The following is a 72,089-nucleotide window of genomic DNA, read 5'->3' as shown; positions in this document are numbered from 1 at the left end:
AAGAGAAAATGAGGAAGAAGCAAAAGCAGAGACCCCTGATAAACCCATCAGCTCTCATGAGACCCATTTATGATCACAAGAACAGATAGGGAAAGACCAGCCCCTATGATTCAGTTACCTCCCCCTGGGTCCCTCCCACAACACGTGGGAATTCTGGGAGATACAATTCAAGTTGAGATTTGGGTGAAGACACAGCCAAACCATATCATATACGAGGATTTTTAATTTTTTTTTACTTTTAATTTTTGTGGGTACATAGTACATGTATATATGAGGTACGTGAAATATTTTGATACAGGCATGCAATGTGTAATAATTACATCACAGCAAAGGGGTTATCTATCCCTTCAAGCATTTATCCTTTGTATTACAATCAATCCAATTATTCTCTTTTCATTGATTTAGAAAATTACAATTAAATTGTTTTGGTTATAGTTACTCTGTTGTGCTACTAAATACTAATCAATATTTATTCTTTCTATTTTTTTAATTTTGTGGATACTTAGGTAGGTGTATATATTTAAGGAGTACATGAGATGTTTTGATACAGGCATGCAATGTGAAATAATCACATCATGAAGAATGGGGTATCCATCTCCTCAAGCATTTTGTGCTATCAAATAGTAGGTCCTATTCATTCTTCTTTTTTTTAACTCATTAGCAATCCCCACCTCCCATCTAGCCCTGCACTACCCTTCCCAGCCTCTAGTAACAATCTGTCTATTCTCTGTGTCCATGAATTCAATTGTTTAATTTTCAGGTCCCACAAATAAGTGACAACACATGATATTTGTCTTTCTGTGCCTGGTTTATTTTACCTAATCACCTTTAGTTCAATCCATGTTGGTTGCAAATGACAGGATCTCATTCTTTTTGATGGCTGAGTAGTATTCCACTATATTCTACATTTTCTTTATCCAGTCATCTATTGATATACACTTAGGTTACTCCCATATCTTGGCTATCATGAATAGTACTACAACAAACATGGGAGTGCAGATAGTTCTTCAATATATTGATTTCCCTTCTTTTGAGTATATATCCAGCAATGAGATTGCTGGATTACACGGTAGCCCTATTTTTGGTTTTTTGAGAAACTTCCAAACTGTTCTCTATAGTGGTTGGGATGATTTAAATTGCCACCAACAGTGTACGAGAGTTCCCTTTTCTCCCCATCTTTACCAGCATTTGTTATTTCCTGTCTTTTGGATAAAAGCCATTTTAATGGGCTTTTATCATCTCTGGGGTGGGATATCTCATTGCAGTTTTGATTTCCATTTCTATAATGATCAATGATATTGAGCACCTTTTTATATGCCTGTTTGTCATTTGTATGTCTTCTTTTGAGACATGTCTATTCAAATATTTTGCCCATTTTTAATTGAATTTTTTTTCTATAGAGTTGTTTGAGCTTCTTTTATATTCCAGTTATTAGTCTCTTCTCAGATGGGTTATTTGCAAATATTGTCTCCTATTTTCTGGGATGTCTTTTCATTTTGTTGTTTTCTTTGCTGTGCAAAAGATTTTTAACTTGATGTGATTAAATTTGTCCATTTTTGCTTTCGTGTCTGTGTTTGTGAGATAATACTCAAGAAATTTTGCCTGGACCAATGATCTGGAGAGTTTCTCCAAAGCTTTCTTGTAGTGGCTTTACAGTTTGATGTCTTAGAATTAAGTCTTTAATTCATCTTGATTTGATTTTTGTATGTGGTAAGAGATAGGGGTCAAGTTTCATTCTTCTGCATATGGATATCCAGTTTTCCTAACCAAATTTATTGAAGAGACTGTCCTTTCTCCCATGTATGTTCTTGGCAACTTTGTTGAAAGTGAATTCACTGTAGGTGTATGGATTTGTTTCTGGTTTCTCTATTCTGCTCCATTGGTCTGTGTCTCACTTTTATGCCACACCATGAAGAATGGGGTATCCATCTCCTCAAGCATTTTGTGCTATCAAATAGCAGGTCTTATTCATTCTTTTCTTAAAAACATTAGCAATCCCCACCTCCCATCTAGCCCTGCACTACCCTTCCCAGGCTCTAGTAACAATCCTTCTACTCTGTGTCCATGCTGTTTTGGTTAATGTAGCTCTATATAGTACAATTAGAAGTCAGGAAATGTGATTCTTCAGTTTTGTTCTTTTTGCTCAGGATAGCTTTGCTTATTCTGGGTCTTTTGTGGTTCCATATAAATTCCAGGATTTTTTTTTCTATTCTGTGAAGAATGTCATTGGTATTTTTATAGGGATTGCATTGAATCTGTAGATTACTTTGGGTAGTATGAAGATTTTAACAATATTAATTATTCCAATTCATGAACATGGAATATCTTTCCCTTTATTTGTATTCTCTTCAATTTCTTTCATCAGTGCTTTTATAGTTTTCATTGCAGAGATCTTTCACTTCTTAGGTTAAGTTAATTCCTAGGTATTTAAGTTTATGTGTGGCTATTGTAAATGAGATTACATTTGTAATTTCTTTTTCAGATTGTTCACTGTTGGCATATAGAAATGCTGATTTTTGTGTGTTGATCTTCTATCCCACAATTTGTCCATTTCCTCTAGATTTTCCAAATTATTGGTATATCATTCCTCACAGCAGCCACTAATAATTCTTTGACTTTCTGTGGTATCAGTTGTAATTTCTCCTTTTTCATTTCTGATTTCTTTGGGTCTATTCCCCTTTTTATTTTTATAGTCTGGATAAAGGTTTGTCAATTTTATGTTTTCAAAAAAACAAACTTTTTGTTGCTCTTTTGTATTGTTTTCTTCAATTCAAATTCATTTATTTATGCTCTGATCTTTATTATTTATTCTAATTTGGGGTTCAGTTTGTTCTTGCTTTTCTAGTTCTTTAAGATGCATCATTAGGTTACTTATTTGAAGTTTTTCTTCTTTTTTGATGTAGACACATAGCTATAAATTTCCCTGTTAGTACTGCTTTTGCTGTGTCTCATAGGTTTTGGTATGTGTCTCATAGGTTATGGTATCACTTGTATCAAGAAATTTTTCCATTTCCTGCTTAATTTCTTCATCAACTCACTGGTCATTCAGGAGCATTTTTGTTTAATTTCCACATTTTTGTATATTTTCCAAAATCCCTCTGTTGTTGATTTCTAGTTTTATTCCATTGTTATCAGAGAAGATGCTTGATATTATTTCAATTTTTTTGAATTGTTTCAGACTTGTTTTGTGACCTAACATATGCTCTATCCTTGAGAGTAAGCCATGTGCTAAAGAGAAGAATGTGTTCTATAGGCTTTGGATAAAATGTAATGTAAATAACTATTAGGTCCATTTGTTCTATAGCACAGATTAAATTCGATGTTTCTTTGTTGATTTTCTGTCTGGGAGATCTCTCCAATACTGAAAGTGGGGTGTTGAAGTTTCAGCTATTATTGTCTTGAAGTCTATCTCTCTCTTTAGCTCTAACAGTATTAGTATTTCCTTCATATATTTGTGTGCTGCAGTGTTGGGTACATATATATTTAAAATTATTATGACTTGTTGTTGGATTGACCCCTTTATCATTATATAATGACCTTTGTATTTTCTTACAGTTTTTCTCTTGAAATCTATTTTGTCTAATATAAGTATCATTACTCCTGCTCTGTTTGGGTTCCTTTTGCCATGGAATATCTTTTCCATTCTTTTACTTTCAGTATATCTGTATCTTGATAGGTGAAGTGTGTTTCTTTTAGGCAACAGATTATTGAGACTTGTATTTTTAATCCATTCATCCACTCTAATACTTTGATTAAAGAGTTTAGTCCATTTACATTCAATATTATTATTGGTAAGTAGGGACATACTTCTGCAATTTTGTTGTTTGTTTTCTGGTTGTTTTATGATCTTCTCTTCCTTCTTTCCTCTTTTCCTGTCTTCCTTTTAGTGAAGGTGATTTTCTCTGTTGGTATGATTTAATTTCTTGCTTTTTGTCTTTTGTGTATCCATGTTGTTCAATTTGAAGTTACCATGAGGCTTGCAAATACTATCTTATAACTCATTATTTTAAACTGATGACAACTTAACACTGATTACATAAACAATTAAAACTCTACACTTTAACTTTGTCCACCTGCTTTATAATCTTTTTTTCTCTTTATGTCTTATCGTACTGTGTCTTGAAAAGTTGTAGTTATTTTTTATTGGTTCATCATGTAGTCTTTCTACTTAAGAATAGTTTACACACCACAATTATACTGCTACAATATTCTATATTTTTCTGTATATTTATTATTACTAGTGAGTTTTGTTCCTTTGGATTCTTCCTGTTCATTAACATCCTTTTCTTTCAGGTTGAAGAGCTCTCTTTAGCATTTCTTGTAGGACAGGTCTGGTGTTGATTAACTCCCTCAGCTTTTGTCTTGGAAGATCATTATTTCTGCTCTGTGATTGAAGGATATTTTCACCAGATATGCTATTCTAGGGTAGAAGGTTTTTTTTCCTTGAGCACTTTAAATATGTCATGCTACTGTCTCCTGGCCTGTAAAGTTCCCACTGAAAAGTCTGCTTCCTGATGTATTGGAGTTCTATTTTATATTATTTGGTTTTTTTTCTTTCTGCTTTTAGGATCCTCTTTTTATCCTTGACCATTAGGAGTTTGATTACTAGATGCCTTGAGATGGTCTACTTTGGGTTAAATCTGCCTGGTGTTCTATAACCTTCTTGTACATGAATGTTTATATCTGTCTTTAAGTTTGGAAAGTTCTCTGATACTATCCCTTGAAATAAAGTTTCTATCCCTATCTCTCTCTCTCTACCTCCTATTTAGGGCCAAAAACTTAGATTTGCCCTTTTGAGGTTATTTTCTAGATCCTATAGGTATGCTTCATTCTCTTTTTTCTTTTGTCTCCTCAAACTGTGTATTTTCAAATGGTACGTCTTCAAGCTAATTCTTTCTTCTGCTTGATCAATTCTGCTATTGGGTGACTCTGATGCATTCTTCAGTATGTCAACTGCATTTTTCAACTCTAGAATTTCTGCTTGATTCTTTTCAATTATTCAAATCTGTTATACTTATTTGATAGAATTCTGAATTCCTTCTTTTTATCTCTAATTTTTTTGTTTCCTCAAAATAGCTATTTGGAATTCTCTGTCTGAAAAGCCACATAACTCTATTTCTCTAGAATTGATCCCTGGTACTTTATTTAGTTCATTTGGTGAGGTGATGTTTTCCTGGATGATCTTTGTAGATGTTCGTCAGTGTCCGGGCATTGAAGAGTTAGGTATTTATTGTAGTCTTCATAGTCTGGGCTCTTTGTGCCTTTTTTTTTTTTTTTTGAGAAGGCTTTCTAAGTATTCCAAAGGACTGCACCACAAGCCCAGTATCACTGTGGTTTTTACAGAGTCATAGAGGTACCACCTTTGTGGTCTTGGATAAGATCTAGAAGAATTCTCTGGCTTACCAGGTAGAAACTTTTGTTCTTTTCCCTTACTTTCTCCTAAACAAATGGAGTCCTTCTCTCTCTCTGTGCTGAGCCACCCAGAACTTGAGGTGTGGTGATGCAAACACCCCTGTGGCCACTGCCACTGGGACTATGCTGGGTCAAATCTGAAGTCAGCACAGCACTGGGTCTTGTCCAAGGCCCAACGTAACAACTATCTGGCTACCATCAATGTTCACTCAAGGCCCTAGAGCTCTATAATCAGCAGGTCATGAAGAGAGCCATGTTTGTGTCCTTTTCTTCAGGGTGTCAAGTTCCCCCAGGCTGCAGACAGATCCAGAGGTGCTGTCTGGGAGCCAGGGATTGGAATAAAAAAACCTGAGAAATTTGCTGGATATTCTATTCTACTGTGACTATACTGACACTCAAATCACAATATAAAGTCCCTCCCACACTTCACTCCCTTTTCCACAAGCAGAGGAGCCTCTCCCTGTGGGCACAACCACCCCCATCCCATGGTAGGGGAGTTCTTCTAGGCCACCACCAACATTCACTTAAAGCCCAAGGGCTCTTCAGTCAGTTTGTGGTGAGTGCTGCCAGGCCTGGGACTCATGTTTCAGGGCAGCGGGGTCCTCTCTGGCCCAGAGCAGGTGTCTAGAATGCTGTCCAAGAGCCTTGGCCTGGACTCAGGGAACCCAAGGGCCTGCTTGCTGCTCTATCCTACTGTAGCCAAGCTGGTACCTAAGGTGTAACAAATTTCCCTTTACTTTTTCCTCTGCTTTTCTCTAACAGATGTCTTTCACTGTAGCCACCACAGCTGAGAATGTGCTGGATTACTATAGTCAGTATATCTCAGAACCCAGAGTCCACCATATACTACCTGGGCATCGCTGACGGTTATTCAAGGCCCAAGGGCCCTTTATTCAGCAGGTGATGAATTCTGCTAGGATGGGGCCCTTCCCTGCAAGGCAACAGGTTCCCTTTTGGCCCAGGGTGTGTCTAGAAATGTCATCCAGGAGCTAGGGCCTGGAATGAGGACCTCACAACTCTGTCCAGTGCCCTATCCTATTGTGGCCAAGATGAAGATAAAGTCCTTTTTACTCATTGCTCTCTTCTTCTTAAGTGGAAGGAAGAAGATACTTTTATTCCTGTGAGCTTCACTGCCAGCTGTTGTGGGAGGGATGGTACAAGCTCTCCTTTAGCTGCCCAACCGGTACCTCCCTAAGTCACATGCAATCCTAGTCCTCTTGGCCCAGCTCAACAATAACAGTTGCCTAGAAATTGCAGTCCTTGTGTCCTAGACTGCTTTTGAAGATTTAGGACCCCAGAGCACTTTTGGGCTGCAATGGCAAGGCTTGCCAAGAAGCTCAAGTTTCAGTTGATGGGATGGGCAATTCCTTTCTGGCTAGGTCAGGTCCAAATGCTCCCTCCGTGCACAGACACTAGCTGAGCCCAGCACATCTTTGATCTCCGCTATGACAGAGCAGCAATGAGTTCAATGGAAAGTCCCCCAGTCGCTGCACTCTCCCTCCCCCAATGCATAGACCCTCCATGCTGCATGACCATTGCTGGGGGATGAGAAAGGGATAGTATTGGTAATCTGAGACTGTCTCTTCTCTCCCACCCTCCTCAATGCCTCTTTCCATTATATGAAGTTAAAACCAGGTGCTGTGATTTTTCACCTGATGTTTGGTTCTTGAGACAGTGCTTTTCTGTGTATTCAGTTGTTAAAATTTGATGTTCCTGCAGAAGGTATGAACAGTGTAGGTTCTTATTCCCTCCTCCTTATACAGTGGTTTTATCTTTCTTCTTCTAATTCCTGATTCTGGAGATGGTTCAACATGCTCTTACAGATCCTGGAATTCCCAGGGGAGTGGATGGCTAGATGCTGATGGGCATGGCTGTGAAGACTTGGAGAAGACAAAATTAAATGATTTCCCAAGAACCAAGGTCATTGAGGTTTACCTTTATGTTTCTCTTAGTAAATGTCCTGCAGTTTCTACCTGCCTTAGATTACATTACAACATCGTTCTTGAAAGTTGACTTATGTTTGTGTACAGCCTAAAGTGAATAGCGTAGATCTAAACGTGAGTTTAAATCTCTGAATGCAGAGATATTCAATATAATTCATTCTTTTTTATATTTCCTGTTGACAACACATTAAATTTGGAGACCAATTGCCTTTAAAATTTCATTGTTCCCATGTTTGCATTCAGATTTAGAATCTAACATTCTTATCTGCAGGTTGCAAGATTGTTTAGATTCTAAACTTTCTGTTGGAGGATGGCGAAGAAGAGTATATTTTAAAAAGTTAATGGGGAGATTTTTTTAAACTTGGCATCTGAAAGTTATAAATTTTAAAACTTCATTTTAGCTTCCAGTTAAAACTAATTATCTTTATTTAATGCTCCAATTAAAAATGAATGTGATGCAACTGCAAATGTTAAGATTAGCACAGACACCTAGGAGGAAAAAAATAGTCGTAATTCTCTGGTTTATGTTGAAGTAAACATGCTTCAAATTCTTTTTTCTTGTAAATAAAGTCACTCAGTGTTTACCACTTATTTGTTATCCATCAGCACTTACTATTTCTCAACCAAAATTTTCTTGTGCATTTTATGCTACTTTCCTGCACATCAATGATAGTGCAGATAAATTAACATAATCATAAAAGCATACAGAAAACAGCATCTAACATGTCATTGAATAGGCAAGGCCCAGTTTTACTTGGAACCCCTTATAATCAATGTCAGCTCAGAGAAATGCTGATTCATTTTCATAAGAGTCAGTGCATAATTATAATCATAATCTGGAAAGACAGAAAAATCATACCGGAAGTAAGTGCCAGATTTAGCTCACACTGTTGGAAGTCACACTTTTATCCTCAAATACAAAGGTTGAAAAGGTCATGTTTTGGATAAATTCTGTCTTATAGGAGAATATTCATGTGTCTTAATTCTAGTTTAGGATTGAGAGTTGTTCTAAATTTTTCTTCTTTTCCCTAGAAAATTCAAGATAACAATTGAGATATTGAAGCTCTCCACCGACTGGGAAAATAATAAGTTCAACAAATAAATTTATAAATAATATAGCCCAGAAAATTTTCCTAAAAATTTCTTCCTCCCTCCTTACAGATGCTTAACTTAAATGCCGAGGAGTATGGAGCTACTTCTTTCATTTCACCGGAAACTAATTGTAAATGCAAAATAATGTGCTTCTTGAACTGCAGCTCTACCTTTCCATTAACAGAATTGGCTCTGGAAACATGGAGTAACAAAGAGTGAGTGAGGGCTTTGGCATCAGAAGAACATCAGGGTTTTGCTTTGTCTCTTCCCATTCTTCAGCCAATTATTTACCTTTTTTGAACCTCAGTTCCATCATCTATAAAATGGTCAAAAGAATTGTCTACACAGTAATGCACGTAACACAATGACATGATACATAAGGTTGCTCAGAGGGTAACTTTTTCCCATTGTTTCCCTTTTGTATGATTGTATCTTTTCACAGCATGGCCTATTTTCTTTATAGCAAGGGTACTAGCAGCATCTGCCATGCTGGGAACATTTCGCAAGTATTCAGCAGCATCCTGGATTACTAAAGACACAAACTAGGACTCTGAATTATCAAAGAGGTGAACAAAATCATGCAGTTAGTGATGACTCAAGTCCTTGGGAGTGAATTAACATTTACCTGTTCTAACTAAATATCTCATTGGGTAAATTGTTGGCAGATGTTGAAAGAAAAAAAGTGCTATTAAACAAATATGATTTTATCAAATGAGCTAAGCTCTGTGATTTTTACTTTATGTTTTTGCAGAAATAAACATATCTATCACATCACTGAATTTATGCTAGGCTTCTTAATGTTCTATTTTAGAGTTGTTTTTTCAAGTGTTCCTTTTTTTTTTTTTTTTTGTTTTTGTTTTTTTTTACGAAGTCCTGATCTAGGCTTGCTATTAAGAATAAAATACCAAAATGACATTTTAAAAAATATTGAAACTCTCCATCTATTGGGAATATAATAAATACCATCAATAAATTCATAAATAATACAACCTAGAAAACATTTCTATAAATTTCTTCCTCTCCGCATTCCCACTGAACCAGCAACTTATGTCCCTGAGACATTTGAAAGGGTGACCAGAATATTAAAAATGAAAGTATAGCAAGGTAAGCAAAAAGGAGACAACTGATTCCTCTGGGAAAAAAAGGTCAGCACTTACCAAAATATGTATCCCCATGAACACACAGAAAACCAAACCACTACAGCATTCTTGACTTCATAAATACCAAAAGAAAAGGAAAGAGAGCATGTGTTAACCACTCACACCCCCTCAGTAAAAGCGGTTTGGCATATGAAAGATAAGCTATTGCCAAAGTAGCAAAAAAAGACTTTTTCAGACCCTACACCCAAAGTCTATCTGACACAAGGGGCCACAGCATGACACTAAAAATGATGTGCTTCCTGCCTAGGAAGTGATAGAGATGGCTGTGCCTGACTGAGTGCAACAGTAGTGTAACGGCAGGCTCTGAAGGCTGCTTTATTTGGTAATTGTTTGGGAATAGGTCTCTATACTAGCTACATAATTTCTCACAGGGTTGCTATATCATCTAAGGGCTTCAATTCTATTCACCTGGAAAATGTAATCTACAATGAGGGGAAGAAAAGTGTACAACAGCATGACCATGTCGTCTCTACAAGGCGAAAATGCCTGCAGTAAAGAACGACACACTGATTTAAGCGCTGCTGTCAACATTTGCTTCCTGTGGGCTCCAAGGACCAATACACTCTTGCAGGGAAGCAAATTTGGGTCTTATAGACAGACAAAGCTCCTAGAACTGATTATTCAGTCAAGTCCCTAGGAACTCTTAACACGTTTCATATTTTTCAATTTGAAAGAATGTACTACTTATCTAGAAACCTTTCTCCCAGAAATATAATTCATCAACAAAAATATCACATCAGCAAAAAAAAAAAGGAGAATTAAATGTCTTCCTATTTACTGTTACCTTTTGAGTGTCCTGCACATTGATGTATGTCTAATATCTAGCTGCCTGTCTAAAAATAATCATTACTCGGCAGTACCATTCTCACCCGTCACAGTGAATGACTCAGTAAAATGTTGCTGAGTAGGGATCTCAAACGCTACCAGTCCTGATAAACAGCACCACAACAAGGTTCATCGGAGGAAGTGTGTATTTAGAGAATTAATCTAAGACAAATGCACGAAGAGAGACAGACCGACAAATCCAAATTGTTCAGACAGATCTTAGCTCTGGTGACAAGTTATGATATATTAATAAATTTTCAATTTTCATCATGTCATTGGATATTATCACTTGGAAATTACCATTCATTTTAATGTTATAAATTGTCCTGACATTTTTAGCCAATGACTCAGACCAGGATAGAGCTGGAAGCCTCAAATACATTGTCACTCTTTAGAACTGACATTTATGCCTACCCTACCAACTTCTATAAACATTCAAACTTTTGAGGCAGATAAAAACAAACAAAAATGAAAAACCACCTGTACAAATTGGAATGAAAGGAAGCTGATTAATCATAGGCTGCTAGTGTGGGTCACACAAAAGTTGGTGTAGCCCACCTGAAAGATTCAGGAGACTAAAGCAAGGTTCCACTTCATTTCACTTCACAGTGTCTGCTCTTTTTCGGCTCCAGGCACTGTTCTAGGCCCATGGATAGAAAGGTGGACAACACCAAATTCTTACCCGCAGCAACCTCTCAGTTTATTAACAGAGAAAAGATAAAACACAAATCTTTACTTTACATAATCATAATAAGAACATTTAAGAGGGTCATCTGAGGAGTTAAGAAGGGAGGAGGGAAACCTGATTCTTCCTTCAGAGGATACTGGAGGGATATGAAGAGTTAAGCAAGTCTCAAACACAGAGGAGCTCACACTTCATCATGGCATGTGATGAGGGAAGGTTCTTGCCTCAGAAGATTGTTGAGGGGATCAAATAATGTCATTTGCTGCAATGAGTGCGGCAAATTACTCACGACTTAAAATCTGAACATTATTTGTGTCATAATTATATTGCCTTGGTAGAAGATAGGTGCTCAGGGCTCTTTATGCTCAGTTCACCCTCTTCCCATTGGGTGGCCCCTCTAATGGGTACATCAGTGGCTGCAGCAGCAGCTAGACCTGCACAGTGAGGTGCCTCTTTTTATGCTACAATGTACATGAAGGGATGTATATCCATGTGTACCTAGAGGAAACGTAGCATTTAAACTAGTATGCTGTGGCTCCTCATAAGATGCTGATTTCTCAGACATCATGGCAGTGATCTCATTGAGTGGAAATGTTTGATTAAAGCAAGTCTTTCCAACTCGATTATTTTTGTTTAAGGTATTTATGCCAAAACTTTCTTTATGGGTTCTCCTCAATGGACTGCGTTATATGGACCCATCACTGCTTTTTGTTTCTCCCTGTGATTTTATACCACTCAAAGAAGCCCTTAGCAAGTTCCAAGTAATAGAGTGTGAACTCAAAAACCCTTTGATTTTAGAACTGAATGAAGTCCTAGAGGACAGTGTCTATAGGCGATTTCATATAGGATTGTGACTATTGCCATGCAGCAGACTCCTCACCCCACAGTTCCCTCCCCAACTGCGAATCACTTCCATTCAAGACAACCTCTGTAACTATATTCCACAGAAATAGGGGGTGGAGATAAAAGTCACTTAACATGTTCAACAATCGTATTTCATCCCTTATTCTCTCTCTTTCAGACCTGGATATTACCACATAATATTTGTTTTTAAATAACTATGTAATAGAGCAGTCCCCAACTTTTTGGCACCAGGGACTGATTTCATGGAAGACATTTTTTCCACAGACAGGGGTAGGAGGAGGATGGTTTCAGAATGAAACTATTCCACCTCAGATCATCAGACATTAGACTCTCATAAGGAATATGCAACCTAGATGCCTCACATGCACAGTTCACAATAGGGTTTGTACTCCTATGATAATCTAATGCCACTGCTGATCTGACAGGAGGCAGAACTCAGCAGTAATGCTTAAGTCATCCACCACTCACCTCCTGCTGTGCCGCTCAGTTCCTAACAGGCCGCAGACTGGAACAAGTCTGTGGCCTGGAGGTTGGGGACCCTCGATGAAATGGATTCCATAATATCTATTACTTACCTGAAACAATTTTTCCTTTTTGCTAGAACACATGGATTCATGTGGCTGTTGTTCTTGTATGAGGCATTCTAAGGTATCCGTGACCTTTCAGAGACATGGGCTGTCTCTTGGAAAGAAGAGAAAATAACACTGAACACTGTTGGCATGTCTTGATTAAAGTCCCTTTGTTTAGAAATCATGCTTATGTTCTGGTGTACACCAGAAACACCACTCACATTTTCATTAATTCACCAATAAATTTAAATAGCTACTATGTGCCAGGAACTGTCCTAGATGGTTGGCATACATCAGTGAGCAAAATAGACCAAGACTCCTGCCATCATAGATCTCACATTTTAGCAAAATCATACTGGGTTAAGACAGAGTGATATTATAGACAGAGAAAATGATGAACTAGTTGACAAATAGTGTTAGCTGTTCATCCATTTGGAATACAATAAAATTAGATTCCTACCTCACACTAGACATAAAAATTAATAACCAGTAGACATTTTCATAATTCAAAAAAAATTTCTGGAAACTTAATGTAGGAAAGAATTTTTTAAACAGGACACAAACCAAAATCCATATTGTTATAGTTGACTATATAATAGTTAAAAGCTGCTGCAAACAACAATCAAACCACAGATTGTGAGAGGGCATACAACCGGGAAAGAATTTTGTATCCAAGAAGCATAAAGCATTCCTAGAAACTAATAGGAAACAAAGATAAAAAGATCAATTCCTTCAATGGGCAAAAAATATGAGAACTAATTCATAGAAGAGAAAATTTGGCTAGTAGATAAACTTATGAAAAAATGTTCAACTCTTAAAGTTATAAGGAAAGTGTAAATTAAAACAGCAATGAGATACAATTTTACACCCATTAAGTTGGCAAACATCTTAAAGTCAGACAATACCAAGTGTTAATGAAGATGTGGAATAATAGGACTTCTCATATACCACCTGGGAGAGAGAAGATTGGTACAGATATCTTATAGAGCAATTAGGTTATAACAAGTAAACTTAAAGATGTTGAGCTTACACTCTATTCCTCTGGAGAAACTTGCATGCATACACAAGCAGACCTGCATAATAATGCTTCTCACAGCACTATGCAAGAGCAAAAACCGGGAAACAAATTAAAGGCTTATTAACAGGGGACTAGATGTATCACAGAATATTCAACAATGGAAAACTCTGACTGTTAAAATTTATAAATTGGGGTCACATTAACATGGAAAGTCCTCAGAAACATAATGTTGTAAGAAAACGTGAGTTGTAGAAAGACACATACAGTACAGTAACGGTTTTCAAAATCTGCAAAAAATACACCAATGAGGGAGTAGAGATTCGTACCAAAAGTACTTTTAAAAACCATTAAAATAAAAGACATCAAATTCAAATCCATGATAGTGGTTATTTCTGTATGGGGGACAGGGGAATAGGGCTGGGGAGGAATATCCAACTGTCAAAAGACAAAATTATAACAAATTTAGTTTAAGGATTTAATTGGCTTTTATTTGCAATTCCAGAATCGAGCAACACTCTATCTATAAAATAGAATGAATGGTCCAATGAGCCAAGCAGAGGTTGTCTTTATAGGCAGAAAAAAGGCTGAAGCAAGCAGAATCAAAGAATGAAAAGTAGATTGGTTGTTTTGAAGTTACTTTCCTAATAGGGTTAAAACAGGAGACTTCCTTATTATGCTGACTCAGGTGGAATGGAATCTCCAGCTGTCTGGAAAACTGGCCTGTTTAAAGTTCAGTTGGATTATGTGGTACATAGCGTAAGTGACTCCACTATGGTTTGGCATAGTCTGCTGGGGCCTAGTACAGGAGGCTAGTCCAAAACAATAGCCTCTCATTAACTTTATTTAACACAGAAATCCTAAACTCTTACTGTAATGATTTGAGATTTAAAAAAAAAAAATCTGAAGTGAATATGTAAAATCTTAAGATTTAACAAATCTGATTGGTAGATATGTAGATGCCCACAATGTTGGCGTCTATACTTTCCCACAAACGTAAAATGTTTATAACACTATTGATTTTTAAATAAAATAAAATAAGATGAAATTTGTTTCATTGTACCTGTAATAAGGCGAATAGAATTTGAGAACATGGGTTCATACTACCTACTCTGAAGAAAGTAATTTTAAAAATCAGGCCATGTTCTATTTTCCACTTGCTCCTGCCCCCACTCCCAGAGTAGACCATTCACTGGCTAGCCCTGCAGTTAGTGGCAGCTGGCTGCTGCCTGCATGAAAAACCCCTTTGCCATTGACCCCGCGCGCCACTGCCCACAGACTGTTTGAACCTGTGGAGAATCTATTTTCAGGAAGGAGTGGGAAGAACAGGAAATCATCCTCTAATACTTGGTCTTGCAATCTATAGGGAAGAAACTGACACAATTCCTTGGCCATTCTCTATGTTTCATTTTCTTTGTAATTCCCATTTTGTTGCATTAAAAAAAAAGAATCAAGGTATGACCTTTCCCAGAGAGAACAGACATTGCCAATAGAAACACAAAGTACTAATAGTAAATCATTGCTTACCCTTCTTCAAACCTATCTTAAAGTTTTTTAAATACTGGCTTCATTTATTTGTTTTAATTTCCATAGCTAATAGGTTCATGTATCATCTTGTCTTAGGCACTGCACACCACTTCCTTTGTGAAATGACATCACCCTTATAAAGGCAAGCAATTTAGTATCATCTTTATTTTCCACATTATACTCATCTCCCTAGTGAGGTAGAGAAGAGAAGCATCCAGATTATATAAAAATCCATAGCCAATAAAACCTAAGGACTTTTATATTGTTTGGATGTTTGTCTCCTTCAAATCTCATGTTGAAATGTGATTTTCAATGTTGGAGTTAGGGTCTGGTGGGAGGTGATTTGATCATGGTGGTGGGTGCCTCGAGAATGGTTTAGCACCATCCCCTTGATAAGTGAGTTCTCACTCAGTTCATGCGAGATCTAGTTGTTTAAAAGTGTATGGCACCTGCCCCCTTGCTCTGTTGCTCCTGCACTTGCCATGTGACATTCTGGCTCCCTCTTTGCCTTCTGCCATGACTAGAATCTTCCTGAGGCCCTCACCAGAAGCTGAGCAGATGACAGCACCACACTTCCTGTATGGACTGCAGAACTGTAAGCCAATTAAACCTCTTTTCTTTATAAATTACTCAGCCTCATGTATTTCTTTACAGCAACACACAAAAAAAGGCCTACTGCAGGTTTAAATACAAAGTTTTGTCTTATTACATTATTATATATCATATTTTTCAAAGATGGTTTTTAAAGCACTAAGATTTTTTGAACAGCTTTATATGTTTAACTGGTATCAATGGATACTTTTTTTATAGTTAGACTTCTCCACGTTTTACTTTTTTCTTTTTATGTTTAATCAGCAAGGACTGTGCTTCCCAAACTTTAATGCGTATATTAATCACCTGGAGATCTTGGGGTGGGGCTTGAGATTCTGCATTGCTAACAAGCTCCCAGGTGATCCTGATGCATTACCTTTGAGCAGCAAGAAGCTCAAGTACATTTTTCAAGGATGGGTAAATAGTAAATTGCCCAAGTCTTTGCATATTTGAGAGCGTCTTTCTATTGTCTATACATATGAATAACACCTTCACTGGGAACAGAATACTTGAAGCATAGACTTTCTCCCTCAGATCTCCTTGGTTAGATGCTTTATTATCTTCCAGCATTCTGCGTTGCAGGGAATATTGAGGATTACTTTCTACGAGCCCTTTAGAATATAAGACCAATTATTTTTTCTGCCTGGAGGCTTGAAGGAGGGTTTTTTTAGTCATATAAATTCAAAATTTTGTCAGAATATGTCTAGATATATTTCTACTTTCACTTAATTTGGTCACAAACTTAATTTTTAATTTGAAATTAATAACTTTTTTCAAACTTATAAAAATCTTTCTATTATGAATATGTTGAAAGGACTAAAGAAAACCAGTGTATAAACAATTATGGGATACAAAGTAGCAAATATGTGAGATAAACAACTCAAAACATCTAATGTACAACATAAGGACTATAGTTAATAGTAGTGATTATATTTAAGATTAAAGCTGCTTTTGCCATGGGGGGAAGAATTGGTAACTATATGAAATGACACATATGTTAATCTGTCCCACTGTAGTAACCATTTACTATATGTATCTTGTAGCATCATGTTGTGTACCTTAAATATGCAAAATAAAATTTGTTTTAAAAAATAAAGCCAGAAAGTGAGAAGACAAGCCATAAACTGAGATAAAATGTTTGCGAAAAACATATCTGATAAAGGACTATTGTGCCAAATATACAAAAGTACTTCTAAAACTCAACAACAAAATGAACAACTAGACTGAAAAACATCCACATAGCTGAACAGATATCTCTCCAAAGAAGATACACTGATGTCAAATAATCATATGCAGAGACTTGACATTATACCTCATCAGGGAATTACAAATCAAAGCTGCACTGAGATACCACTATAAATCATTAAATGGTGAAAATCCAAAATACTGACAACACTAAGTGCTAACAAGGATGTGGAACAACAGAAATCTTCATTCATTGCTGACAGAAATGCAAATGGTACAACGAGTTTGGCAGTTCCTACAAACTAAACAGATTCTTAATGTAGAAGCTAGCCATCGCACTCCTTGATATTTATCCAAGTTATTTGAAAACATTTATCTATATAAAAACCTGCACCCAGATGTTTGTGACAGCTTTATTCATAATTGCCAAAACTCAGAAGCAACCAAGATATCCTTCAGTAGGTGGATGGTTAAATAAACTACAATATATTTATAGGCAACAAAATATCAAACAACATTAAAGAGAAGTTAGCTGTGAAGCCATGATGAGACATGAAGGAACCTGTATTAGTCCATTCTCACACTGCTAATAAAGACATACCCAAGACTGGGTAATTTATTTCAAAAAAAAAAAGAGGCTTAATAGACTCACAGTTTTGCAGGGCTGGGAACGCCTCAAGAAACTTACAATCATGGTGGAAGGGGAAGCAAACACGTCCTTCTTCACACGGCGGCAACAAAGAGAAGTGCAGAGTGAAGTGAGGGAAAAGCCCTTATAAAACCATCTGATCTCATGAGAACTCACTATCACAAAAATGGCGTGGAGGTAACTGCCTCCATTATTCAATTACCTCCAACTAGGTCCTTCCCACAACACCTGGGGATTATGGGCACTACAGTTCAAGTTGAGATTTGGATGAAGACACAGCCAAACCATATCAGAACCTTAATTGCATGTAACTAAGTGAAATCCTCACAACACGTGGGGATTATGGGAACTACAGTTCAAGATGAGATTTGGGTGAGGACACAGTCAAAGCATATCAAAACATTAATTGCATACAAGTAAGTGAAAGAAGCTAATCTGAAAATAATTATATCTGTTTGGCTCCAACTTTATGGCATTCTGGAAATGGCAAACCTATGGAGATACTGAAAGAATCAGTTGTTTCCAGTTTCCTAGCAGGTGAGAGGAATAAATCAGAGCAGAGAGGATTTTTATGGCAGTGAAGTTATTCTGTATGATACTGTAATAGTGAGTACATGTCATCATACATTTGTCAAAACCTGTATAATGTACAACACTATGAGTGAATCCAAACTAACTATGAGTGATATTTGTGTGTCAATGTTGGTTCATTAGTTACAAAAAATGTAATCACTCTGATGTGAGATGTTGATGGTAGAGGAGGTTGTGTGTGGGGAGGATTGTATATGGGAACTCTCTGTACTTTCTGTTAAATTGTGTTATGAACCTAAAACTGGTCTAAAAAATAAGATCTATATATTCAAAAATTAAAGGAAAGAATGACAACAATTCTCACGTAATGACAATAATGTCTCACAGAATAGAAAATATCAATAGAGAATTAGAAATTATAAGAGGAACACAGAAATTCTGGAGTTGAAAAGTACAGTATCTCAAATAAAAAATGTATCAGAGGGACTCAACAGCAGATTTAAGCTGGCAGAAGACAGAATCAGCAAACTTTAAGATATGTCAGTTGAGGTAATCCAGTCTGAGAAGCAGAAAGAATAATGAAGAAAAATAAATAGAGCCTCAGAGATCTTTGGGAAGCCATCAAGCATACCAACATATGTGTAATAGAAATCTCAGATGGAACAGAAAGAGAGAAAGGGATAGAAAGAGTATGGGAAGAAATAATGGCTGAAAACATTAATCTACAACCCAAGAAGCTCAGTAAACTCCAAGTAGAATAAATTCAAGGATATCCACACCTAGACACAGCATAATTAAACTCTTAAAGACAAAGAAAAAGAAAAAAATTTTGAAAGCAGCAAGAGAAAAATGACCCATAATATACAAGGGATTATCAATAAAATTAACAGCTGATTCCTCAAGAGAAACTAGAGGCCTCAAGAGAGTGAGTTGACAAAATCAACACACTGAAAGAAAAAGATAGTCAGCCAAGTATTCTATACGCAGAAAAATTATCCTTCAAAAATAAAGAAGAAATTAAGATATTTTCAAATAAACAAAATTGAGAGAATTCATCACTATCAGGCCCAGTCTTCAAGAAACACTAAGGGATTCCTTCAAGCTAAATGAAAGGACACAGGAGTACACCTTGAGTTCACACAAAGAAACAAAGGACACTGATAAAGTTAATTACATAGGTAAATACAAGACAGTACAAATACATTTTTATAATTTGTTCTTCTATCTGATTTACAGGTCAACTGTATAAAGCAATTATTATAAAACTATAGGTGATTACAGTATATAAACATGTAGTCTGATAATAATCACACAAAGAAGTGGGGAGAAAATGAAGTTATACTAAAACAAAGTTTTGTGTACTATTGAAATTAAGTTGGTATTAATGCAAACTAGACTATTTTTAGTTAAGACATTAATTTTAATTCCCAGGACAATCACTAAGAAAACAACTCAAAAACTATAGTAAAAGAAATAACAAGAGAATTTTTCCCTAGAATCGTTCATACCCAGAGTCTCACCCATACCTGATTAAGATAATTTAGAAGATGAGACTTGTAACTTTGAGTGGATGACATTTAGATGGGGCTGATGCTATGAGTTGAGGCTTTGAGGGATGTTGGAAGGAGCTCTATGTATTTTGCATGTGAGATGTTACGTGAATATTGGGAAGCCAGAGGACAAACTGCAGTAGGTTTAATATTGGACCCCCAAGAATTTATGTCTAGGCCCTAATTATCAGAACCTGGACGTTATCTTATTTGGGTGGGGGGGACGTGTCTGCAAATGTAATTAAGGATCTTGAGGCAAGCTCATCCTGGATTACCCAGGTAAGCCCTAACAACAATGATAAGTGTGCCTAAAAGAAACAGAAGAGGAAGAGGGGAAGGGGAGAAGGAAGCAATGGCAAACTCCCAAAGAAGGTGAATTAGAGATTGGAGTAACATGGCCACAAGTCAAGGAATGCTGATAGTCACCAGTTGGAAGAAGCAAAGAACAGGTTTTCCCTTAGAGATAGAGGGAACATGACCCTCCTAGATTTCTGATTTCTGGCCTCCAGAACTGTGATAGAATACATTTCTGTGGCTTTAAGCCACCAATTTGTGGTCATTTGTTATAGTAGCCATAGGAAACTATTTCATATTCCAGTCGAAAGGTAGAGATTGGCAGAACGGATTTAAAAAGAAAGAAAAATCATGATCCAACTATATGACATCACACTTTAGACCAAAGACACAAAAATGTTGAAAGTAAGAGGGTGAGAAACAATACAATACTATGCACACATGAACCAAAAGAGAACTAGAGTTACTGGCTATACTAATATCAAGTGAAATATACTTTCAGACAAAAATTGTTAGTAGAGACAAAGAAAGACATGATAATAAAATGGTTAATCCATCAGCAAAGTATGACAATTGTAAATACATATGCATCTTACAACCAAAACCCAAAATGCATGTAGCAAAACTGACAGAATTAAGAAAAAAAACAGACAATCCAAAAATAATAGTTGGAGACTTCAACACTCCCACTTTCAATAATGGATACAACAACTGAACAGAAGATCAATAAGGCTATTGAATACTTTAACACTATAAACCACTTAGACCTAACAGACATCTACAGAACACTCCATGCAACAATAGCAGAATACACATTCTTCTCAAGAGCACATGGAACATTGTCCAGGTTAGACAAGATGCTTGGTTATAAAACAAGCCTAACTAAACTTAAAAGGGCTGAAATCATACCAAATATATTCTCTGACTAAAATGGAAGTGAACAGAAATCACTAACAGAAGCAAACTTGGGAAATTCACAAATATATGCAAATTAAATACACACTCCTAAATTACCAATGAATTAAAGAAGAAATCAGAAGAAAAATTAGAAAATATTTTTAATGAAATGAAAAACACAACATACCAAAACTTACAAGTTACAACTAAAACAGTGCTTACAGGGAAATTAATAGCTATAAATGCTCATATGGATAACTATGTTAGTGGGATAATACTTATGAAATATTAGTTGATGAGTTGTTTCTAACTTCTATTATTTCTCCTTGGGTTTCCCAGCACTCACTTCTCAAGGTAGCCAGGGAAACTACATCATTACTTTATCCATATTAAATCATTTAATCATCACAACCCTAAGCTATAAGTACTGTTATTATCTCCATTTCACCAGTGAGGGAAAGCACAGAGAAGTAACTAGTCCAACATCACAGAGCTTATAACTGAGAGACAGGGAATGAAACTTAAAATGTCTAATATCTAAAGACAGGATGAACTCAGCTAAAGGACTCAATAGTTGGCTTCTGAGTTGAAAAATGAAAGTTTAAATGTTTTAGTAATATACCACAACTTGGCAAACCATGGCCCATGGTCTGTTTTCATAGGGCCCATGAGCTAAGAATGTTTTTTCAATTTCTAATTTGTTTTCCAAAAGTCCGAAGAAGAATATTTTGTGACCCATGAAAATTATATAAAACCATTGTTGGTGGTGTTTGTCTTGTCAGAATAGAAGCCAAATAGCCTCACTTATCATACCACACAGCTGTTCCATGGTTTAGCAGTGGTAAGGTTTTATTCCTATTTTTTTGGTTCAGGGCCAAGACTGAAATTTTTCTGAGTGAAAACTGCCCTCAACTGTGATTATCAAACACTGATTGGATTTTGAAGTTAGTTTTGTTGAAGACTTGACAATATTTCTAGACTCAAAAGTTTTCCTTCTGATTTCCAGCTCTGGCTGTGACAATGTAGATGATACTGGGCTAACTCTCATGCTGAATGCAATTAGGAAAGCTGAACAACGTATTTAAAAATTACTTCAAGGCATTACAGAGCAGTCAATGCAGGCAGTATTTAGGGGACTGCATGTTCCTTGAACAAAAGGAAACACAGGAAATGAACTCTATAATCACTTTGGCTTTTTTTCCTAAAAACATTTCCCAATTTACAGAGCTGAAGAATAAATGGAGCCCTAGCAGAAGCAGTGATCTCCCTGGGCTCACAAAGCAGATCTCCAAGAAAGGGCAGCCAAAGAGATTAAAATATAAGGGCAAAGACTCAAGGAACAGGGACCCCAGAGAAAAGAACCTCAAAATCTGCAAACAAATTCCTCTTTTGTAGTCAGCTGACACTCAATTGCATGTGCACAGGATTGTGCTACAGAAAGTCCAGAAGAAAACAGCAGCTGGGAGGTTAAAAACCTCAGCACCAGCTGAGCCGCCTCCTAGTGCTGGAGAGACAGGGCTAGAGTTCAAGGCCCCAGCCATGTTAGAGGGGCTGGAATTTCTGTGCACCCAAACGGTCACACCCGAGGTATGAGGACTACATTCTAGGATTAAGAGAGAAATATGAACCCTTTAAAAAAAAGCCATTTAGAGAATCAAAATGATTTGCTGTATTCATCCCTCTGTCAAAAAAAATCAACCCTCTTTGGTGTACTTTTCCCCCAGCATATGGTCTATTTGGGGATGGTCTATTACCAGTTGTGAGCTGATAAATGTTGCAAAACCATCTTGGTGGTGGGGGAGCATATCCTGATTTATGGCATTTATTTATTTCCCTTGTGTAAACACTCCCACTCCCACTACGACCAATTTCAAGTTAGCAATGTGACATCATGAACAGAGATTTGGGAAGGGATGTGTACAATTGGGTCTCACCAGCGGTGTGCACCAGCTCCAGAACACAGCTAGAATCACACACCTAAACCCTGTATTTCACATCTTCAACCCAAATAAAAAGGAAAGAATGACCATAAACCCAAATCTGTGTAATAATTTATCATTTGTTTTAATATTTGGAAATGTTGAATTCATTTGAATAACTCCCTTTTCAGAGATTTTCTTTTCTATAAGGTGAGACTTAGAAGATAATATTATTCTTCAACATAATTTCTTCCCTAGGCTACAGCCTGAGTCTCTCTCATTCAAAGACAAACAAAAGAAGTGACTTGGACACCAATGAATAATTTTTCCATTGATTTGCCTTAAACAGATGGTGATTAAACATAGTTCAATTCAACAAATATTTATGGAATGTGTACTCTATTTAAGTCACTTTGCAATGTAATGAAGGGTTTCCCATGTCTTCAATTATTCTTATCAAAACAAATATTCAACAGTCTAAAAGAAAACTTGTAAGGAAATATTTATTTCTCAAGATTGCAGAAAGGAGGGGGAACCTATCCAAAGCAAAGAGCAGGGATATAACAGCATACAAGATGAGTTGGAAAGACCAGAAAATGAAAACATTGTGACTCCAAGTCTTCATTTGTTGTCCTTCGGTGGCACATGACTCAGCTTGAAATCATTCCAACCATGACCCGTGCCAAAAAGAGACAACGCTTACATTTTGATTTCATTAATCTGGGACCTTATTATCTTATTTTTGCCTCTCCTCCACTATCAGGGAAGAACCAGACAAGTCCTCTGGGGCAGTTCATGTATGCCTAACTCACTTGTTTTTCAACACTTAGGAAAAGCATCCGGCCAGGCATGGTGGCTCACTCCTGTAATCCAAGTAATTTGGGAGGCCAAGGTAGGCAGATTATATGAGGCCAGGAGTTCAAGACCAGTCTGGCCAACATGGCAAAACCCCATCTCTATTAAAAATACAAAAATTAGGCAGGCATGGAGGCACACACCTGTGGCTATGCCACAGCTACTCCGGAGGCTGAGGCATGAGAATCACTTGAACCCCAGAGGCGGAGGTTGCAGTGTGTCAAGATCGTGCCACTGTACTCCAGCCTGGGCAACAAGAGCAAGACTCTGGCTGAAAAAAAAAAAAGAAAAAAAGAAAGGCATCCTTGCTCTTCCTGAAACCCTGGCCTTATAATGCATTTTCTCCACAACACAGTCTTTCTTTGAGGAAGAATGATCCTATTGATTCTCTGGAAGTGATGGTTTGATGTCCCTTTGCGTCTTGATGTAGAAAAACATATATTCTAATATTAAATTATCTAGCCTGCTGAAATGGAGCCATTATGTTTTCCCTGGCTTATGTGATCCCACTTGTGCCAAATTCTACTTAGCTTTGTTATGTTTAGTTTATCTGTCATAGTAATGTGGAAAAGTGTATCAGTTCCCTACTGCTGCTATAACAAATTACCACAAATTTAGTGGCTTAAAACAATACAAACTTATCTTACTGCTCTGAATATGAGAAATCTGAAATTGGTCTCACTGGGCTAAAATGAAGGAGTCAGTATGGCTGAATTCCTTCTGGAGCCTCTAGAAGGGAATCATTACTTACCTCTTCCCACTTCTAGAGGCTGTCTGCATTTTGTGGTTTGTGGCCCTTTTCTCTACCTACTAAGCCAACAGTGACCAGTCAAGTCTTTCCCACCTCACATCACTCTGACACTGACTCCCCTGCCTCCCTCATTTACTTATAAGGACCCATCTCAAATAATCTCCCCATCTCAAAGTTATCTGACTTAGCAATCTTAATTCCATCTGCAACCTTAGTTCCCCTCTTGCCATGTAACATGGCATATTCACGAGTTCCAGAGACTAGGACATGGACATTTTAAGATGGCCATTATTCTGCCTACTGTGGAAGGGGACAAGGTAACAGTGAGTTTCAGCTAGAAAAAGACCAAAGAGTAAAGAGTACACAGAACATTTTACAAGTCCATTTGTTCTCAAAAAAAGTAACTATACATTGTCATTCTGAAAATGAAAATACCTAATTTTACTGGACAATTCTTTATCTTGCATGTGCATGGTTGAGGTACATTTTTTTTGCAAATGGAATGCCCTTAAAAAGGTCTGCATTACTACAATAGAGAGGTGCTTAATCTATTGACTGTTCTTCAGAAGTTGCTTCATGTGACCCCGAAGTTGAAGCATGAAAGTCAACATTCCACAGCCAAGGAGACTGATACCCAAAGGCATGATGAAACTCACCTACATTTTCACACTTAGAGATTGAGAGACCAACTTCAAAACCCTGTCTCTTGACTCTCAATTCAGGGTTATTTTCCTACACAAGACCACATAACAGTGACTGAGGATCCTTGGTAACTTTCTTACTATTGGCATTAGGGAGAAATTGAGTATAAAGTCCATTGCTTTAGAAAATTAAGGGAGAACAGACATCTGAATGCTACAGTAAGTACTGATACAATTTATTGTTGCAAGGAGGCTGAGTAGACCACAACTTTGTTCTAAATGTTCCTGTGACAGACAATGTTGATTGGCTGACTCCACAGTTATTCCAAATTCCCTCATAGGATAGAGGTTCAAAAATACTCATTTTTTCCTACTGCTCAATGAGAAAAAAAATAAGAACTCTGCCAAAGGGTTGAAAGATGCTCTGAGAAAGCTTTTGCCTTCATGGTTAAATTAACAATCAGGCCTAGATTTCCTCTTCCTTTTTATTCCTACTTGGAGATGGGCTTTTTTTGTTTGTTTGTTGCTCTATCCAGAGCATCAGAACATTGGCTGGAACATAAATATTTATTGAATAAATGAATAAATATTTTTGAATGATGCCAGAAGTTACAGCAGCTACTTGAGACTTAAAAGGAAATCGGTAGAATTCCAGAAACATCATCCTTGACATCATGGTGTCACTGAATTAATACCAACAGCTGCTCCTCTCCATATTTCTTGTTATATGATAAGATTTAACTCCACTTGATATTTTCATATGCCAGGTTTTTTGTTCCTTGCAGCCAAAGGCATTCCTTCTCAACAGAGTCACTTTGTGTGTTGCAGCTCCACAAATGAGACATATAAAAATAGCCTTCTTTAGTATGAGGGAAATGTATGGGGTAATGGTAATCTTCAATATCTTGATAGAGGGTCATGTATGCATTTTTCAAATCTTAGTAAATGTAACACTTAGGATTTGTGCATTTAATTATGTCTAAATTTTAATTCAAAGAATAGAAGCCATAAACAAGTATTGAATTCTGGTTAATAAAATGTATTATGAAGTTTTTACACGGAAGTATATAGGTATCTGTAATTTACCTTGGAATGCATCAAAAAAATAAGCTATGGATTGATGGATTGACAGAAGGATTTATAGACATGTAATAAGCAAGTATTCTCTAAAAAAAGTTAGAGCTAAGTAAGATGTATTTGGGAGTTTACCCTAAAATTAGTTCAACTTTTCTGTCCCTTTGACAATGTTCGTAATATCCTCATCTTATAAATCTATGTACCAGAGCTACAGAAAATGATGTTTCCGAAATTTTTAATTTATGTGAGACTGAGTAGCTCTCTAGCTGGGAGTAGTAGGAAACGGCTTACTACACATCTACACACATCTGAAAGTGTGTAGTAACCATATGGTTACATCTGAGGGTGTGTAGTATCCATAGTACTAATCTACCCAAAATGAAATTCTCAATGGTAATTTCTTTTTGAACTTGATAAAATTAATACTAAATTTTCCTGGAAGAATGAATAGATAACAATCATTATGAATTAAGAGAAAAAGAGTAAAAAGGAAGAATTCATTCAACTGTACATTAAAACAATAGAAGAGTAATGAGAAGGCATTTACCCTGATTGAAATATAATATACTCTATTTTTGGAATTACAGCATATAATATATTTTTTAAAACTTTCTGAAAATACTGGGTGACATGTAACTGACATCCTTTTAAAGGCATAACTGAGATAGTAAAAAAGAAAAAAAGTAAGGGAAGTCTCTGAGGCCAAAACCCCAGAGCCCAACTAAGAACCTCTTGCCAATTACTCCCTGTCTGACATAGAACACATTTGACCATGATGGAGAGTGAGAATAGAGACATCAAAAGGAGAAATTATAAAGAATAATTTTTTTAAGTAAGAACTACATTGGAAAACAAGGATAGCTTTGTGGGCAAGTGTGAAGATGATCATATAAATAAATAATCTCCAAAATATTGACATTATGGTTTGATCAGGAAAAAGCTATTTTGGATTATAACCTCCACCACATATGTTTATTCATATATTAAATATTATACACATATACAAAATGCTAACATATTATGTATACTATAAAAGCACACCCAGAATGAAAATTTAGGTTGGGTACCGTGGCACATGCCTGTAATCCTAGCATTTTGAGAGGATGAGGCTGAGGCAGGAGGATCATTTGAGCTGAGCAGTTCAAGACTAGCCTGGGAAACATAGTGAAACCCCACCTCTACAAAAAATAAAATAATAAAATAATGAAGAAAGAAATGTAAATTTAAAGTTTAAAATAGGAGTTGTCTATATGTGTACACATATGTGTGTGTATGTGGGTGTATTCTAATATGCATTATCCTGAGCACTGCCTGGGATCCTCACACTTTCCTCCCCTACTTTGTTGTTTTTGATTTTGTTTTGCTTTTGTTTTTGAGATGGAGCCTCACCCTGTCACCAAGGCCGGAGTGCAGTGGCACTATCTCGACTCACTGCAACCTCCGCCTCCCAAGTTCAAGTGATTCTCTTGCCTCAGCCTCCAGAGTAGCTGAGATTACAGGCACGTGCCACCACACCTGGCCAATTTTTGTATGTTTAGTAGAGACAGGGTTTCGCCATGTTGGCTAGGCTGGTCTCGAACTCCTGACCTCAGGTGATCCACCTGCCTCAGCCTTCCAAAGTGCTGGGATTATAGGCGTGAGCCACCGTGCCCGGCCTACTCTCCTCCTCCCCCACTTTAGAAACCCTTGGTCTTTACGAATCTATGTCATGTAAAGTAAGGATGAATTAGTTAGAAAGTCCCATGTCCTTTGACTTCCTGGCTGATGACTGAATTTATTTCTTTAGTTTTAGCCTATAGCATAAATAATTCCTAGTTATTTTCCTGGGAATGCTTTTATTACAAAACATGAAGCGAAAGCATGGAGGTAGCAGCTAACTCAGTGGGGAAGAGATCAATGTGGAAAGCAGAGAAAAGCGTTCTAAGTCCTGATGTCCTTGATGGCAAATATCCTTCTTTTAGGGACATGAAGCCATTTACTTGGGAGGAATTTATAGCACATAATTTGACAAAACTAGAATATTTCTCATTTCTTACATATTTTATTTTTAAATAAAACATTTAATGATCAGCCTACTTCTTTATTCCAAATAGATAAGAGAATAAGCCACAGTATCTTCCACCCCAATCATCTACACATCAGGTTTGGTGCAACTGGCTGGCTGGACAGCCCCCACTCTAACTTTTGCCACTCCCATTCTCCTCACACTCCACCTCTGGTCAAAAAGAATACGCCACAGATGAAGGTCAAGAATTTCTGAGTATTATATTTCTTTCACCCCAGCTGGATTGAGGAGTTGGATTTTTTTAATTCTGGAATTTTCCATGCTTCTAATCTTCCTTAATCATTAAAAACAACCCTTAAAAAAAAACTTTGGATTATTTCGAATTATATTCTTTCAATTGCTTTTGCTATTTTCCATTCATTTTGTAATCTTGAGGATATAGCTATTTTAGCTTTGAGTAAATGTCATTAATAAAATTCAAAATAAAATCTAATAGTTTTTCTTAGCTTTTACAGAAAATTAAATTCTGGCTAATCTAATGAGAAAAATAATTAGGAGCGAAAGTTTGTTTTTTGTTGAGGTGTTTGTGAATATACGGAAAACTCCTATTCTTTCTTTCAGGTGTAGCCCTGATGCAGTCTTCTTTCTCTACTGACACAGATGTGGGCTAGAGCTAGGATTGATTGACATACTCAAAGCTTCCATTGCCATTCCACTGCAACCACACATCTATAAGTCAAACACCACTCACAGCTACAGCTTCCAATCTCCTTTCTGAGGAGGAAGAGTTATTCCAAATACCACATAATAGACAGTATAACACTTGGCATATCAGAAGCCTTTGATTTTTACTTTAAAAGTTGACAAACTTTCAAAAATAAATTTTATGTTCTAATTCAAAAGACATCAGACATAATGTGACATATTATTGGTAGATTCGGGACTATCATGATGAACACCAATTTCCGTACCTTCATGTAAGAATGAAATAATGCCCTTAACATCTGTGGGAAATCCAAATCAGCCCAGACATGTATGCTTCTTAAATTCACATTCATTTCTTATCTTGTTCTTGTCCCTTTCCTCCCCTTCTCTTGTTATGAATTTCCTTATGGCCAATATGTCTGAATGCAGGAGCTCTTTTACCAACTGGAAATCTGTACCTCCTAATGGACTATAGGTTAGAAAACAGAAGCCATCCTGTAAGTGGTGGTGGATAGCCCGCTTGAGAGAACCTGGAAGATACTCCTATGACAAGTGTAAGGTACTCTTACCTAATTTGGTTGTTTATCAAACTCTTGGCTATATTTGGCTTTCAGCTGTAATACAAATTGTGAATGCAGGGTAGGTAAAATATCATTTAAGAACTAATCCTCAGAATATTCATGTAATAGCCCAGAGTATATCAGTATCTTGAGTGGAAAAACCAAGGCTCCAAGCAAAAATTTCTTATCCAAGTCACATTAAATCCATTATGATACTGAAAACTGAACTCATGCATTCATGCATATACTAAGTAGGTCTGTGTCCACTTGGAGATTAATAGATACTCTGAATTTTGATCACACATTACTCAGTCTGCTCTTCTAGCTCACAATCTCTAACACTTCATTTCACTCTATGCCTTAGAAATGTATTCAATTGAGAATTTCTAGGCATGTGCACGATGCCAAAAAGTCAGAATGAGTATGGGTCAACCCCTAAATTGGATATTCTTAAGTAAAAGAGGCAAAAAGTAATGTATAAACTGACCAAAAATAATCACATCCCCTTGAAACCAAGTATTTATTTTAAAAGATTAAGGCAATTTTTCTGCTTCCTGAATTGTTGGGATTATAACTCCAATTCTTCTCTTACTTGGACTTTGCCAGATTTGGCTTCAAATCATGTGGCACTGATGTATAACACACCCAGAGACCTACCATGAAGTTCAAGCATCAGGAAAGCAGCACCACAAGGAACAAGCAAAAAATAGCAAAAGAGAAAAGTTAACCACTCCCAGGATTTCTAGAAAACAAAATCCATAAGAGGAGAAGCCAGAGAATGTCTCCTACATGGGAAAACTTTGTCTTATGGGGAATTTTCAGGCACAAAAATAACCCATGTGACAAATAAAGATGATAGAAACAGGTAGCAAAATCCTACAATGGGCAAGAATGCATCTGGTGTCATCTGTGACACCAAATTTCAGATTCTCTCTCATGTATAAAAAGAGTGGGCTTCAGCCACAGGGTAGAGGGACTTCCCATTGAAAACTCATATTGTACCTCAAAAATGGTGTACTGTCCACACTTTTTTTTAGAACAACTAGACCTGAAAATCTGTTCTGAATGGAATAATCCCCTTAAGATCTGTGTTTGGTTCTTCCCTTACCAAACAGCATCATCTCTCCGCTCTCCTTTCTACAATGTAGTGATGAATAAACTAAGTGCAACAAAACCACACTAATATGAGTGGAATCAAATAGATCCAGGCAGGCACAATGGCTATGTTTCAGGAGGCTGCATAATTCAGGATTAAAATATGTGCCTCTGTATGCCAAGATGCAATGAGCATCCCAGCCATTTCATTCAGCAAATCAAATAGTCTTTCTTTCTCAAAGACGACCATGTTGTGGAGCAAATACATTTAGGACCAGTGTTTCCGGAAGCAAAAGGATGTTTTACATAAGTGCCAGAAAACAGGTGATTTAGACATAATCAAACAGCCCAAAGAACTTGGCTGACTCTTCCCTGGCAGAGGAGAGCCACAAATAAGGTAATAACATTTCAATTTCATGAGTCAGATGCTAGAGAATGAAAAGATTTCCTCTTTCTGCTGTGGGTCATTGTGGGGATGAATTCAAGAGATATCACCATGGAGTTCACACAGCACAACAAGCACAACAATGGAAACTTGGAATGGCAGCATTGCCTGCTCTCTAACGTGCCAAACCCTTTATGTTAGCTCTTATACACATGCTATTTGCTTAGAGTATTATTTTTTTCCTCCTCATCTCTGCAATTTTGACAAGAAAATAGTTTCTTTCCCATAAGTTTCTTATCCAACTGCAGAATCTAATGGCCTTATAAGGATAATTGAAGAAATGTAAAGCCTCTCATTACCAACCAGAGAGCCTTAAATACATGTACCATAAATGTTTGTGGAATCAAACTGATTAATCAACATCTGTTTGAGGCAAATAAATGTGAAAGTTATTCATCAGGGCCCAGGTCATCTCCACTATTTGAATTTGAGTAAGATTTGCTCCTGCTGTAGTCCAAAGGAGAAGTTATATTCATGAATATTTAATTAGTGCCACCTTTTAGAAAAAAAAAAACTAAAAGGAGAGCAAATAGCAGCCACTTTCTAAAACCTTACTCTTTCTTGCATCCTCAACCTCCTATAAGAATTCTATCCAACCATGCTGCATATACAGATGTTTTAACTTTCCTCCCTGTGGCAACAGTTGTAGAGTTTGTCTTACAACTCCAGCCCAACTCTTTTGGAATATACTCCACTGACAATTAGGGCAGGAAAGCTTAGGACTCCCAGGCACTGGCATAGCTTGGGCTCCTTCCACGACCTAGTCTCTACCAAGTAGACACACCCACATGTGATTTGGAAGGCCGGAGGCAGAGCCTCTGCTTGTGCTCCTTCTTTCTGCTGATGAGCACAGCCATGGAAGATATTAATTTCTCCATTGCAGTAGTAATCAAGGACCCAGGGTCGAGTCCTTAGCATGGTGCCACACTGGACCCAGTAAGCCTTTCCTGGGGCCAGAAGAGGAGGACTGAGCAGAAGGCAACAGAGAAAATATCCAGACTCAAGGTTCCTGACTCGCAGCTCAGGAGGAAAAATAAAAACTTGTGGAGGGAGAGACACCCAGATAGCTGAGGCCTGAATTGATAAATAGTAAGGCTAGTGCCCTTCTCTCCTAACCTAGGCAGACAGTAACCCTTTTAGAAAAGTCTCACATCTGTGAAGGATATGAACAGACACTTCTCAAAAGAAAACATTTATGTGGCCAAGAAACATAAGAAAAAAAGTTCACATCATCACTGGTCATTAGAGAAATGCAAATCAAAACCACAATGAGATACCATCTCACACCAGTTAGAATAGTGATTATTAAAAAGTCAGGAAACAACAGATGCTGGTGGGGATATGGAGAAATAGGAATGCTTTTACACTGTTGGTGGGAGTGTAAATTAGTTCAACCATTGTGGAAGACAGTGTGGCGATTCCTCAAGGATCTGGAACCAGAAATACCATTTGACTCAGCAATCCCATTACTGGATATATACCAAAAGGATTATAAATCATTCTACTATAAAGACACTCGCACACGTATGTTTATTGCAGAACTATTTACAATATCAAAGACTTGGAACCAACCCAAATGCCCATCAATGATGGACTGGATAAAGAAAATATGGCACATATACACTGTGGAATACTATGCAGCCATAAAAAAGGAATGATATCATGTCCTTTGAAGGGGTATGGATGAAGCTGGAAGCCATCATTTTCAGCAAACTAACACAGGAACAGAAAACCAAACACTGCGTGTTCTCACTCATAAGTGGGAGATGAACAGTGAGAACATGTGGACACAGGAAGGGGAACATCACACACCAGGACCTGTCAGGGGGGTGGGGGAAGGGGAGGGAGAGCATTAGGACAAATGCCTAATGTATGCAGGGCTTAAAGCCTAGATGATGGGTAGATGGGTGCAGCAAACCACCATGGCACATGTATATCTATGTAACAAACCTGTACGTTCCGTACAGGTATCCCAGAACTTAAAGTAAAATAAAATAAGAAAAGTCCCACATTTAACATGATGCTGTATTCAACATGAGAGAGATGGAGTAAGCAATAGCTGAGGGCAGATGGGTGTCAGGACAACTATGTAGGGTTCCACTCCAGAATTATATATAAAGAATAATCAAGAATTCTTAGTATCCCACCTTCAACAACAACTAGAGGGGTCAGAAATATTATGGGAGGTGTGAACAGGAAGACATATGAGGTCAGGAGGAGGTAGCTGCAAAGTTCAGAGCTTTTGCAATTGGAGGCAAAAGCCAATTGCCAACATGCACCACACTTTGGTGGATACCAGCTCAGGATGTTCAGGCAACAGGTACACCACGGAACATCACCGCAGGTAACAGAGTGACAGACTGATACCTAAGTCCAAGCAGGACAAGAACTGACGAATAATACATAAGCTGTCCTGTGAAAATAGACCACTCCCAACTGGTATAGAAAAAAGACACAAGGGAGGCATAAAGAAAATAGGGAAGACTGAGAATGTATGCAAAAGTAGCTAAGATAAAAATTGGACTACGATTGTAATAATATTTTAATTTCACTGAAAAGGCATGGATTGGACTGATAATACTGGAATTAGGAAAAAAGAATAAGTTGTCTGGTCAAGACAGACTGGGAGAGTAGAGGACAAAATGGAATTATAAAAAATTACAATTAAAGAAAATAAAATTACGTTAAAAAACACACATCAATCGTTACGTGTAAATTTTTACCCTACTCTCACAGATAGAATTTATTAGTGTTTACCATGTGCCAGTCACTGCTCTAATTAAATATAATGAATATTATGTCATCTTGGTGTAGTCTAATTATCTTCATTTCACAGGTAAGGAAACTCAATCTCACAACTACTAAACAACTTGCCCCAGGATGAATAAAATTATCTATATGATAAAGATATGATAAAGTCATATCTATAGTCAAGCAGTTGCACAAATTATTCCCAATGACTCATCAGTCACTTCAGATGTCTTCTTTCTTCCTCATCCATTTGATAGATACTACAGAGACAGATAGTAATGACCGCACTTTGCACTGTGGGTAAGAAGGGAAGAAGAAAATGCATCCCCCCAAAGCTGAGATTTTCTTCTCATAACTAGAGCTTGCTTTCTTTGCCTTTTTCTTAACAATATTTCCAACTTCATGAAAATAAAGACTAAGAACAAAAATCAAAGTGTTTGGACATGAATAGATAGTTGTTGCTATATATTAGACGTGACCCATGTCCTCTTCTGGGATTCAAATCACTTATTCTGTAATTAATTTACCAAAAAAAAGGACTGGCTGTCAGATATTCTTCATCTCTAAGACTTAAAGAAAGAATTATAAAATCAACACTTACATTATTTTTAAAATTCTAATGTAACGTAATTTTAGTGTGGCATAAGATTTAACATAAAAGAACTTGCCTATGGCATTTCCTTGTTCTGCCATCCCTTGGGACTACGGCTGGATGCATTGTTTTGCAGTGTTCAAAATTGCAGTCCTCCTTTGCTCACAGCACTTGTAACAGACCAAACAGGCTCATAGCTTTCTGGACACGCTCTGCCCAGCCCTGTCATCCAGATTCCATTCTCTTTCTCTTTGCCCATCAGGCCATCCCGGAAGCTGAGGAGGAGGGTGTGGGTGCCAGCTGTCAGTTCTGAGTTGGAGAGCTGGAGCCAACCCAGGCCCAACTGGGAGCCCAGAAGCTGAGCTTCCCCAGCCAAGCAGTGCCTGCTTACTTTGCTGAGAGCTTGCAGGGTGCAGTCACTGAACATGTTCTGGATGGTTGTCTTCATAACTCGTGCTGTCATTGTCAGACTGCTGAGCTGGGAACTTTTCCCAGAGGATCAGCAGCATATTTCACTCCAGCTTATGTGCTTCTTTCTGCATCTATTTTTGTATTCAAAACACAGCAATTCTTAGCATGTCCTGTTTGCTTTTGTATACACCCATTATGGAGCCCAAAATATAATAAGCACTCGCTAAATACTTATTGAATAGATGAATGAATAAATGATAGAATTAATCAGGAACTCAAGGATAACCATGTAAAAATAGATTTAATTTAAAAGCAAGCTTTTTAGCCAGGCCCAGTGGCTCACACCTGTAATCTCAACCATTTGGGAGGCCAAGGCAGGAAGACCACCTGAGGCCAAGAGCTAGAGACCAGCCTGGGCAACATAATGAGACTCCAATTCTACAAAAATAAAATAAAATAAATTAGCTGGGCATTTTGACACGTGCCTGTATTCCCAGCTACCCAGGAGGCTGAGATGGCAGAATTGTTTGAGCTGGGGAGATCAAGGCAACAGTGAGCCATGACCACACCACTGCACACCAGCCTGGTGACAGAGCAAGACCCCGTCTCAAAAAAAAATAATAAAGCCAGGCACGGTGGCTCATGCCTGTAATCCCAGTACTTTTGGAGGCTGAGGCTGGTAGATCACTTGAGGTCAGGAGTTCGAGACCAGCCTGGCCAATATGGTGAAACCCCATCTCTACTAAAAATACAAAAATTAGCTGGGTGTGGTGGCAGGCACCTGTAATCCCAGCTACTTGGGAGGCTGAGGCAGGAGAATCACTTGAACCTGGGAAGCAGAGGTTGCAGTGAGCCGGGATTGCACCTTTGAACTCCAGCCTGGGCATCGCAGTGAGACTCCATTTCAAAAATAATAATAATAATAACATTTTTTAAAGCAGCTTTTCTTGAATTTGGCATTGCTGTCCAGATACCAGTGTTCCCAGTGTAGATTCTTGGTGCTTTTCTAACTTTAACACACATAAGAATCACCTAAAGATCTTATTGTAATGCAGGTTTTGATTCTTTAGGTCTATGATTGGGCTTGAGTTTCTGCATGTCTGAAAAGCTCCCAGGTGATGCTCTTTACTCAGACAACATTTTCAGTAGCAATATCCTAATCAATTAATTGGTCTCACCGTCATTAGAATCTTAGTGAACTTCTGAGGTCAGGCAAACTTATCCATGGTTAATAAAACAACATGCATATCTTATATCATAATAAGCAAGAAATAAACACAAAATCAGGATTTCATCAGGAAAAGAATAAATTTGGCTGATATAAAGCACAGGACAATTTCTCTAGTAATTTAAAAGGAGTGTTTACATGAAAAGTTTTCTCACTCCTATACCTCAGAATGAATTTCAAAACTTTCTATAAAGTGAATGCAGTGTTGTCAGATTTGAGTCATGGCTTAAATTCACTCAAGATTGTGAATTTAAGATTCACTGCATTCACTTTATAGAAAGTGGATTTAAATTCATTCAAATCTTCAGTTATAAAATGTATTCAAACCAAGGTGTAGTTCTTCCAATCTGCTTCACTAACTTCACTCTCATGAGAAATGGAAAAAAAAAATAGTGAAAACCTAATCATTAGCTCACTTGACAGTTAATTTTATGTGGCAACTTGACTGGGCCACCAGATGCTCAGATATCTGATTCAACATTATTTCTGGATGTGTCTGTAAAGATGTTTCCGGAAAAGATTCGCATTTTAATTGATGGACTGAGTAAAGTAGATAGCCACTCCCCAGTGTGGGTGGCATCGTTCAATCTGCCGAGGGCCTAAATCGAACAAAAAGGCAGAGAAAAGTTGTATTTGCCCTCCCTCTGCGTTATTGCTTGAGCAGGACCATCAGTCTTCTGTCCTCAGGGCCCCTGATTCTCAGGTTTTCAGACTCAGACTTGGAATCTACACCATTGGCTCTCCAGCTCTCAGGCCTTCAGGCTACAACACTGGCCTTCCTGGGTCTCCAGCTTGCAGACACCAGATCATGGGACTTACCGGGCTCCATAATTGTGTGCCTATACTTTATCATAAATCTCTTTCTAGATTATATATATATATAACATAGAATATATATATACCAATAACATATACACATACACGCACACACTGATTATCTGGAGAACCCTGACTAATATACCAGAAGAGTTTTTAAATGTTGACATTTGTTGTTGATAAGGAGAAAGTAGAGAGTAAAGTGGAACTTAAATTAACAGAGTAAATTACAGATGAAGTAGACTGTAGTTTTCCAGAAACCTGAAGCCTTTGGAGATAGAATGGAAAGAGACAAGATATTCCTCCGAGTAACGCAAAGCATGATTTTGGAGGAAAATACTCATTTATTTACAGTGGCTTTACGTCACAGATTGGTAGGTAGTGGCTTCTACAAATTAAATAATTACAGGAAAATCTCTCCCTTAAACTTTGTGTTTTAGAAATAAATATTTTAAATAGTGGCCATGTTTAACCTGGGGGTTAATATGCAAGCTAAAATCATGGTAGGACCTCACTAATAAATGCATAACCTAAAATGCAGAGAACTGAGTTGCTCATACTCCCAAGTTTATAACACAGTCATTAATTATTCATATAAGCCTCCTCTTTTGCTTCTATTTTTCTTCCTTTTGCCTCAATCTGCACTGCCAATCTCTTCCTAGACCTGTAGGAAATAACTCTATTGTGTTTCGCATTTTTCCTGGATATGTAGATATATTTCAAATACGGTACTATTTTGTTGTGTGTTTATGTTTTAAATTTGCCCAAGTAAATGATGTTATAGAACTTGTTACCTTACTTTTTCCTCTGAACATTATGTTTGAAAGATTCATCCACATAACTCTATTTCTAATAGAGATAGAGTTTTGTTTCCTCTGTGAGCATCCCCAATATTTTTCACCCATCTGGTTCCCTAGATACAGTTGCATAGGTTGTCTACAATGCCCTGTTGTACAAATAATGCTTAATCAAATACACATGCCTCCTTAAGGACCGGAACACAAATTCCACAGGATGAGCAGGAGACCTGTGTATACTAAACTAAACTAAAATAACTAAACTAAATATCTCCAGATTACTCTCCAAATGAGCCCTTTGAGTCTGTAGTCTCTGCTTCACATGTTTCTGTATTGGTTCCCTATTTTTTTCTAAGGTTTTGTGGGCTTGGGGGGATTTTTTGTATTCTAGTTATCAATCTCTTCTCAGTTTTTGACTTCTCAGATAATTCCTCCTTACCAGGCATGCTTGCTCAGGCCTCTGATCCCAGCACTTTGGGAAGCCAAGGCAAAGGTAGGAGAATTTCTTGAGGCCAAAAGTTCAAGGCCAGCCTCAGCAACAAAGTGAGACCCTGTCTCTATTTTTTAAATAAGAATAATTTCTCTCAATCTGTTCCTTGTTGGTTGACTTTATTAATGGTGCCCTTTATTAAACAGAAATGTATAATTTTTTTATGTGGTCAAGTTCATTTTTTTTTTAGTTTTTTTTTGTTTTGGTTCATTGCAACCTCTGCCTCCCAGGTTCAAGTGATTCTCCTGCTTCAGCCTCCCAAGTAGCTAGGAAGCTAATTTTTGTATGTTTAGTAGAGATGGAGTTTCGCCACATTGGCCAAGCTGGTCTCAAACTCAAGACATCAGGTGATCCACCCACCTCAGTCGCCCAGAGTGCTGGGATTACAGGTGTGAGCCACCGCGCCCAGACAAGTTCATTGTTTTTTATCTTATGACATACCTTTGGGATTTTATATACTAAGTCTTCCACAATTCAAAATTACAAAGGTGTTTTCTGATTTTTCTTCACGTCATAGTTTTACCTTTCATAGGTAAGCCTGTAGTCAATTTAAATTATAAATTTGAAAACTAACTTTTTTTTCTGTGTAGTGGCCAGTTTTTCCAATTATCAGTTGATTAAAAAACAGTCCTCTTCCATTAGGCCCCCTTCTATCAAATACCAGGTTCCCATGTAAGCATGGGCTTGTTTTAGAGCATTTAATTCTGTTACATTTCTATGGCCTTGTAGTAGCCTTCAGTTTCTGAATTGACTGACATTTTTCTGAGATAAATCCAACTACATCATAATTATGTTTGCTTTCTGGATTCAGCTTGCCAACATTTGGGTAAAAATTTTTACATCTATATTCGTAAGTGAGAGCCATACAAAAGCAGTCTTTCTTGAACTATTGGGAGCAGTTATGATCCCCCTAATTTTTCCCAGGCTATAGAATACAGACTTTGTAGCAGGAATAGATTCCTTGATTTCAGGGGGAAAGTAGGCCATTATCTGACCACAGAAGATGAATCAGGATTGGTTTAATCCCAGTCATAGGAAATCCACACTCTTCTGCCGGTGATTCCTCTGGGAATCTGCCTGTGACCTAGTTCTGGCCAAGGACATGTGTTCTGGAACTTCCCTTCCTTAATATATAAATAACCACACTTGGGAGAAGCCCTACCCCAGCCTCTTCCTTTCCTAGAAACTCTAGTTTGAGATTGTGAAGCTCTAAGTCACAAGACGCCGTATCAACCATTATGATAAAAAGGCAAAAATAAAAAAGATGGAGAAAAAATGGTTAAAAAGAAACTAGGTTTCTGATAGTATCATTAAACAAGTAAATCAATTCTATCAACTTTAAGCACTATAGTTTTTATGTGTAAGAAAAGTAATCACTATTTGTTTAAGCATGGCTAAGTTTTTTTGTGATTTGAAGCTGAATTCATCCTAAATTATACACTTTTGTCTTATAGTAGGTTTCCCCAGAAACAGACCCTAAGGTAAACATTCAAGAGTAAAAATCCTATGTAAATATTAACAAAGTGCAAAGATATATGAAACAGATAATATATCAAGATCTAATTGGATTTCTTCTAGTAATATAAGGCTGATTTAACATTTGAAAATCAATGTAATTCACTCCATCAAAGATTAAATTAGAAAAATCATATAATCATCTCAGTAGATGCAAGAAAATGATTTTATTAAATTAATCCTTTATTCATGATAAAAATTGCTATCATGCTAGAAATATATGGTAACAGCTTATTGTGTAAAAGTATCTGTGAATCCTATTGCAAACATCATGCTGAATGGTAAAATATTGAAAGCTTTACCTCTGAGAATGAAGAAAAAATATGGATATCTGCTTTCACCACTTCTCATCATCAGAGTCCTAGCTATTGCAATAAGGCAAGGCAAGACAAAAATAAGAAAAAGATTGGAGGAAACACTAAAATGATCATTTTTTCCAGATAACATAATATTTAGGTCTGTAAAAAAGTCCCAAAGTATCTACAAATTAATATTACAATTGATACACGAATTCAGAGCAATTACAATATCCCAAATCTGTTTTATGTCTATATACTAGCAACAAACAAAAGTTAAATTTAAAGAAATTTTATAATAACATTAAAAAAACTAACAGCTTGGAAAAAATCTGACAAAATTAAAAAGTCTACAAAATATTACTTAGAGAAATACAGACGCCCTAAGTAAATAATGAGATGTAACACGTTCATGAGTTATGAATCAATATGCAAAGATGTTCATTTTCATAGTTGATCTATAGAGTCAATGAAATTCCAAACACAATCCCAGAAAGCATGTTTGTGGAAACTGGCTAATTTAAATGATATACAAAAATAAAAATGATTGTTATAGCTAAGACCTCTTGAAGAAAAACACACTGGATCACAGACACACCCAGAATAATCAGAGAGAAAAACATATTGGGAAACTTCCACTAATGGATATAAGACTACATTAATCAAGGCAGTGATGTATTGGTGTAAAAATAGACAAACCAATGTAACAGAATAGAGTCCAGAGCAAGACGGTAGAATAGGAAGCCCCAGACCCTCCTTTCCCCCGAGGGAGACACTGACTCAACAAGAGTACACAGACAATACCCCTTTGTGAGAAATACAGAAAAAAGTTAAGAGGTTACTGCACCGGAGGAGAGCATGAAACCAACCACAGTGAAACCAGCAGGGAAATCTGTGGCACTGACTCACCATTCCAGAACTCCAACAGATCAATAAGAAAAAGACAAACGGAGCCACCGCCCACGGCACGGCAGCCACCGTGGCCCTCCTGCTGCGCTTCGTGCTCCTGTGCGGAGTAGCGGATTTTGCCAGAAGTTTGAGTATCACTACTCCTGAAGAGATGATTGAAAAAGCCAAAGGGGAAACTGCCTATCTGCCATGCAAATTTACGCTTAGTCCCGAAGACCAGGGACCGCTGGACATCGAGTGGCTGATATCACCAGCGGATAATCAGAACGTGGATCAAGTGATTATTTTATATTCTGGAGACAAAATTTATGACGACTACTATCCAGATCTGAAAGGCCGAGTACATTTTACGAGTAATGATCTCAAATCTGGTGATGCATCAATAAATGTAACGAATTTACAGCTGTCAGATATTGGCACATATCAGTGCAAAGTGAAAAAAGCTCCTGGTGTTGCAAATAAGAAGATTCATCTGGTAGGTCTTGTTAAGCCTTCAGGTGCAAGATGTTACGTTGATGGATCAGAAGAAATTGGAAGTGACTTTAAACTAAAATATGAACCAAAAGAAGGTTCACTTCCATTACAGTATGAGTGGCAAAAATTGTCTGACTCACAGAAAATGCCCACTTTGTGGTTAGCAGAAATGACTTCATCTGTTATATCTGTAAAAAATGCCTCTTCTGAGTACTCCGGGACATACAGCTGTACAGTCAGAAACAGAGTGGGCTCTGCTCAGTGCCTGTTGCGTCTAAACTTTGTCCCTCCTTCAAATAAAGCTGGACTAATTGCAGGAGCCATTATAGGAACTTTGCTTGCTCTGGCGCTCATTGGTCTTATCATCTTTTGCTGTCGTAAAAAGCGCAGAGAAGAAAAATATGAAAAGGAAATTCATCACGATATCAGGGAAGATGTGCCATCTCCAAAGAGCCGTACGTCCACTGCCAGAAGCTACATCGGCAGTAATCATTCATCCCTGGGATCCATGTCTCCTTCCAACATGGAAGGATATTCCAAGACTCAGTATAACCAACTACCAAGTGAAGACTTTGAACGCACTCCTCAGAGTCCGACTCTCCCACCGCTAAGGTAGCTGCCCCTAATCTAAGTCGAATGGGCGCGATTCCTGGATGATTCCAGCACAGAGCAAGGATGGGTCTATAGTATAGAGCTTCCATATGTCTCATCTGTGCTCTCCGTGTTCCTTTCCTTTTTTTGATATATCAAAACCTATTCTGGTCTACATTTTGTTACTAGCCTCAAAATACATCAAAAAATAAGTTAATCAGGAACTGTACGGAATGTATTTTTAAAAATTTTTGTTTGGTTATATTGAAATAGTTACAGGCATTAAAGTTAGTAAAGACAAGTTTACCATCTGAAAAAGCTAGATTTTCTTTAAGAGGTTGATTATAAAGGTTTCTAAATTTATCAGTACCGAAGTAAGATGTAGCACTTTGAATATGAAATCATAGGTGAAGACATTGGTGAACTTACTTGCATACCAAGTTGATACTTGAATAACCATCTGAAAGTGGTACTTGATAATTTTTACCATTATTTTTAGGATGTGTATTTCATTTATTTATGGCCCACCAGTCTCCCCCAAATTAGTACAGAAATATCCATGACAAAATTACTTATGTATGTTTGTACTTGTTTTTACAGCTCCTTTGAAAACTCTGTGTTTGGAATATCTCTAAAAACATAGAAAACACTACAGTGGTTTAGAAATTACTAATTTTACTTCTAAGTCATTCATAAACATTGTCTATGAAATGACTTCGTAAATATTTAGTTGATAGACTGCTACAGGTAATAGGGACTTAGCAAGCTCTTTTATATGCTAAAGGAGCATCTATCAGATTAAGTTAGAACATTTGCTGTCAGCCACATACTGAGATGACACTAGGTGCAATAGCAGGGATAGATTTTGTTGGTGAGTAGTCTCATGCCTTGAGATCTGTGGTGGTCTTCAAAATGGTGGCCAGCCAGACCAAGGATGTAGTATCTCATAGTTCGCAGGGGATATTTTTCTTATTAGAAAAATATTATAACTCATTTATTGTTTGACAATTATAGATTGAAATTTCCTAATTTATTCTAAATTTTAAGTGGTTCTTCGGTCTCAGTGCTTTATGTTGTTGTTTTTGGATGGTGTTACATATTATATGTTCTAGAAACATGTAATCCTAAATTTACCCTCTTGAATATAATCCCTGGATGATATTTTTCATCATAAATGCAGAATAATCAAATACATTTTAAGCAAGTTAAGTGTCCTCCATCAATTCTGTATTTCAGACTTGGGAGGATGTACAGTGGCTGTTGTGTGATCAAACATGTCTCTGTGTAGTTCCAGCAAATCAAGCTGAGCTTTGAAAAAGTTTGAGTCGTAGTTTTGTGAGAGTGATTTATTCTTAAAAAAAAAAATAAAGAAAGAAAAAGAAAAAAAGATAAGAAAAAGGAGTAAAGGGACTACTCCTCCTTGCCAAATGTGCTAAATATCATTTTAGGAGAAGAAAGTGGATTTATTGTATTTCCCTTAAGATTGTGAGGGAGTGTGGATATAGTAGAATGAGCCAACAGTTTCTTTATAATAAACTCGGTCTGCAATAAATTATTTCACTAGCTCTAAAACCTTTCCCTAGATTTTAGTAGGGAGTTGGTTTCTGTTAATATCTTTGGGTGCTGTGGTGGTAAATGCTACATTATAAACGGTGGCATGTATTTACAGTTAGAGTATTGTGTGTACACTTTTTAATGGTAAACTTAAGCTGAATGTGTAATGGATTTGTGTATAGTTTTACATATTTGGAAGCATTTTAAAAACAGGTTTTAACCTTACGTAAAATTACTTTTATACTCATGTTAACATTTTCATCTGTGCCTTTTGGGTAATTTAATTTCTGTTATGAATTTCTGGTGCCTATGATCTAGCTATCACCTACCTGAAAGGTGCTTAGAGGTGAAGGTACTGTTTCTAAAAACACATCACTGTGATATCTTTCTATCCTCACATTTTCAAGCTTGCCTCTTTTCTGTTCTTTGTGGATATAACTTAAGCGATTGTGTTATTCACAAAGATTTAGAAATTTCAATATTCCCAACACTCTGACTATGTTTCTGATTTTATAACAGTAGCCATTTTTGAATGTCAGATGTTTGGCCTGTTTTATATGAATAAAGTTTATTTATAAAATATTATAAAAATAAGTAAATAAACAGAACATTAATAATAATAATAATAAAAAGAAAAAGACAAATGACCTAATTAAAAATGACTGAAAGATTTGAACAGACATTTTAGAAAAGAATATTAAAACTAAAAATTGCAATAAACAGGCAAAATGTTACTCAACCTTATAAGTAATTAGGGAAATGCAAATTAAAAATCACAATTTGATACCATTACACACTGAATGAAATAGCTGGAATTAAGACTGACATCAACATCAGGTATTCCTGTGAATCAACAGAAGCTCGCATATACTGCTGGTGAAAGTATAAATTGATACAAATAGTTGGAAAACTATTGGTCATATGTAAAGTTGACCATACATATACCTGATAGCCCAGCAATTTTGTTCTCTGTAATTTACATAAGAAAAATTTGTACCTATGTGCACCAAAGGTCATATACACACAAAAAAAGAATTTTCATGGCAACATTATTCACAGTGGTTAAGATTTGGAAGCAAATCAAATGTCCATAAAGAGTAAAATGAATAAATAAATTGCACTTTATACAATAGGATACCAGGTAGCAATAAAAATGAACGAATTATGGCTACATGCACCACCATAGATGAATCCCATATATATGATGTTGAGTTATAATAGCAAGATACAAAAGAATGATTTCTATATGGTTCCATTTTTATAAAATTTGGAAACAGGCAAAACTAATCTATGGTTCTTAAACTCAAGGAAATCACTACATTTAGAGAGATAGAGGGAGTAGTCAAGAGAGGAGACACGAAAGGAATTTCTGAGGCCTGCTCCTATTCTACTTCTTAATCTGAGTGGTGCTTACATGGGTAGGTACATTTTGTGTTAAGTCATCAAGATATAAACATAATTTGTGCATTTTCCTGTAAGTATGTTGAGAAAAAGGCATACAGTAAAAATTGTCCCTGTTTCTGCTAACTCCCTTCTACTCACCATTTCTACCATCCAACCCAGGGTAAAACTTTTTCTTTTTAACTTGACTCCCTCTATATTTTGTTGTTTTGTGTTTTTTAATTAAATCTTTATTTTGATATGATTATAGATTAACATGCAATTGTAAGAAATAATACAGAGAATTTCTATGTATCCTTTACCCAGAAATTCTACGTATCCTTTACCCAGTTTCCTCCAATGGTAACATTTTGTAAAACTATAGAACAATGTCACAACCAGAATGTTGACTTAGATACAGTCAAGATTTCAAAAAAAAAAGAACAAGAAAAAGATTTCCATCACCACAAGTGTCTCTCATGTTATTTATAGCCACAACTGCTTCCCTCCTGCCCCCACCCATGTAGCCAACCTCTGGCAACCACTAACCTCTTTTTTTTTCTTTCTATAATTTTGTCACTTCAAGAATATTATATAAATGTAATCATAAAGTATACAACCTATTCAGATTGAGTTTGTTTTAACTCAGCATAATTAGCCAGAGATTCTTCAAGGTTGCTGCGTGTATCAGTAGTTCTTTCCTATTTATTGCTGAGTAGTTATTTCACGGTTTGGATGTACCACTGTTTTTTTAACCATTCACCTATTGTTTCCAGTTTGGGGCTATTATAAACTACTACTGTAAACATTCATGTACATGTCTGTGTGGAACACACAAGTCTTCCTTTCTCTAGTTTTAACTTCCAAGAGTGTAATTGCTATTTTATGGTACATGCATGTTTAGATTAAAAAAAAACTGTGAAACTCTTTTCTAGAGTGCCTGTGCCATTTTACATTCCCATCTGCAATGTATGAGGGATCCAGTTTCTCTGTATTCTCTGTTGCCGTGGTTTTTTTTATTTTAGCCATTCTTATAGGTGTGTAGTGATATATCATTATGGTTGTAATTTGGATTCTCTTGTTTTCCACTGATGTTGAACATCTTTTCATTTATTTATTTACCACCTATGTATCTTTGGGAAAACATCTCTTCATGTCTTTTACCCATGTGCTGATTCGATTGTTTGCTTTTTTACCATTGAATTTTGAGAATTATTACTATATCTTAGATACAAGTCCTTTGTTGGATATATGGTTTGCTAGTCCTTTTACAGTTACATGAGTTTTCCACCACTCTGTAACTTGTCTTTTTATTTTCAACAGAGCCATCCACAGAACAAAAGATTTTAATTTTTATAAAGTCTGATTTATCAATTTTTCCTTTTATAGATTGTTCTTTGGTGTCAAGCCTAAGAACGTTTGCCTAGGCCGAGATTCTGAAGTTTTTCGCACATTTTCTTCTGAGAGCGTTATAGTTTTATGTTTTATATTTTCGTCTGTGGTTCATTTTAACTTTTTGGCCATGGATGTTCCATTGCTCCAGCATCATTTGTTGAACATTCTACCTTAACTCTATTAAATTGCTTTTGCACTTTTGTAAAATATCAGTTGGGCATGTTTGTGTGGACATATTTCTTGGATTCCCTATGTTCTGTCCCAGTGATCTATTTGTCCTTCTGCAAATACCACACAGTACAGATTACTATAACTATATAATAATGCTTGAAATTGGGAAGATGATTTTTCTCATTTTATTCTGCTTTTTCGAAACTGTTCCAGCTCTTGCAGTTCCTTTTTCTTTTCAAATAAATTTCAGAATTATCTTGTCTATATCTACCAAAACTCTTGCTGAGATTTTGATAGCATTTGCATTAAACCTTAATCAATTTGAGTATGCTTTTCTGCACTGAATTATATGACCATGTGATTTTTCTTCTTTAACCTATTAGTGTGGTATATTACATGGATATATTTTCAAATACTGAACCAGCCTTGCATCCCTGAAACAGACCCAACTTGGTCACAGTGTATAATTATTTATTTTACTGAATTATAGGTGCTAATATTTTAAGTCTTTTCGAATCCATATTCATGAGAGATATTGGTCTGTAGTTCTTTTGGTTTTTGTTTTGTTTTGTTTTTGTATCTGTCTGGTTTTTGTACCTGTCTGGTTTTTGTACATGGGTAACAGTAGCTTCATAATATTAGTTGTGAAATGTTTCTACCTGCGCTATTTTCTGAAGCAGATTATGTAGAATTGATTTTAATTAGTGTTTAAACACTGGGTAAGATTCTCCAGGGAAATCATGTAGTTTTAGTGATTTATTTTTTCGGAGTTTATAATTACGAATTCAACTTCCTTAAGAATTTCAACAGAACTACTGAAATTGTCTTTTTCTTTTTGGGAGAGTTGTAGTCACTGGTATTTTTCAAGGAAGTGATTCATTTCATCACTTCCTTGTTTTATGTTTTATATTTATATTAATAAGCCTTGTAGGCTTATTAATAATATTTCATTATTAGCCTTTTGATGTCTGTGAGGTCTGTAGTGACATCCCTTGTTTTATTCCAAATGATGATCATGTCTACTCTCTTTTTTTGTCAGTGTGATGGTAAGTTTTATGTGTCAACTTGGGTGGGCCATGTACCCAGATATTTGGTCAAACATTATTGTAGTATTTCTGGGAAGGTGATTTTGGATGAGATTAACATTTAATTTAATTTTTTTCTAAATTTTGGATTCAGTGGGTACATGTAAAGGTTTGTTATATGGGTATATTGCATAATGTTGAGATTTGAGGTATAGATGGTCCCATCCCCTAGTTAGTGTGCATAGTACCCAATAGGTAATATTTCAGCACAAACCCTCTCCCACCTCTCCCCTCTAGTAGTCCCCAGTGTCTATTATTCCCATCTTTGTATCCATGTGTATTAAATATTTTGCTCCCACTTATAGGTAAGAACATGTAGTATTTGGTTTTCTGTTCCTATGTTAATTTCCTTAGGATAATGGTCTCCAGTTACATCCATGTTGCCACAAAGGATATGAATTTTATTTTTTTATTCCATGGTATATCTGTACCACATTTTCTCTGTCCATTCCACTACGGATGAACACCTAGGTTGATAACATGTATTTGCTTTCCTGAATAGTGTGGCAATGAACATACGAGTGCATGTGTCTTTTTGGCATAATGATTTATTTTCCTTTGGACATATACCCAGTAATGGAATTGCTGGAATAAATAGCAGTTCTGTTTTAAGTTCTTTGAGAAATCTCCAAACTGCTTTCCACAGTGTCTGAACTAATTTGCATTCCTCTTCTCTTCACTGATATTCTTTGACTTTTTAATAATAGCCATTCTGACTCACGTGAAGTGGTCTCTCCTTCTGGTTTTGATTTGCATTTCTCTAATGATTAGTGATGTTGAGAATTTTTTCATATGTTTCTTGACCACTTGTACATCTTCTTTTCAGAAGTGTCTGTTCATGTCCTTTGCCCATTTTTAATTGGTTTTGTTTTGTTTTGTTTTGGGTTTGTTTTTTTTTTAAATTTATTTAAGTTTCTTGTAGATTCTGGATATTAGAACTTTGTCAGAGGTACAGTTTGTGAATATTTTCTTCCATTCTGTAGGGGTTTACTCTGTTGATAATTTATTTTACTGGGCAGAAATTCTTAAGTCTGATTAGGTCCTACTTGTCAATTTTTGTTTTTGTTGCAGTTGCTTTCAGGGACTCAGTCATAAGTTCTTTGCCAAATCTGATATTGAAAAGTGTATTTCCCAGGCTTTCTTCTAGGATTTTTATAGTTTGATGTCTTAGACTTAAATCTTTAATCCACCTGGAGTCCATTTTTGTATGGGATGAAATGTAGTGGTCTAGTTTCTTTCTTCTGCATATGGCTAGCCAGGTATCCCAGCACCATTTATTGAATAAGGAGTCTTTCTCCAATGCTTATTTTTGTCAACTTTGTCAAAGATCAGCTGGCTATAGTTGCGCAGCTTTATTTCTGAATTCTCTAACATATTCCATTGGTCTATGTGTCTGTTTTTGTACCAGGACGATGTTATTTTTGTTACTGTAGTCTTATAGTATAATCTGAAGTTGGGTAATGTGATGTCTCTGGCTTTATTCTTTTTGCTTAAGAGTACTTCGGCTATTCAGTCTCTTTTTTTGTTCCATATGAATTCTAGAATACTTTTTCTACTGTGAAAAATGGCATGTTATTTTGATAGGGATAGCATTGAATCTATACATTGCTTTAGGTAGTACGGCCATTTTAACAACATTTACTCTTCTAATCGATGAGCATGGAATATTTTTCCATTTATTTGTGTCAAATGTGATTTCTTTCAGCAGTATTTCACAGCTCTCCTTGTAAAGATATTTCACCTCCTTAGTTAGATGTATTCCTAACTATTTTGTTTTATGTGACATTATTGTAAGTGGGATTGTGTTCTTGATTTGGCTCTCAGCTAGAATGTATTGGTGTATAGAAATGCTACTGGTTTTTGTACATTAATTTTGTATCTTGAAACTTTATTGAAATCATCTTCCAGCTCCAGGAGCCTTTTGGCAGAGCTGTTAGGGTTTTCTAGGCATACAATCATGCTGTCAGCAAATAGAGATAGTCTAACCTTTTTTCCTATTTAGATGCCTTTTATTTCTTTCTCTTGCCTGATTGCTTTTGCTACAACTTCTAGTACTCTGTTGAATAGGAGAGAATGGGCATTCTTCTTTTGTTCCAGTTTCCAAGGAGAATGCTTCCAGTTTTTGCCATTTCACTATGATGTTGCTGTGGGTTTGTCATAGATGGCTCTTATTATTTTGTGTTCCTTCTATGCCTAGCCTATTGAGGATTTTTATCATGAAGGGATGTTAGATTTTATCAAAGGCTTTTTACACATCTATCGAAATCGTCATACTTTTTTTGTTTCTGATTCTGTTGATGTAGTGAATCACATTTATTGATTTGCATATACTGAACCAACCTTGCATTCCAAGAATAAAGTCTATTTGATTGTGGTGAATTAACTTTTTGATGTGCTGTTGGATTCAGCTGGCTGGTTTTTTGTTTTGTTTTGTTTTGGTTGAGGATTTTTTTGTCGTGTTCATCAAGCATATTGTCCTGAAGTTTTCTTTTTCTGTTGTGTCTCTGTTAGATTTTGGTATCAGGATGATGCTGGCTTCATAGAATAAGTTAGAAAGGAGCCCTTCCTCCTTGATTTTTTGGAATAGTTTCAGTAGGGTTGGTACCAGTTTTTTGTTGTTTTTGTTTTTGTTTTTGTTTTTGTTTTTTGTACATCTGGTATAATTTGGCTGTGTATTCATCTGGTCCAGGACTTTTTTAGTTGGTAGGTTTTTTATTGCTAATTCAATTTCAGAGCTTAGAGATTAACATTTTAAATTAGTGGGCTTTGAGTAAAGCAGATTGCCCTCCAGAATGTGAGTGGGCCTCATCCAATCAATAGAAGACCTGAATAGAACAAAAGACTGATCTAACCTGAGCAAGAGAGAATTCTGCCAGTAGATGGCCTTCAGACTTGAACTGCAACATCAGCTCTTTCCTAGGTCTCCAGCCTGCCATCCTACCCTGCAGATTTTGAAGTTGCAAGCCTTAATGATCACATGAGCCAATTCTCACAAGAGAAATAAAACCTCTCTCTCTTTCTCTATTTATATCTTTATGTCTTCACATTCTATTGGTTGTTTCTCTGAAGAACCCAGACAAAGTTGGTCTTGCTAGAAGTGTATCATTTTTACTGACCTTTTCAAAGAACTATGTCTTTATTTTATTAATTTTCTCTATTGCTTTTCTGGTTTCAACTTCATTGATTTCTTCTCTTAGTTTTATTTATTCCTTCCTTCTGTTTCCTTTGGGCTTATTTTGCTCTTCTTTTTCTAGAGTTTTCATGTGAGAGCTTAGATTATTGATTTGAAACTCTCCTCTTTTCTAAAGTATGCATTTAGTATTGTAAGTTTCTTTCTCAGCACTGATTTAGCTATATTCCAGAAATTTTGATATGTTTAATTTTATTTTCATTCAGTTCAGTATATGTGTTTATTTCTTTGAGACTTCCTCTTTGACCCACGGATTATCTAGAAATGTCTCATTTAGTTTCCAAGTGTTTGGAGATCCTTCTGCTATCTTTCTGGCATTTATTTCTGCTTTAATTCCATTGTGGTTAGAGGACACTGTCTGTATAATTTCAATTCTTTCCAAATTTAGTTCAAATTTTTTAATGGCCCAGGATATAGCTTATCTTAGTATATGTTCTGTGGGCACTTGAGAAAATGTGGATTCTGATATTGTTAGGTGGAGTGTTCTATAAACATTGATCAGATATAATTGATTAATAGGGATTTTTTTTAGCTATTCTATATTCTCTCTGATTTCTGTCTAGTTGTTCCATCATTGTTGAGAGAGTAGCATTAAAGTCTCTAACAGTAATTGTGTACATTTCTCGTCTCAGTTCTATTAGTTTTAATTCACATATTTTTCAGCTCTTTTGTTCGGTGCATTCACATTTAGGATTGCCACATCTCCATGGTGAAATGACATTTCTACCATTACATGACAATATCTGTCTCTCATAATTTTCTTTGCTCTCAAGTCTACTTTATCTGATATTAATATAGACACATCTGCTTTCCTTCAATTGGTCTTCATATCGTATATCTTTTTCTATCCTTTTGCCTTCACTGTGACTATATTATTATATTTGAAGTGAGTTTCTTTATTGACAGCTTAGAATGGGGCAAGATTTTTGAATCCACACTTTCAATCTCTTTTAATTTGTGTATTTAAAGCATTTGCATTTAATGTAATTATTGCTATATTATGACTTACATCTGTCATTTTAATTTTTTTGTTTTCTGTTTTTTCTGTTCTTCATTTCTCTGGGTTTTTTTCCCCTGCTTTCCTGAAAATTACTTGGATAATTTTGAGAATTCCATTTGATTTAGTTATAGCATTTTGAATGTATCAACTTTGTATAACCTTTCTAGTGGTTATTCCACTACACTAGAACATATATATACCAGAGTCTGCTGGTATTGTCATTTCACCAGGTCAAGTGAAATACAGAAACCTTACCTCACTCACCCTCCCCCATTTATTATATAATTATCTTAAGTGTTTCTTTTACTTATATTTAGAACCACACAAAACTGTTACATAATTTTTCCTTCCATCATCAAGCATACTTGAGAAAATTCAAAAAGAGAAAGAATGCTTATTGTTTTTAACCATATTTTTGCTGATCATATTCTTTTTATCTTCCTGATGTTCCAGAGTTCCTTCTTTTATTGTTTCCTTTCTCCTCTCCTTTCAGAACTCCAATGACATGAATATTAAGTCTTTTGTATGAGTCCTCCCAATTCTTCTTTTTCAAGATAGCTATAGCTATTCAGAGTTTCCTGTAATTTCACATGAATTTTAAGACTGGTGAGTCTACTTCTGGGAGAAAAACAAAACAAAAACACCAGATAAGATTTTTATGAGTATAATATTCAATCTGTAGATCAGTTGGGGAATGCTGCCATTACAACAATATTAAGTTCATAGACTTGGGGACATGGGATGTATTTCCACTTAAATACATTTTATTTTTGTATTTTCAATAATATTTGTAGTTTGTAGTGCACAAGTCTTGCATGTTTGTCTTTATATCTTAAATCTTAAGCATCCATATGATTCTTTATTTGTAAATTTTAAATAACCTTCGACTATTAGCAATTAGAAATAAAGTCTTTAGCATTCTAACTTTTCTGCAACCCCTTCTCTCTTTCCTCTCTATCTTTGCTTCTTGTGTCATTTCCACATCATTAGAGTACATACGTATATATACTGTGTTGTTATTCTAATCATCGCGTTTGTTTTAGTCCCAGTTCTGTGGTTAAATATGTGTAATACACACAGAAGGGATTTTTCAATTGGATGAAGTCTATTTTTTTTTTCAGAACCATATTCCTTGGATTTTGGGAAGTTATCATCTAGGTTTATAAGTGAAATAGGCTTATGATTTTATTTATTGTATTTTCATTTGGATTTGTAACCAAGGTTATAGTAGCTTATAAATGAGTTGGATGGCTTTCTTTTTTATATTTTCTATAATTATCTGCATAATATGGAGACATTCTATCACTTAATTTTTTGGTAAAATTCTTCTATCATCTATGAGATTTTCCAGGGGAAAGTCTTTGATCTCTATTGCTGTTTTTTTTTTAATGATTATTGGTCTATTTATTTTCTTTCTTTTTCCTCATATCAATTTTGGCATTTTCAGAAATCACCCATTTCGTCTATGCTTTGAACTGTCTGCATATATTTTTTATAATATTTTTCTTATTTTAAACCCTGTGCTATCTGTAAGTATTTGGCAATTTTTTCTGTACTTTATTTTTTTTCTCTCTCTCTTATTGTCTAATCTAGATCAGTCTCAGTAGAGGTTTGTCTCTCATAAATCTTTTTAAACCAGTTCTTAATTTTGTTCTCTACTAGAGGCCTTTAGACATAGATTAATAATGCTAATGTTCTCCAGACACTTTGGTTATAAACATTTTTTCTGTAGATATAAGTTCAAAATATAATACAGCAAATCAATTTTTTTTACATGTAGATAGTGCTCAAGACCAGTGGGGTTTCTTTCTTATTATGACCAGTATTTTCATTTCTCTGGCCCTCTTATACATATTTAGTACCTAAATCATGTCATTGTTATCACCGTTGTTATGATGGACAAATCACTAGAATCTCAAAGTGTCTGAGTTGCCCATGCAACAGCTATATTCCCAGGGGTCACCACATCACGACAAATAGCATTCTCCCTAAATAAATCATGTTTCCCAAGAAACAAAAACACTTCTATTGATAAAAATGCATGCTGTGACAGAACTTCCTATACTTACTTGTTTTGTGGTGGTTGTGGTTAAAAAATAAAGGGAAAGCCAAGTGAAGTTTTTCAAAAATTTTTTATAGGGGCAATGAAACTAAACTTAGAATCACATGATTTTGTGTGGTTTAGTGTTAAAAGTGACCATAAAAATAAAATAGTTCATTGCCCTCATTTTGCAAGTGAGAAAGGCTTGGCCTGGAGAACTGACATGTACAAGATGACGCAGTGAGAACGAGAACTCTTTCAGACCACTGATTACAGCTTGAGAATAAACTGATTTTTTTTCTTACTGGAACACACTAGAAAAGAAGCAAAATTCCCAGAAACTACAAACTTAGTAGTGATGGTAATGATGACAGGAGGATGCAGAATTTAAAATGCAAGACGGGAAACAGAACTTAGAGGAGGAATCCTACAAAGCAACTTCATGAGGGAAACATAAATTTGCAAATGCTGTTTTATTTAAGTTATCATATGATAATAAATGAAAACTATTCTGCATTTTTGTAAATCAAAGCCAAAGTGCCCATTTGTATTTTATTACTCATATTGGTATGATTGTTCTCACTGTTAAAACAATGATATGGAGGGTGGGGCCAAGATGGCCAAATAGGAACAGCTCCAGTCTACAGCTCCCAGTGTGAGTGATGCGGAAGACGGGTGATTTCTGCATTTCCAACTGAGGTGCTGGGTTCATCTCACTGGGGAGTGCAGGACAGTGGGTGCAGCGCACCGTGCATGAGCCGAAGCAGGGCGAAGCATCGCCTCACCCGGGAAGTGCAAGGGGTCAGGGAATTCCCTTTCCTAGTCAAAGAAAGGGGTGACAGACAGCACCTGGAAAATCGAGTCACTCCCATCATAATACTGCACTTTTCCAACGGGCTTAACAAATGGCACACCAGGAGATTATATCCTGCACTGATGCAAAAATCCTCAATAAAATACTGGCAAACCGAATCCAGCAGCACATCAAAAAGCTTATCCACCATGATCAAGTGAGCTTCATCCCTGGGATGCAAGCCTGGTTCAACATACGAAAATCAATAAACGTAATCCAGTATATAAACAGAACCAAAGACAAAAACCACATGATTATCTCAATAGATGCAGAAAAGGCCTTTGACAAAATTCAACAACCCTTCATGCTAAAAACCCTCAATAAATTAGGTATTGGTGGGATGTATCTCAAAATAATAAGAGCTATCTATGACACACCCACAGCCAATATCATACTGAATGGACAAAAACTGGAAGCATTCCCTTTGAAAACTGGCAGAAGACACGGATGCCCTCTCTCACCACTCCTATTCAACATAGTGTTGGAAGTTCTGGCCAGGGCAATTAGGCAGGAGAAGGAAATAAAGGGCATTCAATTAGGAAAAGAGGAAGTCAAATTGTCGCTGTTTGCAGATGACATGATTGTATATCTAGAAAACTCCATTGTCTCAGCCCAAAATCTCCTTAAGCTGATTGGCAACTTCAGCAAAGTCTCAGGATACAAAATCAATGTGCAAAAATCACAAGCATTCTTGTACACCAATAACAGACAAACAGAGAGCCAAATCATGAGTGAACTCCCATTCATAATTGCTTCAAAGAGAATAAAATACCTAGGAATCCATCTTACAAGGGATGTGAAGGACCTCTTCAAGGAGAACTACAAACCACTGCTCAGTGAAATAAAAGAGGATACAAACAAATGGAAGAACATTCCATGCTCATGGGTAGGAAGAATCAATATTGTGAAAATGGCCATACTACCCAAGGTAATTTATAGATTCAATGCCATCCCCATCAAGCTACCAATGACTTTCTTCACAGAATTGGAAAAAACTACTTTAAAGTTCATATGGAACCAAAAAGAGCCTGCATTGCCAAGTCAATCCTAAGTAACAAGAACAAAGCTGGAGGCATCATGCTGCCTGACTTCAAACTATACTACAAGGCTACAGTAACCAAAGCAGCATGGTACTGGTACCAAAACAGAGATATAGACCAATGGAACAGAACAGAGCCCTCAGAAATAATGCTGCATACCTACAACCATCTGATCTTTGACAAACCTGACAAAAACAAGCAATGGGGAAAGGATTCCCTATTTAATAAATGGTGCTGGGAAAACTGGCTAGCCATATGTAGAAAGCTGAAACTGGATCCCTTCCTTACACCTTATACAAAAATTAATTCAACATGGATTATAGACTTACATGTTTGACTTAAAACCATAAAAACCCTAGAAGAAAACTTAGGCAATACCATTTAGGACATAGGCATGGACAAAGACTTCATGTCTAAAACACCAAAAGCAATGGCAACAAAAGCCAAAATTGACAAATGGGATCTCATTAAACTAAAGAGCTTCTGCACAGCAAAAGAAACCACCATCACAGTGAACAGGCAACCTACAAAATGGGAGAAAATTTTTGCAATCTACTCATCTGACAAAGGGCTAATATCCAGAATCTACAATGAACTCAAACAAATTTACAAGAAAAAAACAAACAACCCCATCAAAAAGTGGGCGAAGGACATGAACAGACACTTCTCAAAAGAAGACATTTATGCAGCCAAAAAACACATGAAAAAATGCTCATCATCACTGGCCATCAGAGAAATGCAAATTAAAACCACAATGAGATACCATCTCACACCAGTTAGAATGGCGATCATTAAAAAGTCAGGAAAAAACAGGTGCTGGAAAGGATGTGGAGAAATAGGAACACTTTTACACTGTTGATGGGACTGTAAACTAGTTCAACCATTGTGGAAGTCAGTGTGGCGATTCCTCAGGGATCTAGAACTAGAAATTCCATTTGACCCAGCCATCCCATTACTGGGTATATACCCAAAGGATTATTAATCATGCTGCTATAAAGACACATGTACACGTATGTTTATTGCGGCACTATTCGCAATAGCAAAGACTTGGAACCAACCCAAATGTCCAACAACGATAGACTGGATTAAGAAAATGTGGCACATATACACCATGGAATACTATGCAGCCATAAAAAAGGATGAGTTCGTGTCCTTTGTAGGGACATGGATGAAGCTGAAAACCATCATTCTCAGCAAACTGTCACAAGGACAAAAAACCAAACACTGCATGTTCTCATTCATAGGTGGGAATTGAACAATGGGAACACATGGACACAGGAAGGGGAACATCACACACCGGGGACTGTTGTGGGGTGGGGGGAGGGGGGAGGGATAGCATTAGGAGATATACCTAATGCTATATGACTAGTTAATGGGTACTGCACACCAACATGGCACATGTATACATCTGTAACAGACCTGCATGTTGTGCACATGTACCCTAAAACTTAAAGTATAATAATAATAATAATAATAATAAAACGAGGATATGGGCCGGGCACGGTGGCTCACACCTGTAATCCCAGCACTTTGGGAGGCCAAGGTGGGTGGATCCTTTGAGGTCAGGAGTTCAAGACCAGCCTGGCCAACGTGGTGAAACCTTGTCTCTAGCAAAAAAAAAAAAAAAAATTAGCCAGGTGTGGTGGTGGATGCCTATAGTCCCAGCTACCAGGGAGGCAGAGGTTGGAGAATCACTTGAACCCGGGATGCAGAGGCTGCAGTGAGCCGAGATCGCGCCACTGCACTCCAGCCTGGGCGACAGAGTGAGATCTACCTCAAATAAATAAATAAATAAATACGTTTACCTTCAAGTTATCTTTGCAATTATGGAGGATGGGGTGCAAGAAAGAAGGCAAATAGAAAACAGGCATCAACATGACTTTTACTAGGTAATTCTAACTCATGCCAGCATTTCCTGTCCATCATGTTTGCAATCTAGGAGGAAGAGGAAAAATATAATGTAATTTTATTTAAACTCAGAGCCTAATCACCAGTGACCTTTAATCTCTGAAATCAGTACTACTGCCCACATGCTAAATGCAATTATGAAATTTGATTTCCTATATGTAGTACGCAATGAAACTGTTTTAATTGACACTGATATATATTTGTAATAACTTCTGTAGAAATTAAAAATCAATGCCAATTTCAACTCTCTGGGTAATTTTTTATTGAACAGATAAAAAATTCACATGGGTTCAACACTTGCAAACGGCAAAACAACAAATAAAATGACAAAAAAAATCTGGCACAGCACTCTACTGTTATAAACCCAGAACCAGTCTTTAGGCTACAGGGCTTACCAAGCCCATTGACCAAACTTGCTCAACCCTAAGTTTGCTTCAGAATTTAGGGAGACTCCCAAAATGTTCTGACAAGCAGGAACGCTTCAATAACTTTCATATTTTCTCTACTCCTACCTTCATATCAAACCACCAGCACTTCTATGCTTCATTCTCTTTTCTGAGACCATTTTGATCTGCCTTAAATGAGATACAGCTGAGGATAATGGAGTAAATCTCACTATAATCAAACTAGGTCCCTGTATTCAGACACCACACACTGGGAGGCCAGGTACACTGACCCAGGTTCCAGTAGTTGGCCTTTGATTAGACTATGCTAACCAGAAGATTCAACATAAATGAAACAATGTGCATGAATGCAGGAATGCACACACACACAGCACTGGGTAATTGGTGAGACAGCTGTTGCTGAAGCTGTTGCACCTTACAATTGGCATTTATAGGTAACAAGTTCCCAGTACCTTTCATCACCAGTGGGAGGGACAGCATTGTCCTGTGGGCACTCGATATCTCTGAGCACCAGGCAGATTGAAAATAAGCCTCTCCTAAAAGGACAGTCAGCCCCTCTTTGGTGCATTCACTTCAGCTTTTCCTTCCTAAACTGCTGGCTAGAATTTAACAAGACTTTACAGACAGCAAATACTGCAGATTGGGAAAGTTGCCAGAGCTATTATTTCCTTTTTCTTTCCCACATTGATTTCATTTGAAACTGAACATATCAGCAATTATGCCTGTCAAATCTAGGATTAAACTTCCTATATAATTTTGAAACTATTCCCTGTTGTCATCAGGCCATCTGTGGTTGGGTCCTCTGTATGAATTCCCACAGGGACACAATCATACCAGAGGTCCAAGTCAGGTAGTATCTTTTCCAGGAATCCAAGCCAAGTAGTATTCCTCATAATAAGAAATATAAAGGTGAAGCATAATAAGAAATATATGCTTGTGTTAAAAAGAGGAGGAATAGAGGTGAATTGTATAGCAATAGAAATTGTGTTCAGCTGGGTTGGGAAAACCTATGCAAAACTAGTGCATGGTCTAATTTTTATAATATAGATTTGTATTTATTTGTAAGTGTGTGTATCTATGTGCATGTGTGCATACATATATAGAGAGGGAGTGCTAGACTGTAACAAATAATAGCATGGTAAGATATATGCTTTTATTTATTTTCACTTATCCATATTTTCTAAGGTTTCTACGGTAATCTTGCATTAGTTTTCTTTTATAAAAAATTTTTAACTAGCATGAGATGAGCTATAGGAAGAATGTGTGTGGAACACAAATCTGCTTATATAGGGCCAGAAAACCCAACTGTGTATAAACAGAAGGAAAGGTACAATTGTATGTAAGTAAACATACACAGAGCTCAGGAAAATAGAGTTGAGCCTGTGAAAATAGCAGAGCTGGAATCGCCTCCCCAGAATATTTATATCCACCCACAAAGTTATTTATATAAACTCACAGTCCAAGACTTCCCATGCTACATTCTTGCCATTTACGCAGCCCCAGTGGCCCCAGAAGAGCCTCCTTTACAACTCTACTGTTGAGTACCTTAACCTTGCTCTGACATATAAGTTCAAATGGCAATATATTATAATATGGGAATCTTCTCCAATCTTGGAGCAAAAAAAAAATGAAAAGAAAAGCCACCAAACTCTTCCAAATGCCATTACTTTTTGGGAGAAATAAGGGGCCAGAGGAGAAGAAGGGGTGGTTTAAAAACAAACAAAAAAATGATTCCCTCCTTTCAAGCCAAAAGCATGAAATCATAACCACCTTATACATCTACCAATTTGTGCTCCATGTAAATCTCAAATGGGAGTTCTCCTAGTGAACCCTCCCCTAGAAAGCTGTTGCCAGGATGTTTAAAGAATCATTACTGGTAAGTTTTTTTTTTTCTGCAGGAAAAGTCTCAGCTGCAGCTCCATTATTTGGGGGGTACAAAATGTATTTCAGGAAGCAGTATGCTCTCATTTTTTTTAAAGACTAGTTCAGATCGTAATTATATTCTCACAAAGAAATTGAGAAATAGGAAATTTTTTTGGTAGATCAATGGCTTTATTCAAGCAACAGCTCATGAATAAATCTCTTTTTAAAGACCTAAAATGTGACACAAGCTCATTATTAAAAAATATTCAAATAACTAAGTATATAGCTTTAAGGGGAAAAGCTGTGGTATAGCATCCTGAATCAGAGCTGCATTCTCAATGATAAATCTTTTTTTTTAATTATTGGGAAAGTACATTTTTGGTTAGATTAAAATGAGATCTGTGACATCACTTTTCCTACAGATATTTCAACTCTAACAAAATAATGCAACACTAATCTGTAAGACTTTTTCGGTAATAGATGTTTTTCCTCAGTAAATCAATGCAAAGGCTAATTGGGGTGGAAGGTGACTATCTCTCGTGGTTATAAATACATTTGCATTGCTATCAATCTTTTTTCCACCACCAATGTTAAACGAGGCTGAACAACCTAAAGGGGAGGAAAAAAAAAAAAAAAAAAAAAAAAAAAAAAAAAATTGAAGTTCAATGTTAGCACATAGTAAATGCTGCCATCAAGTGGCCAAATAGAGAGTTGCCCTAACCCAAAAAGTTGTCACCCAAATTACTAACACAATGTTTAAAACCAGGAATCAATCTTACTCATAGTTTGACATATGTTTTTATCATAATCAGGGGCCATATACGGTCTGTGGCCCATTTTTGTATGGCCCTCAAGCTAAAAATGTGGCCCATAAAGTCTTAAAAAAAACAGAACAACAAAACTCTGCAAGTGAATATTCCTACAGTAGCTTATTACTAAATCATATGTCCTGATCTCTTATTCTGTCTGTTGCAAGATATATGTTGGCGACATTGACCTTGGACCATTTGATGTTAAGTCATTGAATTCTATTTTCTGATATAAAAGTAAATTGTTTTGTTTAGTAGACTGATCACCTAATATATGCAAAATTCATTTTAATAATTTTCACTTCTCATTTCTTAGGACCAACTTTGAAATGGATGGGATATGTCTGAATAATAACAAGTAATTTCCCTAAAAGACAACCTAATGCTTTCACATATTAGACAGTGTGAGATACAGCTTTTCAAGTCCTTAAACATCCGCCCCCATGTCTGTATGATTAATTGTAATATTAGTGATATTATTTCAATTTCATGTGTCAAGAAAGAAAAGTCTGATATGATGTTGAGAATCACAAAAATGTGTACTTCTTTAAGTCAACAGATTTAATAGTGGTCATGAGAAGCAAATTTTTCTTTTATTTGCAAAATAACAGATGCAAAGCCTTGCCTACGAGTTAGAATATTTATTCACAAAGACCTTATAAATGATGCAGACAAATAGCTAATCATTGCTCAGTGAACAAACATGTTAAGTATGCTTTTCATAATTAATACACTTTTGAAAGTAGGCACAGGTTTTGAGGTTTCCAAAGTTCTATCATACTTATAATATAAAATATTTCTCAAAGCATAGTCACCATTCCTGGCAATGAAATTATAAGAAATGCTTTTTTTTTTAACTTTTATTTTAAGTTTGGGGTACATGTGCGAGTTTTTTACACAGGTAAACTTGCATCATGGGGTTTTGTTGTACAGATTATTTCATCACCTAAATTTTAAGTCTAGTACCCATTAGTTATTTTTCCTGATAGTCTCCCTCCTTCCAACCTCCACACTCTGACAGGCCCCAGTGTGCGTCATTCCCCTCTATGTGTCCACATGTTCTCATCATTTAGCTCCCAATTATAAATGAGAACATGCAGTATTTGGCTTTCTGTTCCTGTGTTAGTTTGCTAAGGATAATGGCCTCCAGCCCTATCTATGTTCCAGCAAAAGACATGATCTCATTCTTTTTTATGGCTGCATGCTGTATACGTACCACGTTTTCTTTATCCACTCTGTCACTGATGGGCATTTAGGCTTCTTCCATGTCTTTGCTATTGTGAATAGTGCCGCAAGGAACATAAACATGCATGTGTCTTTATGACAGAACAATTTATATTCCTTTAGGTATATATCCAGTAATGAAATTGCTGGGTCAAATGGTAGTTCTGTTTTTAGCTCTTTGAGGAATCACCACACCATCTTCCACAATGATCGAACGAATTTACACTCCCACCAGAAGTTTATAAGCATTCTTTTTTCACTGCAACCTCACCAGCATCTGTTATTTTTTGACTTTTTAATAATAGTCACTCTGATTGGTATGAGATGGTATCTCATTATGGTTTTGATTTGCATTTCTCTAATGATCAGTGATATTAAGCGTTTTTCATATGCTTCTTGGCCGCATGTATGTCTTCTTTGGAAAGTCTGTTCATGATCTTTGCCCACTTTTTAAAGTGCTTTTTTTTCCCGTAAATTTAAGTTCCTTATAGATGCTGCATATTAGACCTTTGTCAGATGCATAGTTTGGGAAAATTTTCTCCCATTCTGTAGGTAGTCTGTTCACTCTATTGATAGTTTCTTTTGCTGTGCAGAAGATCTTTAGTTTAATTACATCCCATTTGTCAATTTTTACTTTTGTTGCAATGGCTTTTGGCATCTTCATCATGATATCTGTGCCTATTCTTGTGTCCAGAATGGTATTGCCTAGGTTGTCTTCCAAGGTTTTTATAGTTTTGGGGTTTATATTTAAGTCTTTAACCCGTCTTGAGTTGATTTTTGTATATAGTGCAAGGAATGGGTTCAATTTCAATCTTCTGCATAAGCCAGTTATCCCAGCACCATTTATTGCATAGGAAGCCCTTTCCCCATTGCTTGTTTTTGTCAGTTTTGTCAAAGATAAAATGGTTGTAGGTGTGCAGCCTCATTTCTAGGCTCCTTATTCTGTTCCATTGGTCTATGTGTCTGTTTTTGTACCAGTACAATGTTATTTTTGTTATTGTAGCTCTGTAGTAAAGTTTGAAGTTGGGTAGCGTGATGCTTCCAGCTTTCTTCTTTTTGCTTGGGATTGCCTTCGCTATTTGGTTCTTTTTTGGTTCCATATGAATTTTTAAATGGCCTTTTCTAGCTCTGTGAAGAATGTCAATTGTAGTTTAATAGGAATAGCATTGAATCTATAAATTGCTTTGGGCAGTATGGCCATTATAACAGTATGAATTCTTCCTATCCATGAGCATAGAATGTTTTTCCATTTGTTTGTGTCATCTCTGATTTCTTTGAGCGGTGTTTTATAGTTCTTGTAGAGATATTTCACCTCCCTGGTAAGCTGTATTCTTCGTACTTTTTCTTTTTTGTGGCGATTGTAAATGGGATTGTGTTTCTGATTTGGCTCTCAGCTTGACTCTTTTTGGTGTATAGGAATGTTAATAATTTTTGCACATTGATTTTGTATCATGAGACTTTGCTGAAGCTGTTTATTAGCTTAAGGAGATTTTGGGCTGAGATTATGGGGTTTTCTAGATACAGGATCATGTTATTTACAAACCAGAATAGCTTGACTTCCTCTTCCTATCTGGATCCCCTTTATTTATTTCTCTTGCCTGATTGTCCTGGCCAGGACTTCCAATACTATGTTGAATAAAAGTTGTGAGAGAGGACATCCTTGTCTTGTGCTGGTTTTTAAGAATGCATCCAGCTTTTGTTCACTCAGTATGATATTGGCTGTGGTTTTATCATAGATGGCTCTTATTATTTTGAAGCATGTTCCTTCAATACCTAGCTTACTGAAAGTTTTTAATATGAAGGGGTGTTGAATTTTATTGAAAGCCTTTTCTGCATCTATTGAGATAATCATATGGTTTTGTCTTTAGTTCTGTTATTGTGATGAATCACGTTGATTTATTTGCATATGTTGACCCAACTTGCTCCTATGGATAAAGCCTACTTGATTGTGATGGATAAGCTTTCTGATGTGCTACTGGATTCAGTTTGCCAGTATTTTGTTGAGAATTTTTGCAGCAATGTTCATCAAAGATATTGACCTAAAGTTTTCTTTTTTTGTTGTGTGTCTGCCAGGTTTTGGAATCAGGATGATGCTGGCCTCAAAGAATGAGTTAGGGAGGAGTCCTTTCTCCCCAGTTTTTTAGAGTACTTTCAGGAGGAATGATACCAGCTCTTCTTTGTACATCTGGTAGCATTCAGCTGTAAATCTGTCTGATCCTGGGTTTTCTTTTGTTTTGTTTTGTTTTGTTTGGTAGGCTATTTAGTATTGCCTCAATTTCAGAGCTCATTATTGGTCTGTTCAAGGATTCAGTTTCTTCCTGGTTCAGCTTTGGGAGGTTGTATGTGTCCAGGATTTTATCCATTTCTTCTACATTTTCTAGTTTGTGTGCATAGAGGTGTTCATAATATTCTCTGGTTGTCATTGTATTTCTATTGGGTCAGTGGTAATATGCCCCTTGTCATTTCTGATTGTGTTTATTTGAATCTTCTCTTTTTCTGAAGTGCTTATTTTAAAAATTCAGATTTTTAGACCTTATTTTTGACCTATTGAGTCAAAACATCAAGAAGAAAAGGGACCAGGAATTTGAATTTTTAATAAATCCCACAGGCAACTTGTACGACCTTATAGTTTAGGAACTTCCTCATTGTAGTTAAGGAGAGACTAAACTGATTTTCTCAAGATCTCAAAGCTAGACTTAGAGAATTCGAATCAAAAGTAGAAGCCAGCCTTCCTTACCTCCATTCCAAAATTTGGTACCCCATACTGCATGAACTAGGAAATACTTTCCCATATCAGGTCTCAGCATCCTTGCACTATTACTGGAAGCTATTACCTACATGTAGAGGCATTTCTTAAGTTCTATTTTATAATCCTTTAAAAAGCACAAAAATAAAATGTGCTATGTCATTAAAAATGAGGCATAACATTGAGTTTTTAAAATTATTTGTCACTATTAAAATTAATAATAGCTTGATTTCCTGTTAAAGGCAGCAGTATAAAATTGTCTGTGCTCTATTCTTTACTATGAAACCAAATAGTAATAAGGTCAAAAAACAAATCAATAGATAAGCCTGATGGTAGATTAAGTGCCCAAAGAAAGGCACAATAATCCTCCTACCAGCGGATGCACACCCATTTTGAATGTGACTTTGCCACCCCTTGAAACTGGTTTGGTCCCCTGACTTACTTTGACCAATAGAATGCAGAAAAACTGATGCTATGTGTCTTTCTAGCCTCAGTCATTAGAGGTCTGCAGCTTCTCAACCTCATGGTACACAGAGATCTCCATGCTGTGAAGACACCCTGGATGAAAAACCATGTGGAGAGAAACAGGCCAGACATTTCATCTTTTTCAGCCATCCCAGTTGAGCCACCAGCTGACCACAGACACATAAGTGAACCCAGGTGAAACCAGCAGAGCTGCCCAATCAACGAATAGAATTAGGAGAAGTAATGAACTGGTTTATTTAAGTCTAAGTTTGGTTTGTTAATAACAATATATCATTAATATGCTAAGAAAAAAACATAAACCTAAACCACAACATATGAAAAAAACAACCACAATGCTAAACCACAGCTGCTGTCAAGTGCAGTGAAAATAATATAAAGATAGAGGAGTGCTCCATGAAAGACATCACACTCTGCAGGCCTTGAGTGAGGCATTTTTCACACTAGGTGAAAGATAGCAAGACAAAAAGAATCACCCTTTACTTGAATGGCCAACTGACTTTCATACAGATGTTGTGGAACCCCTAGTAAACCTTATTTTATACCACAGAGTGGCAATATTATCAGGCTGAATAAGAAAGCCTACAGACATTCCCCTTTTCAAGAGAGTGGATGAAACAGGGTGGTAGAGACATTATCAATGGTAAGAAGCCCTGCACAGAAGCAAGAAAAAAATCACTACCAAAAAAGAAAGAAAGGAAGAAAGGAAAACAGAGAAAGAAAGAAGGAAAGAAAAGAGAAAGAAAGGAATGATGGAAGGAAGAAAGGAAGGAAGAGGATAGATAGATGATAAAGTAAATAAATACAATTGTGACTTCCCTATGTGTCAGAGATTTCTTGCTAACTCATAGTTGATTTGTATTCATAGGGTAGAATGTTAGTGAGAATGTATTCAAAGCCATGTCCTAAAACTCAAACTACCTGCTGTACTCTACTTAGCCTTCCTCTATGCTATCCATCATCAAATAGCTGATTCAGGTGTGCATTAAAGATGAATAATAGTCAGAAAAAAAGTCAGCTTGGGGCATGTACAAAGACAGTACCAAAACCTAAAGAAAAGAACATGGCAAACAGAAGACAAAAAATATGGAAGACTGAAACACAAATCAGGCAAAAAATTAACACATAAATCGGGCACTCAAAAAATGGTATTCTTAAAATATCAGGAATTTAAAAAATAATAACCCCTCTGAAACAAGAGTTCAGACAAGACATAATAGGAGTCAAGGGAAAAGATAAGAAAATAAAGGTAATGAAAAGTTATGTGTCAGAGTGAAAAAAATAGAAAGAAAAAATAAAACTATTACATAAATGAAGGTTACATTAGAGGTATCAAAAGGAAAAAAATCATTTCTGAAAACAGAAAAATGTAAAATAACACAGATTGTTAAAGCATTAGAGGGAAAATTACCATTATGGAACCAAAGGAGATCCAACATGTGTATAATTGATATTCCTAAATAAGAAATATAACAGAATAAATATTCAAAGATATAATAAAATAAAATTGCTCTAAAGTAGAAAAAGAATCAAATGAATAAATTAAATTGGCATTGTGTATTGTTTAAGACAACTACTATAGTATAAACTTGGAGATGAATGGAGAAATCATTGTAAAGACACTACCCAACTGTGAGAATTAGAAGTACTATAGAACAAAACATAAATGTAATAGGTCAGTTTAGAAATGATAATAGAATCCACTTCAAGTAATATAAGGAAAGAAGTGAGAGGGGAAGTAAGATAAAGAGAAAGCATACTCACCTCAACATCTCTTAGAAGGGGAGTCAAACAGACATTGAATCTTAAAGTAATAACACCTCAAATCATGACTTACATATGTAAACACATTTTTAAAATAAACATCTTAGAGCATATAGCAATCAAAAAATGATTAAAAACTAAAAGCTTACCAATAAAATTACAGGTTTTAAGTCCAAAGTAGTTGTCAAAATTCTGAATGTAAAGGAGAAGAACATAACCCATGTGTGTGTATATAATCCCCTCATATTAGATCAAGAAGGAAAAATTTTCTATATAAAATTTTCTGAAAGTCTTGAAGAAAAAGAATGGCAAATATACACCAGTAAACAAACAGACCAGAAACTGCTGGTCAAAGAGGAGCCAGAGATCCACTGAGTTGTAGTTGAGAGACCCTACTCTTCCCTCATCCATGGCAAGGACAATGAAACCTGGCTGAAGGAGGTATACCACCTAAAATAGGAAACCAAAATTTAACACATAATCATAATAAATAATAGCCCAATTTCAACACACCTCACTGCCTCTTTCGATGTTTATTCAACAGCATCAACAATTTTTAAAACTTTTTCACTATATTTGTAAGTCATTTTAAACTGAGAATTTAAACAAGCCTATCCTGAATTAAAGATTTCTTTTTTTTAATAGCTGTATTTCAAAAACAATAGTTTCCCTTTTTACATAATTTTTAAAATTCCTTTTAATTCACTGGCACAGTTTACTTCTTCACTCTAGAGGGAGGAGAAGAAAAAGGACTATCTGAAAGGTGATGGTAACCCACTGAGTTTGATATTATTTGCATACTTTTCACAATATGGTTCAATGCTTCTTCAAAATGCACTAAAGTGGTCTGACAGCCACAAAAAAAGCTATGTTATAATCCTCCAGGAAAAGACACCTCCATAATATTCCATGCAGCTTAGGAGAACTCTAAGGCTCATGGAAAATATGAGTTGTTCCTAACACCAGAGAATCATAGGACAACGGGGAAAGCTGTCGCATTCCCCACCAACCTGGCTGTGATAGGTCTTCCTACTGATGACATGATGACTGGAAATGACAATCTAGAAAATAACTTGAGAGCCAAAACAAAAAGCCACCAGGATGTAGCAGGCAAAATTTTCACCGGGAAGTGTCAAGTTCAATAGAGACCATGGATACCACAAGGCTGGACATACTAGTAAGAAAGAAAGTCTCAGCAGAATTTACTAATATGTATCATAAGCACCCAACCAGAGGAGTAAATGAGTCCAGGTGATTTTAATACATGAAATTGTAATTAATAAAAAAAAGTTACATGTACCTAATCATGAGGTCCTAAAATTATTACTAGTTAAGCTGTAACATTTGAAAGTGAATTCATTTTAACCTTTCCACTAAAATGGACCAACAGGTTTTGGGTGAGAGCTTGAGTCAGTAAGAAAAAGATAAATCACCAAGAAGCTGCTCTCTTATGTTCTTCTGCTAAAATGATTGTACAATATTTACATGAGTTGATGTGCTTTCATGAGTTGACCAATCCTATCTAAATAAACGTTTAAAATGCATATCTTGGGTATTACATGTGAAATTAGCTAGGAACATTATTTCCCTTGTGTCTTGAAAGACAGCTGACATGAGTAGTATATTGAAAGGGGGAAGTGGCTGAGAAAGGAAAAAAGCAGATACATGAGAGAACAAAAAGCTGAAAACTGAACTAACACATTATTTTCCTGTAGTCTAGATGTTCACAGGGCCAATAATTCACTTTCAAGCCTTAACTATCTTATTTATTTATTTATTTAGAGACAGAGTTTCATCCTTTCACTCAAGCTGGAGTGCAGTGGGGCGATCTCAGCTCATTGCAACCTCTGCCTCCCCACCCCCCACTGCCGGTTTCAAGAGATTCTCCTGCCTCAGCCTCCCCAGTAGCTGGGATTATAGGTGCCCGCCACCATGCCCAGCTAATTTTTGTATTTTTAGTAGAGACGGGGTTTTGCCATGTTGGCCAGGCTGGTCTTGAACTCCTGACCTCAGGTGATCCACCCACCTCGGCCTTTCAAAGTGCTAGGACTACAGGCATGAGCCACCGCACCTGGCCAAGCCATTAACTATTTTAACAGAATCACTTTCTTGAAAAAGTTATTTGTGCCTTAATTTCATATAGCTCATCACACAAAAATAAAAAGGCCAGCTGGACTTTGCATTCATACATTTTAGGACTGCCCCTCTCCCAGTTAAGAACTGTTAAGAAGACAGTTGAGAAGCTTTTGTTTTTAAATCCTGAGGAAAGCAGCAATGATCACAATGAAAACTTGGAGTGCCTATGTGAGCCAGGCTTTCTCACACATACTATCTCATGTAGCTTAAGTGAGAGAATGCAAGGTCTTGAAGAGAAAATTGGGTTTGGTTCTAGGGAGTGAGGTTGCAGGTGGGCTAGGAAACAACTGGAAATCTCGGAATTAGTGGGGGATGGTTCTGGTTCCTGTATAGAAGAGACCAGAATCTCCCTCTAATACAGTGTCCTGATGAGGTTGACCGAGATAAAAATGAATCCTAGGAGGTATGGCCTTGGCTGCTACAGAAGAATTTACACTGGCTTAGTTGTTTATAGGGAAAACTTATGCTCTGAACAACTGACCAAACCCACTTTTAAATGTTCCAACTGGACTGAAACAACGAGCAGGGTCTGATCAACTATGCTCACAGAAAACCAGAGCCCCTAGTCCAGATTTCTGGCCTGATTAAACTCTCAAGGATTTGTTCAGCTCTAGGGTGGGGGAGGGCCTTCCCAGTCATGACGGATAATGGTTGTCTTGCTAACCTATGTGAACAGAGGCTTAGATTTAATTTGACTTAGAAAAATAAAGCAATATGACATGTCTTACACTCGAGTGTTATGAAACAAATACATCTCTGCCTCAATCATAGTCAACACAAGCTCTCCCTCAGCAAAAATGTATTGTGCTCAAATAACACCACTGCATTAAATTCAACTGTTACCCAGAGTTTTTAGTCTACTGTCATTCTCTTCACGCTTTGCCCATAACATGGCTGTTACACAGATTTAAATGAAGTCAAGAAATATTACCTAATAGCAATTAACAGATGAAATTGATGTGAGGATGGAACAGATTTCTAAATTCAAGGCCAACCAGTAAGACTTGCCATTGGCTTGCTAAGCTTAGATGTCAGTAGCCCAAGAGCTCTGATAGGTATCTCTCTTTGTGAGCCATTCCAATGGCCCAAACATATTAGGGGTGGTGAACACTGTAGCACTGCATGCAAAGATACTCTCCTCTGATCTTTACATCTTGTGGTTGGCTGAATAATGGCCCCAAAGATGTCCGTGTTCTGATCCCCAGAACCTATAAATATTAATTGATTTGACAAAAGGGACCTTGAAGTTATGATTAAGTTAAGGATCTTGAGATGGGATTGACCTACATTATCCAGGTGGGCTCATGTATTCACAAGTATCCTTATAAAAGAAAGTTAAGACATCAGAGGGAGGAGAAGTTAATATGACAACTGTGGAAGCAGAGACTGGAGTGATTCAGTGATAAGCCAAGGAATATGGGCAGTCTCTAGAAGCTAGAAAAAGTAAGAAACAGATTCTCTCCAAAGCCTCCAAAACAAACCAGTCTTACCACACCCTGGTTTTAGACCAATAACACTGATTCCAGACTTCTGACCTCCAGAAATGTGAGATAATAAATGTGTTATCTTAAGCCTCTAATTCTGTGATAACTTGTAACAGCAGTAACAGCAAACTAATACATATCTCTTGCTTTCCATATTCAGAGTGGTGGATAATTTAGATTGTGCTTCTTTATGTAGCCTAAGAGTCAAACTGGTCTAATATTAGTTTAATTTTCCCATTCAAATTTTGGCATTCATGCATTTCAGGCTAGAAAGAGAAATGATAAAGCCATCCACAGTGATCATAATGAAAACATGGAGAGCCTACATGTTCCAGGCTTTCTCACACATGCTACCTGGTATAATTCTCACTACAACCCTGAAGGATAGGTGGCAATTTCCCAATATTTTGCAGAAAAGGAAATAGGTCCAGAGATTAAGTATCTTCCTTCCTCAAAACACATCTCCCCCAAGAAGGTTTTCCCTAATCCCTCTCCTCCTTGTTATTAGGTTGGGTGGTATGACTGGGCTCCCTCACAATCTCACAATTCCCATAGCACTCTGAGTCATAACACTTATCCACTTGTTCACCACACCCACCCTCTCTGCACAGCCTTGAAGCCAGAAACTATGCTTCATTTATCTCATCTCTATAAAAGTGGCTAGTATAGAGTTGGGGTTCAATATATCTTTGATAAATATATGAATTAAGTACAAAATTAACACAAAATGTAGGAATTACGTAAGTATGCCCAAAGGATGAGGGCCCCTTTGGTAGCTCACACACCCATCCAGATAGGATATTAAGAATCTTCTGACCCTCCTACAAGTTCTGTGACCCCAGCCAGTCTTCTCAATTACAAACAAGCCTTGATGATACACTTCAAATTCAGAGAAGCAGGGAGGAGATTAAAAACAAGGAAATAATCATCTCTAATTCTTACATCAAGTTGTTTTTAGCTAACACTGTAGCTAAATAGAAAGTTACATAAATTTCTCCTCCTAAACTATCCCATAAAATTCTCAGTGTTTATCTAAGGAAAAATATACCATTTCTAGATAAAGTACCTACACTATTTTTTTGACAACCTACCTTGTTGATAACATTTTTAGTCATTAATTTCAGATTCAGGAAGAGAGAATTCAGCCATTTTTCATAGTCCTGCTGAAATCAGACACATTTCTGCTCAACTGAGCACAGGATAATGCTCCATGATCTGCTCAACTGAAACACATCACCTCAGCCACCACACGTTACCAACTATTAAAACAAAATGGGAATCAGCTTTTCAACCCAATAGTTTACCTAAAAGTCTCTCTTAGGCAGGTGTGACCTTTATAGCATGAATTTCATTTTGCTGTAAGCTCTTACATTTATATTACTGCTTAACATGCACTCTTCATAGAAATCTGCCCTAATAATTTCAAACTATATTTATTCATGCTGAACAGTCTGCTTAACTACCAGCCTAAAATGCCGTACAGTTACCAGAGAAATATTTCGTGTTATTTCAGAACGGTGAAGGTCAAACCAGCTTTATGCAAAGGGAAATGAAATGTTTTGTGTCTTTAGGCTGTGTAGTATAATTTAAATGCTTTCCTTACTGTTTATGGTAGAGCCTTCCACTGTTATTTTCCTGTTTTTTCACCATTGTTCTCCCCTGCCCTTTCTTCCATGCCTTCTTAACTGAGCACGGTTATTTCTAATACTCAGCCACTTATAGAAATCATGTAACATGTACATCCATTGAAAATTTAAGTTAAATGCCGCCCTTTTTTTAACCAGAAAGCAAGAGTTACATTAATGAAATTGTTCTGCAAACTTCTTTAATCATGTAATTAATCCCTT

General features: G+C 36.5%; 1 protein-coding gene across 1 annotated transcript; it reads left to right on the top strand.

The window, feature by feature from the left end:
• Window positions 1-36,328: 36,328 nt before the first annotated feature.
• Window positions 36,329-42,301, top strand: LOC100441165 (coxsackievirus and adenovirus receptor-like). Its single transcript, XM_063724587.1, has 2 exons — window positions 36,329-36,368; window positions 40,656-42,301. Exons 1-2 carry the CDS (start codon window positions 36,329-36,331, stop codon window positions 41,735-41,737), a joined length of 1,122 nt encoding a protein of 373 aa, XP_063580657.1. The 3' UTR covers window positions 41,738-42,301.
• Window positions 42,302-72,089: the final 29,788 nt, after the last annotated feature.

This window comes from Pongo abelii, chromosome 4 (genome assembly GCF_028885655.2).
Source record: "Pongo abelii isolate AG06213 chromosome 4, NHGRI_mPonAbe1-v2.0_pri, whole genome shotgun sequence".
NCBI lineage: Eukaryota > Metazoa > Chordata > Mammalia > Primates > Hominidae > Pongo > Pongo abelii.
Note: the sequence above shows the minus strand (reverse complement) of the source record. Positions and strands in the feature narration are given on the sequence as shown.

Bases quoted from the DNA above. Each gene is read 5' to 3' on its own strand.
- LOC100441165 (XM_063724587.1), top strand. From the start codon at position 36,329: ATGTTTCCGGAAAAGATTCGCATTTTAATTGATGGACTGA. The intron at 36,369-40,655 runs GTAAAGTAGATA...TCACCATTCCAG, and splicing joins CATTTTAATTGATGGACTGA to AACTCCAACAGATCAATAAG.